We start from the raw sequence: 72089 nt of genomic DNA, 5'->3' as shown, positions 1-72089 counted from the left end.
TCTATTTCCAGCTATGCCACTGGTCTACTAACAGATCTTAGGCAGATCATTTAATTGCCTTGTACCTCGGTTTCCCCATCTGTAAAATGGGGATGATGCTACTGTCCACCTTTGTAAAGTGCTTTGAGATCTATGGATGAAAAACAACATATTAGAGCTAGGTATTATTATTTATTGGCCTATGCACTGGGAGGTTGAGAGGGACTCGTGAAATCCCTTAATTAGCCAGAGCTCCTGGGCAAGTAGCCAGTCTTATGCAGTCATGCAATGGTGAGTGGGGAATCCTGACTCCCTTCTGCTCCCTGCATGGCCCTGAGGGAGCTAGATACAGGTTGGCCCTAGGGAGCAGCATCATAGGGAGGCAGTGTGTCCTAGTGAATAAAGCACAAGACTGGGTGTCTGGAGACTTGGGTTCAATTCTCAGCTCTGCCACTGGCTGACCTTGGGCAAGTCACTTCTCCTCTCCGTTCCTCAATTTCCCCATCTGTAAAATGGGGATAATGATACTGGTCTCTTTTGTAAAGGAGCACTGATAAAGAAAAGTGCTACGTAGGTATTGTTATAGCCTGTGTTCTACAGAAAGTCAGGCTAGATGATCACCAGGGCTTTGGAGTGGAGCCCGGAGATGGAGTGCGGCGCAGCTCCGGAGCAGTGGAGCTGCAGGTTTTTGCCTGGAGCTGGAGTGGAGCCGGAGCACAGCTCCAAATCCCTGATGATCACAGTGGTCCCTTCTGGCCTAGGAATCTATAAAACTCAGCATCCCCAAAACATATTTATTCAAGATGTCGGCAAACAAAGCACTCTGCTGTAAAAATAACTCTTAAATCTTTTGTGTAAAAAACTTAAAATGCAATATTTATATTCCTGGTTATAAGGACTCAGCGCTAATCCCTGTCACTGGAGGCCTTCTGGGTTATATTTACATAAAGGACAGCATATCAGACCCAATAATAATTCTTCCAAACTTATGCTCATGCATTTTCAGGAACTTTCAATGACTGTTTTCTCAATCTTTTTAAAAAAATACCTACTCGAGTGCTGAAAACATTAATCCATGGTTATTGCTCCAGCCTTTAAGAACTTCTGAGTTCTAGGGCTGGTTACATTTAGCTTCATGTGATCTGACATGCTAAATTGGAAAGCAAAATACTGCTTTATAAGATTGGTACTAAAATATCTTCACGATGATTACATCATTATATTTGTAATCAAATTTAGATGTAAAATTATATCTAATCTGAAATCTGCATCTCTGTTTAATTGACCTCATAAAATACATAATAGCCTACCGTCTGTAGTTCACCTTCAGAAACTCATTGATCTCTCTCTATGTCTTCTGTGAGGAGCCTAGCACACCTTTGAGTGCTGGGAGATAATAAATAATCCTGAATATTAAAGGAGCCTTTTGTTAGTGATAAAAGGAAAATACTGAGTCTACCTGTGCGCTGTAACATGTCCAGATGCTGTGTCATGTAATTATCATGAATGTTAAAGGACAGCTAGTAAGTCCCTGTCCTGAAGTCCTTGTTCAGGCTTCGGTGAAGTCAATGGGTGCCAGGCAACGGGAGTTTTCTCTCGGCAGAATGTGGTGCTTCAAAAGGACAAATACATTGTGAAGATAAACTGAAAGATTTGTTCATCTGCAGAGACCTGAGTTCAGGGTTTAGTGTTTTTTTTTCTCAAATAGACGAAAACTTGAATTAAGTGAAAATCAGAATTTCTTTCCCATGGGAAATTCCAATATTTGCGTGTGTGTTTTCATCCTAACTTGGAACAGAGAATTGACTTGTTGGCATTTTTTTCTGTAATGAAAAGTTCTAAAACCTTTTGACTTGGAAACGTCCAAACATCTAATTTAGACTCAGTTTGACATGAAACTGCATCTGACTATGGGCCCACAGTTCCTCATGGGAATTGTAGTCTGAGTGTCTCGTGTTTTCATGGGGTGTTGGTGGAGAGCAGTGCGGTATGGTAGCTGAGTGAAGTCCTGGTGCTTTCAGTAGATGCACCCTTTTGTTTTGCACTAGGTCAGAAACATCCTTTTGTGTCTTGCATCCTGAAAACCCTTGCTCAATCCTTCTGACCTCTCAAATTGCCAGCTAATTCTCCTCCTCCTCTTTGTCTCCCAAACCCATCAGTTAAATTTGATTCCCTGGATTTCCTTTCTTTCAGCTTTTCCCTTCACCTTCTATGGCTTCAGCTTTCTCCAATCTACCAAACACACCCTCACCAAGTTCACTGATTACCTCCTCTTAACTGAGTCAAAGGGGCTTACTCTTCTTTACCTAGCTGGTGACTTTGACACAGCTGATTACTCTGCATTCCTCCACTTCATCTCCAATCTAGGCTTTCATAGCTTTATGATCTCCTGATTCTCCTGCTTTGCTCAACACTCTTTCAGCATCTCAGCCTCCTATCCCCACTATTTGTTAGTACTCTTCAGGAATCTGTTGTGTCCTGTCCTCTTCTTTCTTTGCTTTCTCCTTAGGTGACCTCCTCTGATGCCATTGTTTCAACTGCAGCACCACCTCCTGTAGATCGTTCCCAAATCTTCCTCTTTAGAAGAGCATAAGTATGCAGATCTGCATGTCACCAAACAGATATTCATTCTCATTACTCTGAACCTTGAACAGTAATCCCTCCCTCTTTCTCCTCCTGTTAATATTTCAGTTAGAGGTGGTGAGGAATCCTCTCTTTGAAATTTTTATTTTGGTAATTTTTTTTCAAATTTGCATTGGGAAAATCAAAGCCAAATATCTTATTTCAGATCAGTTTGACACAAATTGAAATATTTTGGATTGTTCAACTGATGAGAAACACTTCATTTTGAGTCTATTCAACATTAAACTGTATTCACCTATTGTGACTCATTGCCTTCTGGGAGCTGTAGTTTGGACTCTTGTTGTCTCCTATAAGCTGATCTGTCTGGCTCCCCTACATCGCTGATGATGCAACACAATCTTCCCTCTGACTGAGTGGCATGGTGCATCACTGGAGTCACTTGGCTGTGGATGCACTATAGGACATATAATCTTGCCCATAAGGTGAGAATGTGGGCATCAGGCCACCTGAATTACAATTGCCATGAGGTTATGCATATGGAAATGTAGTTGAATATTGAACTGACTTGAAACAAAATGTTTCAAGCCAGGTCTACAAATCTAAATGAAACTGAAATGTTGAATTTTGATCAAAGACTCTGAAATGAAATGTTTCATCATTTCCAAATAGAGATTTTTCAGAAATTTTTGTTCCACAAAAAAATTCAATATTTCAACTTGTCATCCTGATGTTGAACTATCGGAATATCCAAATTTCTCTCGGGTCTAATTTCAATATCATTTTAAAATTAATGTCTTGCTTAAGGACACAAAAAGATCTTTGTGCTGAGACAAAATTCAGGATCTATGAAACCTGTGTATAGCCTGCACTGGGATCTGGGTCAGCAACCTGGACCACCTACAGGCAGATTTGGAGCAGCTAGAGGCATTCCATATGTGCTATCAGTGCCAAATCCTGAATATTAAAATGGTTTAACTTTGTGCAAAATGTCATAATCTCACAAAGATCTGGACTCCCTGCAGTTGCTCATCCTATCCAAAAGCAACATTGCATGCTCTTCAGCTTTGCCGCTAAGATGGACAAAACCAACTCTCCATATCATGGCCTCACACTCTCCCTTTGACATGTGAAGGGGTACATTCTCTGATAACACTTAGTGCTGTTTGTCAAAATAACCCTGTATAATCATGCCAGTTTCAATTATCTTGGTAATTTATTTCCAAATATCTGTCCGCCGGTATGTCTGTAAAAATAGATCCACGCAAAATTTCCCCCCCTAGGTAGAGAGTTGAAGAAACCCCTATAACAACCCAGTTCCTGTTTCTGTGCCCCCTCCCTGCAGAGCCCAGCCAGGGGACGAGACACTTATATCCCCCCTAGAGCCCAGCCACAGCTCTCCCCAGCCCAGACACTCGCATCCCCTACCCCACAGAGGCCAGCTGTGGGGCTTCTCCTAGCCCAGACACTCACACTCCCTCCTCCCTCCCCAAGCCCAGGTGTGAACCCCCCCTGGACCAGACACTCACACCCGCTACCCTCCTGGAGCCCAGGGATCTAGAGGAAAAAACCCAGCCTGATGGTGGGTTCCGGGTTTGCACAGAGTTTTCTTCAGGTTGTGCTGGGAACTGCAGCTGCTGGGAACCCTCCAGTTCCCTCCCCCTCCCCCGAGCCTTCTATTTGTGAGCTGGGTTCTGCCAGGTCCAGCAGCCTCTAGCGGTGGCCAACATTTCTGCTGCATTGCTGTGTGGGGGAAAAAAAGGAAATTCTGCGCAAACAACATTAATTTCTGTAAAATTCTGCATTGTGCAGTGGCACAGAATTCCCCCAGAAGTAATAGGATTGAGCCAGATCTGGGAACTTTGCCACATGATATCTGAGGCGATTCTATCACATGTGCTCAGTCTAGCTGGTGCAATGGTCAGTAGTAGATTGTGTGTGTGTGTGTGTGTGTGTGTGTGTGTGTGTGTTTAAAAGTAAGACAGGTTAACATCCTTTTTCTCCACCAGTGTAGGTGCCATCTGCCTCTATGAGGGAAAAGTCACTGAAGGGGCTAGGAAACTCTGAGTTAATTTTAACCCCTCATTTAAATCACCTGGTGGTGTTTGATTCCTTGACTAAGAGACATAACATTTCTAAACAGTAGGAGTACTTTTTTCCTTTACAACTTATCCACAAACATTTGTGGTTGCTCAACTCCTCTATTGTGTGCATAATAAAATGATATATTTTGCAATGTCATGAGAACATGTCTGGTGAGAATGCCTTCATGAATATTTATTTGGGCTAGTATTCACCCGTATACTTTCTGCAAATATTCTTAAGAGCAAAAACATGCTCAACCGAATATTCCTGGGTAAGTGAAAAGAAAAACAAAACTCAAAAGCAAACAACAATAACAAACAAACCAATAAACCCCACCACCAATAAAGTGAATCAGAGAGATTTATTCACAAGATTTTTTTTTTAAATCTTCACTCAGCTTTGAGCAAAGCACAATGTTTCGTTAACCTATTATAGGGTTTTGGAGATTTTTGTTCTTTGTTTTTGCTGTATTTAATTTCTTTTCCTTGTTGATTTAGAATAGGAAATTAAAACATTTAGTTAATCTCCATAATTGACATAATTTTTACTACCCTCAAAATCTTCTTTTACTTTCTTTAATGAATAGTAGAACTTGAGTTCATTTTCCCTTTTCTCTTCCTTTTTTCCTTTCCCCTCATTGCTGTCCCTGTTTTCTCTGTTTTTCTTGTTTCCATTCTGCCACTGAAAAAAGTGGACAGAGGTGGGAGGGAGAGAGAGGAGAACGAATGAACTAACTAAATCTAAACCTGAAAAACTGAAAACTATTCTGGTTTTGGGAGGCTTAAAAAAAAACAATTAGAAAATTTCCAAGTTCATGAAATATCTTTACCATTTTTTTTACCTGGTCCACTTCCCATTGCTGGGGAGGTGAGGAAAATGTTAAAATGCTTTTCAACAAAGTGTTTTGTCCTTAATTCAAGGATCTGCAAAGGACAGGGCAGGATCAATGACTCCATGCTCCTCAAATAAAGAGCAGTGAGATGGGGGAAGTGAAGGATACTCCTGGACTGAGAGCCCTAAAATGCAGTAAAGGCTGGTGCTGTCAGGCAGGCAGTTAAGCCTGGCTCCTTTCCTATTCTTCTACCCCTGTTTGTAGGACTTGGATGGCTTATTTAGCTTTAAAAGAATTTGTCTTAGAAAACCATGTTATCAAGCATCATATTTATTGATGCTCTTGTTCATCTGAGGCTTTACTATTCTCATAGTGACAACTGCCCTGTTCAAATTCCTTTAGCAGTATAAAGTGAACATTCAGAACAGTCAATGGAAAAAAAGTAAAGTCAGGTTCCCATCCCTTTGAGATATGTTCCTTCTGTGCTTAAATATGGAAGAGCACAAATATGCAGAGTAATGCAAATGCAACATTTGAGAAAAGTGTTTTGTAGAATTTATTGTGATTTTTGGTGCCATTTTATGCCATTTAGCTTTCCATATTTCACTTCCTATGAAAATTCCAGGAAATGGTTACTTTTGCTTTGAAAAGTCATTTTTAAAAATTCTGAGCAATCTGTGCTTAAAAACAGGCCATTTTGTGCTCAAAAAAGGGGCAGATTTTAAGAAGAATGTGCATATCTTAGCACTTTTTGTAGCAATTGGCCAATTTTAGCATTTGTACGAAAATGCAACATCCGACAACTTTTAAAGTTTGCACAGTTTTGCATTTGTTATCAATGTTTCATTTACCTCTAAGAAGCACAGATAGAATTGGGGCTTGTTGAATCTCTCGTGTTTCAATTCCACTTTTCCACATAGCAATTTATGTTCTCCCCCCTGCCCCCATAAACATGACACACATTTTATCCTGGATCCAGCACGATTTTAGAGATTGCACAACATCTTCTCATTACCACAGAGGATTAAAAAATATACTATACTCATAACCATTCAAAATGACTATTTGTTGCCACTGTACATACACCTACAACATGTCTCAGCAACATTCATACAGAGCAGTTACAGCATGTACAGTAATAAGACATAAAAATTCAGAGAACCAATTTAGAGGCCAAATTCAGGCTTGTTATATAAATGGCTGTAACTCTTATTGGATCAAATGAGATCAGGTCAGAATTTGACTTGGAGTACAACAATTCTCTTTCTTTTATTTAACTCTTTTAATTATTTTTTTGTTAATGTACAAATATTTTTTCTTTCTGACATATTGTTCAGAGGGGACTTTGGCCTATATCTAGCAAAACACTTTAGCACCTAAAATCACTAGTCACTTTTGAAAATCTTGGCCTTAAAAGGTTTCAGTAGTAATTGATTTTCCTGAATAGAAGAATGAAGTGGGTTGAAAAGAAATATGTAATATAGCACAAAATAACTCAAATTGGTTGATAATTTTATAAAATGTTATATAAGGTTACATCTGTGTAAAATAACTGCAGTATATAGTATATTTTAAATATATGAAAATATTCCATCATATATTTATTTACCTCCATACTGATTTTTTAATAATAGCTTGCTAGTACTGTGTTCTATTTCAGAGAGATAGGAGGCTAACTTCGGATTTCCTTTACACTGGTGTAAATCCACTGACTTCACCTTAGTTACTTTGTGTTTGAAAAGATATGGCCCACTAGCTCCTGTTTCAAAGATTTCCCGCCCTCATACCAGAAGATTGCCACTTCTTAAATAGATCGAAGGGTGAAGAAAGCCAAGTTTATCCTGTTAACTGAGTTGCTTTGTCTTTTTGGACTCAAACAACACTGGGCCAAATTCTGAGGTCCTTACTAATTTTTTCTCAGTCCTCCCACTGTCTTCATGATTGGTTGCCATGACGCCATTAAAAACAATCAGTGCTTGCTTGAGAAAGGGGGACTTGAGTAAAAATGGAGGGTTAAATTGTGCCCTTAGTTGCACCAGTGCAAATCCCAAGTAATTTTGTTGAGTTCAGCTAGTGGATTTACACCAGAGTAACTGAGGTCAGAACTTGGCCTTGACAGAAAAAGGTTGGTCTTGTAGTTAAGGTACTGGATTCTGTTCTCAGCTCTGCTACAGACTTCTTGTGTGTCCTTCGTCAAGTCACTTGGTTTCTCTGTGCCTCAATTCCTCATCTGTGATATGTAGATAATAACATTCCTTTCTCCCAACCTATGCCTGGTTGCAAGCTATTTTGATCAGGGACTGTGTCTTATATATCCAGTGCCTAACACAATGGAGACCTGATTAACCTGGATTCATAAGTGCTGGAACTAGTGGTGTGTGTGTGTGTGTGTGTGTGTGTGTGTGTGTGTAGGTGATGCCATACCCCCTGTCTTGAAGTAGTAATAATTCAAATACATGGTTTCCACCTTCAGCACCCCCACTGGATTTGACCTGTTGATGATATGAAATGGCTTCTTAAAGTATGAAATGTCTGTAAACTCACTGAAAAATGTCTTGCGGTAGCCTCTGGTGTGCTAAAATCTGAGTCAACCCTGACTCACCCACCTACCAAGTTTTCTATGTCTTTCCAAGACGCATTTCATGGACCAGTTTTTGTACCTAAATAACTACAATACTTTAAAATCACCAGAAATACTATTAAGAATATTGCTTGAGAAAAAAAAATACTTTCATTCTCATTTGCTCTGAAAAAATAAAAAAACCAACAACTCTCATTTCTTTTTGTAATAATTGCATTGTCTCACTCATTGGTAGCTTGGGGTTGACTTTTCTAAATATTTTTGATCAATAGAAAGAAATGTAAAAAATCAGTAGATTGCAGCTTGTAGCTGGAATTGATAGATAGTTTAGGTGGCAGGCTTTGAACTCCCTTGGCAATCAGTAGTTGAAAGAAATTACCTTACTTCCATAACTAGGATCTTCTGCCAAATTTACCCTGTTCACTTCTAAATCTCTTACATATTTGAAAGGATTAAAGTTAAAGATGAGATTAAAAACTTTTCTCTTGGCTTCAAAAAGAGAACAAAATTCTCTGTACAAGCATAACTGACAACCTCCTTTAAGACTGGGGTGGGGGAGGAGAGGGGAAGCTTAAAGAAGTTTCCCCTTTTTTTAACCATTTATTGTCCACTTTTTTGTAACTTGGTTTCCTGGTGAGATGGTTCTTTATATTAGTCTTGTTAGACCTTTTGCAAAGGCGATACTTCATGTTTTGACATAAGTATTTTTCTTTCTTTGAATGCTTTCTTGAATCATTAATTCTTAACAGTGCAGTTAATTCTCCATGTTGTGGCAGAATTAATTGTGTTGCCATAACATCACTTTCTCCTAATAAATTTTCCACTGTGGGGATTTCAGCACTTCAAAGACAATACAACGTACCTTTTGCTAACCAGATGATAAGGTTTCATCTAGGCAATGAAGCCAATGATTATTTTTGAACCAACGTATAATTATTAAGACACAGTCAGAGAACTTTCAACATGCTCACAAGTGGCAGAACTAAACAGAAGTAGGAATGTCATGTTGGGGTTGAGGTTCAAAGTTAGCAGCCAGTTTTCGACTCTGCAGCTACTCTAATTACACAACTCTGTAAATTGGAACAATTTATCTTCTGCCAACTGCAGTAATTAATTTTCTCTTCAGTCAGTGGAGGGGGGATTGATCTTTCCTTTATGAAAATCTTTCTCACACAAATACCACTTTGCTCTTCTGTGTTTCCAGTTCTGTAAAGGTGGAACATTGTCCTTCTGTACAACAGATATGTAAGGAAGCTAAGGCTCTAATTTTTCATATGTGATCATATCCATGTGGTGGTTATGAAAATGAGAACCCCAATGTATTGATATGTCTAGTAACCTTAACATATTAAATACTTGAGGGATTAGACGGGCTTGGGTGGTTGCAAATGGCTAAAGGAGTTTTTCACATGTAGACCATTGGTTTAATTGCAGCCTAGGTCACTAGTTACCAAGTCTTTCCATCTCATGGCTTCTCTGTATTCTATGTGAAATGAGTTTGTGATTTCAGTACAGTTCCTAGTGGACAAATGCTTCCATCCCCCAAACCACCAATGCATTGACAAGAACTGGCCCCTTAAAAACACATCATGGAGGTCAGGGATTGTATGGACAGAGTCCAATTTTCCATTGCACTACAGCCCTTTGTGCCCTCTAATGACACATACAGGGCTACCAAGCCAGTGCATGTGGCCACCTGGGTGATGTAAAACCAGTGTAGCATCACTATAGTAAATACCTTTTAGCCAGCACAGATGGTGTGGCTGGGGAAATGGGAGTGTGCTGGAACACCACTGAACTCCAGCTATTCCTGGCAGTGGAAATGGAAACAGGAAAATATGGGCCTTGCACCTTCTGGGGCAGATCTGCCAGTGCAGTAATGTTGTTTCACATCACTTCAGCAGCCTGAAGCTGGTGTAACTGATCACTCTAGGATTCCTGTGTTAGGGAAAGACCAGATGACTGTGAATTGCTAGTATAATGCCTAGCCCACTCCGTCGCCAGAGGCCACCGCAGCCCCTAGCTATACCAGACCCCTGGTTCTGAGCTCAGAGGAGCTACGTCAGTGTGGAAATTCAATCTACTTCAAGTATACAAAAGTCTATTAGATATATGAGCCCTGATTCATTTTTTTCTCTCAGTTCTAATGTACCAGTTAGGCTGAAAAGGAAAGGAGTAATCTCCCCAGCGAACTATCCCCACGACAGGGGATCTCTGTGCTTACAAAGGTAGAGGTGGCTCCACTACCTCTGTGCTGCCTTCACAGCAGTACCTCCCACTCCCTCTCCCACTAGTTCAGGGAGAGTTTTGGGGTGGGGTAAGGATGGGGCAGAGACCAGGGTAAGGAGGAAATTGTGGCCTCACAATTCTGTGTCCCTGGAAAGCCTCATAGGGCTTCTGGAAGCAGGGGTGCAAGTTAGGGCAGCCTTAGCCTGCCCCAGGGAGTCAGAGCGTGAAGTGTACAGCAGCACCTGTAAAGCCCCGAACAGGTGAAATGCAAACTGCCTCCCCTCTGTCCCTTCACCTGTGCCAGGATGAACGTGTCCCATGGTCTTTTTCATGTTATCCAATGCTTCTTGAAGACTGTTTCACAACGGGAAATGGAACCATTAGGAGGCAGTGTACTTATAATGATAGAACACGTAGAAGAAACTAGGAAGAGAGAGAGAGGTATAATGTGTCAGTAGAAGTACTGTACATACAGTTCCAATTGATAATCTAAATAGGACTACAATTTTGTTTGTTTATTTTTTGATCATAAAGGGCGGGTTCTCTCTGAAAAGACATTTGCTGTATTCCAGTTCACTACATTTGATAATCCTCCTTTGCATCACACTTTAACACACTTAAAACACATCAAAATATGATCAAACTACATTTATCAGCAGAAAACAGTGTGAGTAAAATTATTAAAAATCCTTTGAGTTTCAAAGACAAGAATAAAGCATGCTCATTTGGCGTTTAACTTCATATGGTGATTCAGAATTATCTGTTTCCAGTCCTTAATCCTTGCATATTTATATTTGTTTTACTGGTGTTGGCGTTTGTTTAATAATTATGTAGGTTAAATTGGAGGCTGAATTCACTTCAACGCATTCCTGAAATCACAATTAGGTTGGGCTAGAAAAGTCAACATTTTGATTTTGTGGACTAACATTTTGAAATCACGAAATCATTTGCATTCAAAAAGCCTGGGGCCAGATCCTCAGAGGTTGTAAATTGTCATAACTCCTTTGACTTAAATTTAGCAATGCTGATTTACACCATCTGGGGTTTGTTCTTGGTTTCCTGTTTGATTGTTGGGCCAAAAGCAAAGGAAATGTCTTAGTTCTAGTGTTTGTTTTATAGACATACATTGTTCCTGGAAAAGAAATTTTTCAAAATCTAAAGTGAGGATCTGAGTAACTGAGTATCTCTGGGTGGAACAAAGGAATAGAAGAGAGGGGCTAATTGTTTAATTTGTAAATGTCTGCTTGGTTAATGACATATTAATGAGTTTTTAAGACAGTCATAGCATTTACCATAAAAGACCCATGTGCATATCCCTGGATGTACTGTATAATTAAGTAATGCGACCCAGAGGAGTCCATCATTTAAAAACCTGTCAGCTGCCTCAAGTTTGATAGCAGATGAGTAAACTCAGGAGTGTCCTACCAGGTGGAATAAGTTAAGAGTTTTAGTCCCAAAGTATTTCTCTGTGTAAAATCTGTTAATCTCTCAGCAGTACAGTCTCTTTGTATGGAGACTGCCTGGATTAGGATTTGCTTCACATTCCTCTGGGTTCTTTATTACTCAGAAAACATCTGGAGGCCATGCTGGTGCAGCGTTATGAGTACTTTTCCTTCTCCACTCTTCAGCTTCACCTATAATGAAACAAACAAGGTAAGTAGTATTTGAATTGGAAGAGGGGCAAAGGGGCGGGATTTACTTTCCTGTTGTGGTATTCATCTCCCATTCTTTTGATACTTCTAGTCTCTCTCTGCCATTTAAGACATTTATCTCAGGCTTATAGAGATACTAAGGAAGAACAATTTTTCTCTCTTGGGATGTACTAGACTACACAAAATTATGTGTTTCCATTAAAAAGAATTTTCCTGATGAAAGCACTTCTAGCTTTCCACTCACAAATTATACTCCCCACCCTCTTCAAATTATGCGCTTTTAATATTGATTTGCTGAACTTTGTAGCCATTACTTCCTGCTTCAATCCCTAGGTGTTTTAAATGAGCATTTGCACTGGAAATGCGAGCGGATGTTCTGAAATATTTGCCATAATCATTAGAGAGGGGTCCAATCACGAAGTTAAAATTTTAACAAATTTTGTGAGGTTTCATACCCTCTCTGTGTGTGTGTGTGTGTGAAGTGGTGGTGTTCTTTTCTCTCCATTTCCAATCCCCTTCCTGCCCAGCTATATGCACGGTGGGAAGTAGTGGGAATCAGCCCCTGCTTTTCTTCTGACAGCTGCACCCTTGATGAAGGGAACCCTAATGTAGCTATGGGAGTTCAAAGGGCCTAAATCTACTGTGTTGAGGCCAGTCATTGTATAGCCCCAAATAAACATGACTGCATAGGCACACAGTGAGAGAGTCCTTTTGGCACGGTAACAGAAATAATGATTAACAGAACTGAAGTTAGAGCAGCTCAATTTGGGAACATTTTTTTAAAATGTTCACTGTTTTTTCATTGAAATTTCAAATTTTGAAAAACCGTTACCACTGTATCAGCTGGTTTAAGGACAGCAAATCTGTTTTACAGAATATTTGCAAAGCTTTTGCAAAAAATTTTAGTCAGATCTTTTCAAATTTTCTGCCAGCTTTTATTGCGATAAATAAAGGCAATATGGTGGGCAGAAAATAGTAATTCCCAGATTTCATAAAATGAGCTCCAAATGGTGATGCAGTGTCTTACCCCAATAGGTTATGGGAGAAGAGCTGGGTAAAATCTCTCATTTAAAACCCATTTTTTTTCACCAAAAAATGCCAATTTGAGTTGATCAAAACAATTAGAAAATTTAGGTCAATTTGGCAAATTGTTTCAGTCAACAATTTTTTTGGGGGGGAAATGTCAAAATGGTTCATTTTGGAAGGATGTTTTAGTTCCCAATTTCCTTCCACTTTATTTAAAAAAAATGTAAAATCTTTAACTGGGAAGGGAAGAGCCTTCATTGTAACAACCAATTGGATAAATCCCACTAATAGCCAGACTAAAGAAGAAGCCAAAAAGCAATATAAATAGCTATTTTTTCCTAATTACTTTTTACTTTGGTAAATATAAAGTATAAAGTTACATATGTAATGATATTTGGAGTCTGAGTGCTAATATAAGAGACAGACTCAGGGTTTTATTCAGACCTCCCTTATGCAGGTGTGCATCATTAATGATTCATTGCTTATTTTGAATTATAAGCTGTACTGCATGGTGGAGGGCAAAGCATGGTCCTCAGAGTCTACTGCACATGTGATACATTAAGAATTATATTGAAAATGTGTAATTTATTAAAATAGCTATCTTGGGTTAAGGCACAATATATATCTGAAAATTAGGGAAATTAGATGGTGATTTGAGAAAAGGCAAAGAGACTGTGGAAATATAGGCAAAACTATTTTTCAGATGACATGAAGCATGACCTTCATCTCCGAAGTTAATAACATTCTAGCAAACTGGTAAAATGTATTTATTTGTCTGTCCTCTTCTGTTTAGATTCTTTTATCTGTCTTTATCTGTATAAAAATATAATCTTCACCTTGTAAAATTGGAGTGAAAATTGAACAGCCCAGGCAAAAATCTACTTTCCAGCCCTTTACTGCAATGGTGATTATAATGAAAAAATTAATAGTATTTGCCCATAAAAAATTACTTAACCATGATCAAGAAGGTACGTAGAATTTTGCAAGAGTGATATATTTCTGTGGGTATATATATATATATGGATATATAGGGCCAGATCTTGGTGCAAATTATCATAGCTCTATTGAGTTCAATTTACACCAGCTGAAGATCTGCCCCATAATATGTAATATTTAAAATGTAAAAAGAGCACATTAATAGAATGTGATAGTTAGACATTCAATGAGTCGGGATGAAATCCTGACCCCACTGAAGTCAATTCCCCCTCATAAGCAGGAAATAAAAAATTAAGGTTCTCATAGCAGCATTAAGTCACCTCTTTCACATATACTTATAAGTCAAATTGCCCACTTTATTAGAAGGAAAAAAAAGTGACTGCTAAGTAAAGATTCATATTTCAACTGTTCCTGCAAGAAAGCTCTCCTAAAATACTGTAAACACAGGTGATACTGTTCAGTGTTCAGTTTGGAAAATGCAGGTGTTTATGTGATATCCCGGCTTGTACCTACTAATGGTAGACAAAAAGGGAACAAAAGTAGGAAAAGGGGAGAAAGAAAGATGCAAATAAGCTGAAGTACACACAATAATGACTCTTCCTTTGAGCCTCAAATTCATGCAAGATGTGTCCCTTGTAGTCCCCTTTCAAACACTGGCAAGCATCAAATTTAATGGTTTTGATTACTACTTAAGGGTCTGATCCAGCAAACCAATTAAGCACATGCATAATTTTAAGCATCTGAGTAGTCAATAGTACTATTTTAGTTATAATATTAATATAAAATTTTATTAGTTGATTAAGCTACACATGTAATGAAGTGCTTTGCTGGATAAGGGCCATGGAGCCAGACTTTAGTCTTCTTACTGATAATATGAAACCACAAAAGAAGTGACTTGTATATGTTATCAGAATCCAGGGATTAAAATATTTTATTAATGTATATCAGGGGATTCTGTATATTGATCTATTAATATATGCCTCTAGTATCTCAGTTTACATACCAGTGATATTTACACCAAATCAGTATGAGCACTCACAATCCACTAGTGTGTGTTGATGTATTATATTACCTTAAAATTTATGCTGTATCTAATTTTTAGTGTGCATTCGTGTATATACACAATATATATTTTATATGGAAGGGGAAAAGGAGAAATAGAATTGTATATTTTTATATATTATAGTATATACAGTGTAGTGTTGGGGATTTTTTTTATTTGATCTATGTCTTAAAAGAAAGTGATACTGTGAAGTAGTCTAGGTTTGTAAGCTTTCCTTTGAGAGAGATATGGGCCATGTGTGCAATCTGCATGCCTAGCTAGTTCTTTGATGATAAATTTGGACTCAGTGTTAAGTAAACTACAAGAAGGTGCCAAAAGCATTGGCGTCTGATTTAGAAAATTGGCAGTGTTTCCTTGGCTGTTTATTTCTTCATCCCGTCTCCTTACTTTACTCCTATCAGCTTTTACCTGCATGAAGAAAGACCAAAGGAAGAAGGCAAGAAAACCCTTTAAAACTTAAGTAGCTATTACAACAAACAGAGCCTAAACCAATAAGGGTGAAGATTCTGTAATTTTCACTCTTTACACATACTAGGTGCAATCAAACAACTTGAAGCAATAACATAGGGGGAAATATGTTTTACATAACTTGACTTCCAAACAGTGATTATCCCTTCAAGGCTATTTGTTTTTTCAAGTATCCTGCTGATTGTAGGCTCTATGTTAAACCTGTTTTGGATGATAACCTAGCTACACCTTGGCTTTCTGTTACATTAACCCAATTATGACTGCCTTGAGTGGGCATGAATTATGCATGGGGGGTGTTGCCTCTTTAAGTGCTGCAATAATTAAAGCTGTGCCATGTTTCCAAACCGTATTACCTGCAGATGTGGGGAAATACCTCGGGTGCAATCCTGGCTCCACTGAAGTCAAGCACAAAACTCCCATTGATTTAACAGGGTCAGGATTTCACCCCTAGTAGGTGCAGGTTATTCTACTTACTGTCCACATACAATCTGTATCATAAACACTTGATCCATTCTCTGTCTTTATTGGCAACAGGTCCTTGTGTTTTAATCTGTTTTATTCTCTTCAAGATTTCATTGGGCTAATAGACTCGGAGATCTTCTGTTCCCTGTTTGGTGACAAAGTAACTGGCAATATTGTTCCAAAACAATGATGTGTTAGCCAAGGAAATCTAAAGCCACAGAGCTTTAGTATACCATTACTAGGCTGGCCCAGCTGTCTAGTAATAATGGAGATTGTTGCCCAAAGGGAGATCACTGCATGGGTTTCATGCTTAGTGCTACCTTCTCTGGGCTGGCAGAGACTAGAAGCTCCTGGGAGAACAAGTACCTCATTTTATTCTTGATCTGTTAATTTTATGTCTCTGTCTGTTAGTGCAACATGGCTTCTGTTCTCAGTGCTAGCATCACAGTCCCTAATAGGCTGAGCTGACAGTTGCTCCTTGACTGGATCTGCATTTAGTGGGAAGCCCCAAGCCCTGTTTAATCAGCTTTCATCTCTCCCCACAACTAGCATCCACTTAAGGTTATCTTGCACCAAAACAGGGAGAACATCACTTGGAGAGAATCTCCCTCCTCTGGCACTGCACCTTAGGCCTCTGCAAGTAGCAGATCTCTCCCACTTGCCATTTTTCTGAGTCACCCTTCTCCCTCCTTCCATTTCCCTCTGCAACTTGATATTGCTCCTCTTCCCTGGACCTAACAAAAACCAGTTGTTTAAATTAATAAAGATAATTTTACAAGAGGCAGGGATTGAATTCTCCACCTGCTAAATTTCCTGGCTTCCATATGCTGCACAGACCTGCTGTTAAATTGTTTATAATACATAGGTCTTGTGTTGTGCCCTTAAGCTTCCAGAACATCAGGTCTAGTAGAGTGCCAGAGGGAGCCGGTGACTGAGCACACCCTTTTGTTGGTCTTGAAGATTTCTACCACAGAAGATGTCAGCCAGCTCCAGAAGAAAATGACACCTGCCATGAGACATGGGGTGAGAAGAGATGTTTCAGATACATGTTCCCTGGACCATTTAAAAATTTCTAGATTATAAACCTTGTATTGCACCAGGAAGCAACAGATAACCAATGCAAAGCAGTGCTTTTGCTTTTATTTCTTGTTTATTTTTTATTAGTTGAGTTTAGATAATGCTTGGCACTGGAAAGAAAAAAAGAAGAAATGGGATCCTAGCCCCCTGGGAAACTTACTTTGTGATAATAATATGCTTATTGTAGATCGCCTAACTGAAGAGACAAGTTGTGCCAGCTGAAGTTTCTGAGTAGTCTTCGAGTGTATCCCCAGGTAATGCTCATTGCAGCCCTGAAGGTAACCAGAGTTACCTTCTGGTTATAAAGGTGTTACATTTCTGTGGTGAAATCTGCATTAGAGAGGAAGAGCTCATGCTTTTTGGGCAACCATAGATAAAAATAGGCATTGACTTGCAAAGTTGTCCTATGGGAATGTAAGAGCAGCAATGGATCCAAAGTGACCCGCAAATTGCATATTGTATTGGCGAAGGTCAGATGTACACATCCAACAGAAGGTGCAGTTGTGATCCTGGTGCATTTCTCTAGGTATCTGCCCATGCTTATCAGCATAACTTTATATGTTGGCCACACATAGCATAAATTGATTTGCTTCCCTATACCTCCCCACCTTTGTCCTCTGTCAGATAATGGGAGAGCAAAGAGACCTCAATATCTGGATTCAGCAAAAGGTGTTGATTTGTCTATCTGATGTTTATGATGCTGCAGACGCAAACAGTTCACTCTTGATACCAGGAGCTGTATCACATCAAACAGGTGACCAGATGAAACTGTGCTGAATCTTGATTACCAGAGTGCTGAGGAAGAATGAGTAAATACAATGACCACCCTTTTGGATCTCTCAGCAAGCAAAGACTGGAACTATTGTAGATTCCTTCAAAATTATGCAGGGGCCATTAGTACTGAAAGCTGCTGACTTAGCTAATAAAAAGGGGCCAGGGAACCTTACTCTTGTCCATTCTCTGTAGGAGATTATCAGTGATGGATAACACCTCTCTCTCTCTCTCTCTCTCTCTCTCTCTCTCTCCCGGCCCCACTCCCAACCCCCCACACTGAGAATCAGACTAATTGGGATCAAACACCTCTGGAGCCAAGATGCGACTAGAGCTGCTTAACCACTACCTTCTTAACAGCCTTCTTCCGAAAGGGAAGATTAGAGACTGGATATTTGGCAAGGCTGCTAGCGTCAGTAGATGGTTTCTTGGTTACATATCTCAGCACCCCATGTTTACGGATGGTTGGCGTCCTGCCTTTCTGAAAAGAGGTATTAACAATCCTCACTAATAATGGTCCCAAAGCTTCATGTCTGGTGTATGGGGCAAGTTTTGTTGCTCATGATAGGATGCTGTGGCAGCTTCTGTAGGACCGCACTGAGCAAAATTCAGGGATGGTATCTGTGAACCTTCCATCCGACACTGTTATCCAAATCATCTAATATCTGATTTCCCCTCCTGTTCCCCCCCCCCTGAGTAAATTGTGTAAATGGAAAATTCATCCGTGAGAACATAACTTTATTGTAAAGTTAAGACAAGCTTGATTCACCTGTTGTCTCAATCTACTGAACAGCTCTTCTGGGTGAGATGGAGTAGTGTCATTGAAATCTACAACAGAAACTGGTAAAAAGGACAATTCATTCCAAAGTAAAAGCCTGTGGAAGATCTTCAGAGTCCATTGGAAAGAGCTGCAACATCAGAAATTCTAAGGAGGGGAGCAAGCAAACCTAAAGCATCAAATGTGATAAGAACAAGACAATGGGCATATTTTGGACATGCTTTAAGGATGCCACCAACATGGCTTCCATGTCAAGTGATAATATGGACACCACCTATAAAGGAAAAACGAGCATGACCTAGAGAAACCATGATGGGGTTTACTCCCCACATGGGCCCAGCAAGCCCTGAATTAGGCCAAGTGGGCCCAATCAGCCAGTAAACTGCAAACAGGGGAGATTTAAGTTGTGAGGAGGGAGCTAATTAGAAGGAAGCTCACCTGTGAGGGAACAGGTTGGGGCTTCTAGAAAGCCAGGAGGCTGGAAATAGTGTAGGGGGAGCAGCTGGGAGGAACGCTGGAGTCCATCTCCCTGAGGTAAGGGAGAAGAAGCATGGTAGGATGGAGTTTAGGGGTGAGAGCAGTAAGGTGATGTAGATGTATACCTTAACTGTTCACTACAGGACCCTGGACTGGAACCCAGCTTAATTTACAAGAATTATAATGTTACTTATTCATAATTCCAACTACTGTGTATTGCTGTTTTGGTTGAAATTTGTTTGTTTTGATTGTATGCATCAGAGATTATTATAATTATTACTATTATAACTATATTCCTAAAAGGGTATAGGAATTGTGCAGGATATGCCTGGAGTGAATGGATCACCCTGAGTTTATGGGTAGGGGACTTTGGTTTTGAAATGAAAACCAAGATTAACAGAGGGTGTGTGGGGAAATGGGCTCTGTCCTAGAGATCAGAAACTCGAGTCTTCTTTTGCTCTGGGTTCCCCATCTGGAAATTTTGCGTTTTGTGTGAAGGAAATCCGCAGGACTGCGGGACAACCAGATTGTTGGCAGTGGCAGTGTGGAGCTGACTTTGCAGCAAGGCCCAACCCTAGCAGCAGTATAGGACTGAAATAGCAGTACACTGGCCCACCGCGTCCTCAGAAGCAGAACAGGTATCGCAGAACTGAATCAGGTCACTGCACATGGAGCAGGACCTGGCAGGGATTGGGGGTCTCTGGGCAGGAGCAGACCAGTGGAAGACAGCCACTCCTTGACACCCTTTGATTACCATTGAGTCCCAGTGGACTTATGAGTGGGGTTTTTGGTGAGACTAAGGGTATGTCTACACTACACGCGAGACGCAATAAATCCCCACCCACCTAGCTAAATCGACCCCCAAGTGCTCTCCTGTTGACTTGTGTACTCCACCTCTGCGAGAGGCACAGGTGGAGTCAACGGGGGAGTGGCAGCAGTTGACTCACTGTAGTGAAGACACTGCGGTGAGTAGGTCTAAGTACATAGACTTCAGCTACGTTATTCACATAGCTGAAGTTGCGTAACTAAGATCGATCCCCCGCCCAGTATAGACCAGGGCTGAGAGTCTAGCCCTCCACAAGTTTCACAATTATAATTTGGAACTATGGGGTTGACCAAACTCCTGATGCCCTGATTTGGTTAGCTCAGTTTCTTGTATGGGAATATACATCATGTTCATATTTCTTTTAATTGGTTTTTCCTCATCACCAAATAAAAATACTTGTGGTTCCATGTTCCTAAAAGACACCCGAGTGTTTGCGAGTGCAGAAGAACCACCTGTAAAGGTGACCAGACTGTTTTATTTTAATTTCTCAGAGCCAGAAATAGGAGTACAGCTCTGGGTGGAGGCTTCAGCTACTGCAGTGGTGTCCAAACTTTTCCTGTTGCACCCCCTCCCCATTACCAGTAATGGAATCTGTCCAAGCCCCCCCTCCATTACTGCACAGTTGGTTCAGCAGGGGAGTTTGGGTTGAAGGCGGAGCTGGGGACAGAACTGGGGGTGGGAGAGAAGCTGGGGCTAGAGATGGAGCTGGCCTGGGGGCAGAGAGGGAATGAGGGCAGAGCTGGGCTGCGGGCAGAGCAGGGGGAGGAGTAGAGCTGTTTATTTAGGAAATATACAATTTTGTTACTTAATGCATGTTTGGAGGGAACATTCTCGGTTGTTTATACCACTATAACTTCAAAGAAGTCGCTGAATAAATGAGGAGTCAATGGAGTTATAATGGTTTCAGCAAGAGGGAAATTGTAAACTGATCAGATGAAATAAATTAGATAAGTTGAATGATGAAAATCAATGCATCTGTGCCAGCAATTTAAAGAAAGTGATTTTCCAACTTTCAAAATTTTGAATATATCAAAAATTTAAAATATAACATCTTAAAAGTATCCCAATTTGTAACCTGAGTTAGTGTGCGTGTATGTGTGTTTATACACAATGAAATATCAGAAGTGAAATGGTGATTATCTTCTTAACATCTAGTCATTTAAATGAATACAAAAAGCCGTAAATTGAGTGGCATCTTTTATCCGTAAAGTATTATTCTCTCTCTAAGCCTTGATTTGATACATCATATGTCATTAGATTCTTCTACATTACATTTCATTTCCCTTCCACAAAGTAGTAGTGCCATACATTAAAGTTCAACCTCAAAAACATTAAAGAGAAGGCATTTTAACCTGCATTAGCTGTGTAGTTAGCTAGCCATAAAGCTTTCTTCCCTCTTGAGATAAATACTCAAACACTTTAACAGGGTAGGGCACAATAGCTGTTCTAAAACAAATAGATTCTTATAATGAACTATGTTTTCCCTTTTTGATTGAATGCCAGTCTTGATACAATTATACTGTAAAGTGAGTCTCTTGCCACTGGAAAGCAGGGAAACCTTAAGTACATCCCTGTCATCAGACAATCCCCAGGAACCGCTCTGCTCTTTTTTAAGTCTTTTTTTCTTGGCTAGCAGCCAAAATCCACTTTAAAATAGTTTAAAGAATGTAGAGTTTGCTTCAAAGCCCACTGAAGTCAATGAAGACTCTCAAAGACTACAGTGGTCTTTGGATCAGGCCCTGGAGGCTGGTCTCTCACTTACTTCAGGGACACTGTTATATTATTTAAGTATGGTGACAATAGTTATGGATAATACCCGGGACAAACCCTGCAATTCTCAGTCAGTTCACACGTAGGCAGAACTCCCAATGAAATCAGTGGGTAAAGGTGGAAGGGTTTTGACTTCCGCCCATTAATTAACAACAACAAAAAGTGTAGATATGTCATTTCTCACCAATTGTTGATATTTAAATTGATAGCATTGGTAATAGAGAAATGTGATGTGGTCTTAAATTGCTGCCTCAAAGGAGAATTATGGTCTAAGTGGTTATGGCATTAATCTCTCAAAGAAGGTTTTTATAACACACACACATAAACACACAAAAGCCAATGGTCTAATTATCCTTCCTATTTCCCATGAAGCACCTGGAACACTCTGGGTTTTAAAAAATGTGTTTATTTGCCTTCTTCAACTGTTCTTCCCTCTCCCATAGGTTGATCCAAAGCACATCCACCTCTTAAGTGTCTTGCTGTCCTGGAACACTCATAGATGTTAAGTCTGATTCTCTTTTAAAGCATCAATACACTGCAGCTCATTAATTTCACCAGTATTTGACAAACACTTATTTCAGTCACAGAATTTAAGTGGTTTATAGTAAACGTAAAACAAGTTTATTAAACGAAGTCACAGGTTTCAGTCATACTTAGTACAAGGAGTGAGGATAGAAATGGTTACAAACAAACAAAAGTAAAAATAGACATCTAGGACTAAAACTTAACTCCAGCAAGTTACAACCACTCCCAAAACAGGTTTCTCGCCTATATTCAGATTCCAGGGTCTTCAACTCTCTTAGTTGAAGGGCTCAATGTTCTATGATGTCAAGAGCTCTGGCTCCTTGAATCCCCCGAGTGATGGAACACTCTGGGGTTCTCTTTCCTTTCTCTTTATAGTCCAGCAAAACTTTGACATGCATTCTTTGAAAAGTAAGCTTTTCTTTCCTGCCAGGGTGTTGAGTGGTTACCTCCTCCCCTTGTTAGCTTGAGGGCTTTGTTTACCTTTTATGTAAATGCATTATCTCTTGATTTTACCTTGGAGACCCCATTAAAGCAGGTGGAAACACATTCGTTTGTCTGGCTTAGGCACTGCTTGCCAAATACATTTTAAGAACATAATTCTAGCACATATTTCTAACTCTTTGCACACCCCCTGTACATACAAAACATAATGACTTTTGGGACAAGCATGTTACTAGTTTGTGTATGATACCTTACATGACACATTTTAGATACAGATTGTGACAACTGTGTGTTAGGTGCAGTGAGTATGTCCGACCTGACAAGTTGCTGAACCACCAATGTGCCTTTGTGTCACACAAATATTATTTGCCTAGATCTAGTCAGCTGACAAGAACAGGAGGACTTGTGGCACCTTAGCGACTAACAAATTTATTTGAGCATAAGCTTTTGTGGGTACAGCCAACTTCATCGGATGCATTCAGTGGAAAATACAGTAGGAAGATTTTATATACACAGAGAACATGAAACAATGGGTGTTACCATACACACTATAACAAGAGTGATCAGTTAAGGTGAGCTATTAGCAGCAGGAAAGAAAAAAACCTTTTGTAGTGATAATCAAGATGGGCCATTTCCAGCAGTTGACAAGAACGTGTGTGGAACAGTAGGGGGGGAAATAAACTGGGGAAATAGTTTTACTTTGTGTAATGACACATCCACTCCCAGTCTTTATTCAAGCCTAATTTAATGGTGTCCAGTTTTCAAATTAATTCCAATTCAGCAGTCTCTCGTTGGAGTCTGTTTGTTTTTGAAGTTTTTTTTGGTTGTAATATTGCGACTTTTAGGTCTGTAATCGAGTGACCAGAGAGATTGAAGTCATCCGTTCAGCTGACAATGATGACTGTCATTTTCCATTCCTGAGTACAGGGATAAAGAATGTCTTGCATACTACCATTGCATAACTATCAGTAAAGACCATCTTTTTAATAAGGATCATTGTACATGAAAGGCTAGATTTTAAAGAATGGGAGTCTTGTTACTGGAGATGCTTGGTTTGCTACACTTAATTCACAGCAGCAAGTACAATTAGTAACCTCTTTGTAAAACGGCCTCAGTTTGTGGCTGCTAATGCATTTGATATAGATCTTGGTGACAAAAACAGTTATATTAATGCTGTCAAAGTCTGAAGAATCATAAACTAAAAGGTTACATTTTAAATTCAGAAATTGTTTAGAAAAAGATGCATCCATTTTTCTATTGCGCCAAAGTCATACAGTCAGTATCAGATCAAACATCCATTCATGTTACAGATGCATCTATTGAATTTAAGGATGTTTGCATATGTGAGAATAGAATTCAGTCCTGAGCAGATGTATCTCTGAGTGGTTTTGACTGGGTGGGCAAGTGATTGTGGTGGGGTGGTTCTGGACGTACACTGTTTTAATTAAAACAAAATCCCATATCCTTGATTTCACCAGCTGACAAGTCATAGCAGAATGAGGCAAGCTACTGATCCAGTGGTGCCAAGGTGAATCATTGGGAAAGAGCTTATTTAAATGTGCACATAGACATGATTATTTTAGGTCATGAAAGAGTGATGCAAAGGCAACTAGGCTTTTAACTAGAACTGTTTGCGAATTTTCTGACAAACATTTTTTCACCAGAAATGCCAGTTCTTTGAAACTGGAACTACTTGTGGGAGAGGGTCAGTTCTGACCAAATTTCCTTTTTCAAAAATTTGAAAAAGAAGTTTCAAAATTGTCTAAATGGCCACTTTTGACATTTTGAAAATGAAAAATTTCCACTTTTCCAGGTCAAAATGACGTTTTCATTTTAAAATTTAAGGTAATTGTGTGTGTGTAAAGCAAACAAAAAGAAACAAGGGTAGAAATCAAATTGAAATATTTCAGAATTATTAAAACAAAACGTTTAGATTGGACTGTCCTTAATTTTTTTCCCTAGATTTTTCATTTGTAAAAATTTTCAAGATTTTGAATTTTTATCCCAGCTCTTGATGGGAAATATTTCAAAAATCTTGAAAATTCTCATGGGCCAGGAAAAGCATTTCCCGCCCAGCTCTAATTTAACAGCCTCTTCTGCACTTGTATCATGTTAAAGAATCTGAACTGGCATAACATATATGGAGATCACTCTCCAGTGTCAGGAGCTCAGGTTAGAGAAGCACGGCATTATCTCCACTCCTCCAGTAAGCTACGTCTCTAAAAGCAAGACTGAAAAGAGGGTATGGTTAGCAGAAAGAGGAATTCCTGATCACAGCCTTCCTGCCCAAATGCTGCATTCTGCTGTACAATATGGGCAGAGTGTGGCCAGGAAAAAAAAGAACATATGTAACAACAAGCCATCCAGGGAGCAACTGAACAGCAGTTAGGCATATACGTGAATCCAAGCATCTTTCCTGCTTTCTGAAGAGAATATGGGTTACAATCCATGGGAATAACTCATGACCCTGTTGCCACATTGCAGATTGCCTTGGTCCCTGTGACTTACACATCACACATATTTTACAGCCTTTGTTTCTAAGTTGCTTGATATACGCGCATGATGAGAAATGTGCCAAGGTGTCATGCATCAGTGCTGTTAATCATGGCAATCTCAGTGCCTCGAGAATTAAAAAGCTCATCTAATACTATGGGCCAGATCCCCCAGGTGATGCAGATTGGCACTGCTCCATTGATGTCATGCAAGAGCAGCAACTTTGATTTAAATGTAGATGGAGTTATGTCTGGTTTAAGACTTGGCTAGGAGGATCCACACTCATTCCATCAGGTTCTTCATAGGAAGATAAGCACAGAGACAAGAGAGTGCCTGCTAATCTCATCACCTCCAGTTTTGCATGCTTTTCACACCATTGGGATAGTATTTACATAGTTCCACGGTCCAGGAGAGTTCAGCCCTAAAGAGGTGTGGATTGTGGCATTTTCCTCAGATTCTTTCTTTCTTTCTTTCTTTCTTTCTTTCTTTCTTTCTTTCTTTCTTTCTTTCTTTCTTTCTTTCTTTCTTTCTTTCTTTCTTTTTCTTTCATAGTGAGCTCCTTCCTCCCCTCTACTTTCCTAAGGTCACGAGAAGAGGGGTGTGAGACATTCCAGTTTTAGGTTTCAGAGTAGCAGCCGTGTTAGTCTGTATTCACAAAAAGAAAAGGAGTACTTGTGGCACCTTAGAGACTAACCAATTTATTTGAGCATAAGCTTTCATGAGCTACAGCTTACTTCATCAGATGTTGTAGCTCATGAAAGCTTATGCTCAAATAAATTGGTTAGTCTCTAAGGTGCCACAAGTCCTCCTGTTCTTTAAACTACTCTGGATGACAATGACTTTTTTTCCCCTTGGTTAGACCAAGGCACATGGATGAACCTCCACAAACAGTGTTGAACTCAGGATGCTAGAAGTGGATGGACTGAAAATACCACATTTTCTGTGACCAGAAGATCAGTTGCTGCAACATAGATGTGTCATATATCTGATATCTACCTACCAATTCTTACAACTTTATGGATTAGCCAAACCAAACCAATTTGGGTAGCCTTGAGTTCTGTGACCATCTGCTGATTTTAGGCGGTACAGATTCTTAGGTGTTCTTTAAGCAAAAGATGGTAATACTATAGCTGTTAACTTCTGGGTATCTATTTGTAGTCATGTTAGGGGGTGGAAGAAGAATAGAGTTATGGTCAGGTTTTACCATTCACCAGGTTAACTGCAAAGTCATCCATGAAACAGCATCCTCCAAACAGTTCAGGAATAATTTCTATTATAACGTGCTTTCCCAGCAAGTGAAACATTATTACATTCGCTGGTATACTAAAACAGACTCCAACGAGAGACTGCTGAATTGGAATTAATTTGCAAATTGGATACAATTAACTTAGGCTTGAATAGAGACTGGGAGTGGATGGGTCATTACACAAAGTAAAACTATTTCCCCATGTTTATTCCCCACCCCTACTGTTCCTCAGAAGTTCTTGTCAACTGCTGGAAATGGCCCACCTTGATTATCACTACAAAAGGTCCCCCCCGCCCCCGCCCGCTCTCCTGCTGGTAATAGCTCACCTTAAGTGATCACTTTGGTTACAGTGTGTATGGTAACACCCATTGTTTCATGTTCTCTGTGTATATAAATCTCCCCACTGTATTTTCCACTGAATACATCTGATGAAGTGAGGTGTAGCCTAACACGGCTGCTACTCTGAAACCTGTCAGAGTAGTTTAGCCATCCGTTCTCTACCTGATATTAAATGCTGTTTTCACTTTAACATCTGCAAAATGCAAATAATAGCACTTCCATATCTCACAGGAGTGTTTTGAGGAGATGGTCACGGTGGCCACAGAAGTACCTTAGATAGAAGGTTTATACAACATTGTGGCAGTGAAGTCTAGCCATTTGCTCTGAATTGTATTTCTTGTATGAATTACAATGAGTTTAAACTTGCTGTGTAAAAGATTACCCTGATTAACAAAAATTAACCAGGAAACACAAGCCCTCCTGAGATGAAGGAGCTATTACCATGATAACAGTACTTAAAGCCTTTTTTACATTAGGAAAAAATTACTCCTTGGCAAATCCATCCAATCTCTTTAGTGAAACGGTAAGTTTTAACCCTGTTTTATAAAACAGTGAAGGACACAGTTTATTCTGGTCTACATCTGCAGTTAAACTGTGTTAATCACTGGGACTCTGAGACCACCCCAGTGCTGGATGGCAAGGAGCTGTCTAGTATGTAAAAATAAATCTCAGCTGGCCTGACCAGCTCAATACACCTCATATACCATTGTCATTATATTTATTTAGAAGTGTCTTGTAATATATCATTTGAAAGCTAATAACCCACTGGTCATTAATATCACTGTGAAATGTATGCAATGATGCTGTATGTCAAATTATGGATAATCTCTGATATTAGGTTTTGGAGTCTGTAAACGGACCAAAGAGGCAAAATAGTTTTTTCTTTCAGACAAAGGAGAATGGCCAACACCTTTCTAGCTCAATTGCATATCACACCAAGTGTGGCCAAGGACAGTGGTATATTCATTTGCATCAGGGATCCCAGAAAGTTCATTTGCATTGTAAAATCACTGGAGACTGCAAAAATTAACCTGACTTTGACTCCCTGGTAGACACAAAAAGCTGGACTCCCAGGAGAGATCCCTGACTTTGAAAACAAAGATAAACATTGAGGATATAAGGAACTGGAGAAAGACTTTGGGGGTATCTATCACCTAGGGGACAAAGGGGAGCAGCACCCTTTGAATTCATGAAAGTGGAGCCTCTTAGTCCAGGAGGCAAGAGTAGCTGCAAACTGACTATAGGTGAGAAAACTTGTAGTCACATGCTTTTTTTTTTTTTTTTTTAACTTGTGTTCACACCTGTCTCTTCTATCATTTCCATCTCTGTTTTTGTTGTTAACCTCATTCTGGTTTTATTACAACCCCATCTCAGTTCTGTGTGTCACAGTGAAGGGTAAAATCCTCAGCTAGACTAACAGACTGGTGTGTGCTCTGTTTCTTTGGGGTCAGTGACCTTGATAACTTCTGTGAGGGTCCAGTGAGAAGGACTGGGCACTGCAAGGGAGATGGTTTTGGGGAGAGTGGGACTTAGAGGGGCTGTTGGTGTCCTGCAAGGAATAACCAGGGTGGTGAAGCCAGGGTGAAGTCAGTGCACTATAAGCGGGCTGCTGGTATCTGGGCTCTGAGCCAAAGCTGCACAGCACAAAAATCACCTAAGGTTTCAGGGCAGGCAGTGATTCAATACCTTACTGGTCTGGGGGAACCCCCGAAGCATCGCCATCACCACTTCAGAAGCACCTGTGGGTAATGCCTTGTCTAGACAGGAAAGTTATATCAGTATAGTTATACCGGAATAACCCCTTGTGTCAACACTCGTATTCTGATATTAGAAAAGGAGTACTTGTAGCACCTTAGGGACTAATCAATTTATTTGAGCATAAGCTTTCGTGAGCTACAGCTCACAGTATGCATCTGATGAAGTGAGCTGTAGCTCACGAAAGCTTATGCTCAAATAAATTGGTTAGTCTCTAAGGTGCCCCAAGTACTCCTTTTCTTTTTGCTAATACAGACTAACACGGCTGTTACTCTGAATTCTGATATTAGAGTTTTAGGCTCGTTTATTTTTTTTCTGTTTAGCTTGCACATTCCTCCCAAGTGGTATAAGCTAAACTGAAAAAAGGCACTTTTATACTGGAACAAGTGTGGTTACACAAGAGGATATACTGGTATAAATTCACACCTTAGTTTTATACTAGTATAACTTTCCCATATAGACAAGCCCCGAGGCTTGTCTTAGTATCTATAAGGCTTATAAATGGAGTTTACTTAGAGACCGCCTGTGATGCTGGCAGACCAGGCGTCAGCTCATGCCGAGGCCCTGTGCCTTACTGAACACTGACAAATGCATAGCTGGAAACCAGTCTGGCTTAGCTGTATGTTAGTTTTATTAAAGTAGATATTAGAGTTACAAGAAATTGTTTAGTGTTTAGACTTTGTGGAATGCTTGTAGGATGCTGCATGTATTAATATTACTTATAATATCTGTATCCCATGTTATAAGGTAATGTTTAAATGTTTGCTCTGTAACTATAAAAATGTTTGCTAAGACCTTAAATTCTCCACAGTTGTGGGAGAAGCATTACCAAGGGTATGTCTACACTATGAAATTAGGTCGAATTTATAGAAGTCGGTTGTGTAGAAAGCATTTTTATACAGTTGATTGTATGTGTCCCCACACAAATGCTCTAAGTGCATGTAGTCAGTGGAGTGTGTCCACAGTACCGAGGCAACCGTTGACTTCCGGAGTGTTGCACTGTGGGTAGCTATCCCACAGTTCCCTCAGTCTCTGCCGCCCATTTGAATTATGGGTAGAAATCCCAGTGCCTGATGGGGCTAAAACATTGTTGCGGGTGGTTCTGAATACATATTGTCAGGCCCCCTTCCCTCCCTCCTTCCGTGAAAGCAAGGGCAGACAATCATTTTGAACCTTTTTTCTTGAGTTACTTGTGCAGATGCCATACCACGGCAAGCTTAGCTAACCGTCACTGTATGTCTCCTCGGTGCTGGCAGACGTGTTACTGCATTGCTACACAGCAGCAGTTTATTGCCTTTTGGCAGCAGACAGTGCAGTATGACTGGTAGCTGTCGTCAACATAGTCCTGGGTGCTCTTTTAACCGACCTCGATGAGGTCAGGGGCGCCTGGGCAAACATGGCAGTGACTCAGCCAAGTTATTTCCCTTTTAAGTTTCATCTCATGGCGATTGAGTCCTACCGGCAGTGCACTGTCTTTTAATCAGCAACCAGCAGAAGACGATGGCCAGTAGTCATGCTGCACCATCTTCTGCCGAGCACCCAGGAGATGACGATGGCTAGCAGTCGTACTGCACAGTCTGCTGCTAGCAAGATGTATAAAGATAGATGAAGTGGCTCAAAACAAGAAATAGACCAGATTTGTTTTGTATTCATTTTCTTCTCCCTCCCTCCGTGAAATCAACGGCCTGCTAAACCCAGTTTTGAGTTCTATCCTGGAGGGGGCCATTCAGTTTCTTGCAAAGCCACCCCCTTAGTTGATTTTAATTCCCTGTAAGCCATGTCATCAGTCGCCTCTCCCTCCATCAGGGCAATGACAGACAATTGTTCCGCGCCTTTTTTCTGTGCAGACGCCATACCACGGCAAGCATGGAGCCCGCTCAGATCACTTAGGAGCACATTAAACACCATGCGCATTATCCAGCAGTATATGCAGAACCAGAACCTAGCAAAGTGAAACCGGGCGAGTAGGCGACGTCAGCGCGGTGACGAGAGTGATGAGGACATGGACACAGACTTCTCTCAAAGCACGGGGCCTGGCAATGTGGGCATCATGGCGCTAATGGGGCAGATTCATGCTGTGGAACGCCGATTCTGGGCTCGGGAAACATGCACAGACTGGTGGGACCGCATAGTGTTGCAGGGCTGGGACGATTCCCAGTGGCTGCGAAACTTTCGCATGCGTAAGGGTACTTTCATGGAACTTTGTGACTTGCTTTCCCCTGACCTGAAGCGCATGAATACCAAGATGAGAGCAGCCCTCACAGTTGAGAAGCGAGCAGTGATAGCCCTGTGGAAGTTTGCAACGCCAGACAGCTACCGGTCAGTTGGGAATCAATTTGGAGTGGGCAAATCTACTGTTGGGGCTGCTGTGATGCAAGTAGCCAACGCAATGAAAGATCTGCTGATATCAAGGGTAGTGACCCTGGGAAATGTGCAGGTCATAGTGGATGGCTTTGCTGCAATGGGATTCCCTAACTGTGGTGGGGCCATAGACGGAACCCATATCCCTATCTTGGCACCAGAGCACCAAGCCGGCAAGGGGTACTTTTCAATAGTGCTGCAAGCACTGGTGAATCACAAGGGACCTTTCACCAACATCAATGTGGGATAGCCAGGAAAGGTACATGACACTCGCATCTTCAGGAATTCTGGTCTGTTTCAAAAGCTGCAGGAAGGGACTTTATTCCCAGACCAGAAAATAACCGTTGGGGATGTTGAAATGCCTATAGTTATCCTTGGGGACCCAGCCTACCCCTTAATGCCATGGCTCATGAAGCCGTACACAGGCAGCCTGGACAGTGGTCAGGAGCTGTTCAACTACAGGCTGAGCAAGTGCAGAATGGTGGTAGAATGTGCATTTGGACGTTTAAAGGCGCGCTGGCGCAGTTTACTGACTTGCTTAGACCTCAGCGAAACCAATATTCCCACTGTTATTACTGCTTGCTGTGTGCTCCACAATATCTGTGAGAGTAAGGGGGAGACGTTTATGGCGGGGTGGGAGGTTGAGGCAAATTGCCTGGCTGCTGGTTACGCACAGTCAGACACCAGGGCGGTTAGAAGAGCACAGGAGGGCGCGATGTGCATCAGAGAAGCTTTGAAAACCAGTTTCATGACAGGCCAGGCTATGGTGTGAAAGTTCTCTTTGTTTCTCCTTGATGAAACCCCCCACCCCTTGGTTCACTCTACTTCCCTGTAAGCTAACCACCCTCCCATCCTCCCTTCGATCACCGCTTGCAGAGGCAATAAAGTCATTGTTGCTTCACATTCATGCATTCTTTATTAATTTATCACACAAATAGGGGGATAACGACCAAGGTAGCCCAGGAGGGGTGGTGGAGGAGAGAAGCACCAGGAGGGGTGGTGGAGGAGGGAAGGACAAGGCCACACAGCACTTTAAAAGTTTTAAACTTTAAAACTTATGGAATGCCAGCCTTCTGTTGCTTGGGCAATCCCCTGGGGTAGAGTGGCTGGGTGGCTGGAGGCCCCCCCCACCACGTTCTTTGGCGTCTGGGTGAGGAGGCTATGGAACTTGGGGAGGAGGCTGGTTGGTTGCACATGGACTGTAGTGGCGGTCTGTGCTCCTGCTGCCTTTCCTGCAGCTCAACCATACGCTGGAGCATATTAGTTTGATCCTCCAGCAGCCTCAGCATTGCGTCCTGCCTCCTCTCATCATGCTGCCGCCACCTTTCAGCTTCAGCCCTCTCTTCAGCCCACCACTTACTCTCCTCAGACCTCCACCTCTCCTCCCGGTGATTTTGTGCTTTCCTGCACTCTGACATAGTCTGCCTCCATGCATTTGTCTGTGCTCTGTGAGTGTGGGAGGACAGCATGAGCTCAGAGAACATTTCATTGCGAGTGCGTTTTTTTCACCTTCTGATCTTCGCTAGCATCTGGGAAGGAGAAGATCCTGTGATCCTTGAAACACATGCAGCTGGTGGAGAAAAAAAAGGGACAGTGGTATTTAAAAAGACACATTTTATAGAACAATGGGTACACTCTTTCACGGTAAACCTTGCTGTTAACATTACATACATAGCAAATGTGCTTTCGTTCTAAGGTCGCATTTTGCCTCCCCCCAGCGTGTGGCTAGCCCCTCCACCCTCCCCGTGGCTAACAGCGGGGAACATTTCTGTTCAGCCACAGGCAAACAGCCCAGCAGGAATGGGCACCTCTGAATGTCCCCTGAAGAAAAGCACCCTATTTCAACCAGGTGACCATGAATGATATCACTCTCCTGAGGATAACACAGAGAGATAAAGAACAGATGTTGTTTGAACGCCAGCAAACATACACTGCTATGCTTTGTTCTACGATGATTCCCTAGTACGTGCTACTGGCTGGAGTTGTAAAGTGTCCTACCATGGTGGATGGAATAAGGCTGCCCTCCCCAGAAACCTTTTGCAAAGGATTTGGGAATACATCCAGGAGAGCTGTGAATGCCAGGGCAAATTAATCATTAAACATGCTTGCTTTTAAACCATGTATAGTTTTTAAAAGGTACACTCACCGGAGGTCCCTTCTCCACCTGGCGGGTCCGGGAGGCAGCCTTGGGTGGGTTCAGAGGGTACTGGCTCCAGATGCAGGATGAGAAACAGTTCCTGGCTGTTGGGAAAACCGGTTTCTATGCTTGCTTGCTGTGAGCTATCTATAACCTCATCATCATCATCTTCCTCATCCCCAAAACCTGCTTCCGTGTTGCCTCCATCTCTATTGAAGGAGTCAAACAACACGGCTGGGGTGGTGGTGGCTGAACCCCCTAAAATGGCATGCAGCTCATCATAGAAGCGGCATGTTTGGGGCTCTGACCCGGAGCGGCCGTTCGCCTCTCTGGTTTTCTGGTAGACTTGCCTCAGCTCTTTAAGTTTCATGCTGCACTGCTTCGGGTCCCTGTTATGGCCTCTGTCCTTCATGCCCTGGGAGATTTTGACAAAGGTTTTGGCATTTTGAAAACCGGAACGTAGTTCTGATAGCACGGATTCCTCTCCCCATACAGTGATCAGATCCCATACCTCCCGTTTGGTCCATGCTGGAGCTCTTTTGCGATTCTGGGACTCCATCATCGTCACCTCTGCTGATGAGCTCTGCATGGTCACCTCCGCTGATGAGCTCTGCACTCACCTGCAGCTTGCCACGCTGGCCAAACAGGAAATTGAAATTCAAAAGTTTGCAGGCCTTTACCTGGCCAGTGCATCTGAGTTGAGAGTGCTGTCCAGAGAGGTCACAGTGGAGCACTCTGGGATAGCTCATGGAGGCCAATACCGTCTAATTGTGTCCACAGTACCCCAAACTCGACCCAGCAAGGCCGATTTCAGCGCTAATCCCCTTGTCGGGGGTGGAGTAAGGAAATTGATTTTAAGAGCCCTTTAAGTCGAAAAAAAGGGCTTCGTTGTGTGGACGGGTGCAGGGTTCAGTTGATTTAACTCTGCTAAATTCGACTTCAACTCCTAGTGTAGACCAGAGCCAAGTGTGAAATGTTAGTTTAGCATAAGAGGTGTTATCTTCTCATCAACAAAAGAAGGCCTGTAGACACCAGACAAGCCATCGTGAACAAAAGACTTTAATTGTTACCCCACATTTCTGAAGAGGGTAAGTGCACAAGCCTGCATCCCATCACAGCTTGAATGCTGGGGGAAGGGAATAAAAATGCCTGTTGAGGAGAAACTGGTATCTTTATGCTGTCTGGGCTCTGAGGGGCAAAGATTCTTAACCATAAGCAAGAGATCCCCAAGCTGCTTGGGCTGGGTTAGCCCTAAAGGACATAAAAGCTGCTAATTATAGAAGCTTCTATTACCTTTTGAATTTCAGATGGTGTGTCATTTGTGTGCATATGTTTACCTGCTTTAACCTTGTGAATAACTTTTAGTTCTTTTTCCTAGTTAATAAACATTTAACTAGTTTGTTACAGGATTGGCTACAAGCATTATCTTTGGCTTCAGATCAGAGTACAAATGACCTGGGGTAAATGACTGGTCCTTTGGGACTGGGAGTAACCTGAATATGCTTGTGATTTTTGGTGTAAGGGGTCATCTATGACAAAGTCCAGCTTGCCTGGGTGGCAAGATGGACTGAAATGACCAAGGGGACTGTTTGTGACTCCATGGAAAGGCTGTTATAGTGCTTTAGGAGTTCATACTTGTTACTGGGTTTTGCCCTGCTTCTTGACTATGTGCTCTAAGGTTGGCACACTCAGTTGTGAGAAACATGAAACCCTTCAACCCTAAGAGAAGTTAATTAGCATCCTAAAAGATTCCTCCAGCTAGTGATATTTGCTCAGACTATACCACCAAAGAAAGTACATTTGGGGATGTGATCAAGGGGCCTTACTGTGGTTAATGCAACTAAACCAAATGCTAGATATATGATGAATTATTGTTACTAGTTTCTTTCTACAAAGTTGTGTAAAATTACCCGTGCTGCAATTTCTTCTTTTCCTCTTCTAGGCATTTTCTTTCATAGCCTTGTAGTTATACTAGTTGCTTTTGGGAAAGCTCCCGCTGTGCTCTTGTCATGAGCATAATGGTGGGAGTGCTAGTGTAGAAAGGACACTGGCCTTTTTTTTTTTACCACCATGTTTTCTAATCCTATTCAGAATAGGACTGTTTGTTTTTACTTGAGGATAAAACACTGGTATACATCAATGCCATGTCTACCCTAGCACTTCTGCTATCTGGTGAAACTGCACTGGGGGTAGTAAAATCGTGGGAGACTTATCCAAAATAGCCTGGTGTAGAGAAGGCTTTTGCACAGTTGTAAAGCTCAGCCCTGGTGAATAGTAAAGAAAAATAAGCTATTCTAATGTCATAGCTTTCACTTATATAATATCTTTTCATCTTGCAGGATGCTAGAGAGATTTGAAAACTTAACTAGATGCTACACACAATGGTTACTTCATATATTAACTGAAGTGCATCCTGTCTCTGGGACATAACTCAGCAGGTGTTCAACAGCACACAGCAATGCTGCACAACAGCCCTGGGTAGAAAGCCAACACTTGAAACTGCAGAGGGAATTTTAGGTGCATGCAATATAATTGCCAAGTCTGGAATTTGGCAAGGGTGCTGAAATGAATACAACTACTTGTATTTCAAAAACTACCCTGGAATCGTTGATGATCCTAAATAGTCAGTATTTTGATTTAATCCAGAAGTCACTGGGGCATATTCCCGAATAACACTGAAGTCCTTAGATGCTCTTGAAGTCAATGGAGCTATGTTGATTTACACCAGCTGAGGATCTGGCCCACCACATCCAGCAGAACTGTCTGCCTGCCTAACACCATGAAGGAGAATAGCTTCTGTAATAATGCAAGGGGATGATGAGTGCTGCTTACTGAATTACCTGCACTTTCTGCAGCAGGTGGGTGTTCTTTAGATGGCTCCTGTTGAAGTACTGATTTACACAAGTACTGAGATCTGATGGAATCACAGCACAAGGTGGGTGTAGTTGCAGTTTTGTTGGGCTATATAGGTTTTTGTACTGTAGAAATAGATGCTTCTTTTAGGATTATGGATTAGAGGAAAGGGTCATGATTGCCCCCACCTGTTGCTGCATTGTTACATGATCTTGATGGTAACAAAGAGTAGAGATATAAGAAAGAAAAATATAAAACCTGTTGTGATTTGTTGTACAAAAAACAATCCTAAAAGTATTTTGGAATATTTATTTAATAAATTCCATATGCTGTAACTGTGACAAAACGGTATCCATTTGTTATGTGAGCCAGGAGTTAGCTCGCAATTTGGGGGAATTCTGTAATTCCCTCAAATTGGATTAATTTGCAAGGATAATATTTTTAGCATCAACAGAAATGTACTTCTACAATTTGGCAAGCTAACTGTAATTTACTGCAGACTTTTGTATTTGGTTTCTTATAGTATGCTTCACCAGTTCATCCAATAGCTTTGTTGTGCAAGACTATACAAATCTAATTTACATACTGGAGGCTACATGGTCAAGTGGAATTATGTCCTTGTCTTTTACCTCTGTGAACCTGGATTCACATGTGGCTGAAGTTCACTACAATAATGTATTTGGTGGTCTCAGTTACCAGCATGTCACCAGTAGAAATTTATTCACATTACAAAAACTACTTAATTTTGACAAAGTCCAGGCCAATTTGCAACTTCAGATGAGAAGAGATCAAGTACTGGAAGAAAATATTCTGAAAGGTCATATGTGCAAACTAGACTAGACCAGCCCAGCCCACAGGCATCTAATGTTCACAACTGATACTTATATGACAAACAACATAAGCTCTTATTGACCTTGGCAGCACTGCAAGGCTAATATTTTCATAAGAGTGAACACTTGTTGAAGTGCTTTTCTTGACTATAAATGACATATGGGTTCTTTTTTCATTTTTTAGATGGGCAATCCATCTCTGCGGCTGATGCTGCTGCTTTTATATGGGTTTTTAAGGCATTTATGCTGCAGTCTCCAGTTCCAGGCCAGTGTCGGTTTTTCTAGCTTCCTCTTCAAGACATCAGTGCCATACACCAGGGGTTTTCAACCTTTTTTCATTTGCGGATCCCTAAAAAGTTTCAGATGTATCCCTTGCTAAATCTTACACATAGTCTGCGGGCCCCAGGTTGAAAACCACTGTTCTATGGTAATGACAACCTTTTGCAGACCCCCTGAGACATAGTCTGCAGACTCACAGTGGTCCGTGGACTACAGGTTGAAAACCACTGCTGTACACCAATTAGTAGATGTAAACATGAGCATTCATGCCAGAAACTTGATTCTAAATGTTAAGTTTATGTTGTTAATTCATACATATCTATTCAAGGCAGCTTGAATAGCTGCCAGGAGCTGCTCACAGACAACCTACAAGCCATACATATTGGCAGAAATATTAGGTGAATAATTTTAAATAAATGAATACATGAACAGTTTACAGTCAGAGGGAAAAGGCAAAATTAATAAATTATTCATTATGAATTCTTTGCCTAGCTCCAATATCGACATAATTCCCTTGGGATCCAATCCTGCAAAGTGCTTAGCAACTCTGAGTACCGTTATTCCTCTTTTTGCCTTGAGACTTATCTACTCCCAAATTTTCTTGCCTCAGAATATGCCTGAAAGAGAGGGAGCAGATTGTGAGTGCAGTAAAATTGGCAGTTTCTCCAGCCTCACTAAATGGATGTCTTTAAATAAATGACCCAGTGAATGACTACCTTGTACCGCCCACTCACCAGAAATTCTCTCAAAGAGGGGACAGAACTGGTCAGCTGCTCTCAGAAGATGTTGGGAGAAGATAAGGTTGCATGTAATACCACAACTGCACGACAGCTCAAGGTAAAGGTGAAAGCTTCCAGGTGTTGGAGGGGAAAGAGGGAATCTGGGGCTGGAGTCCTCTTAGCCCTGGTCTACACTAGGACTTTAGGACGAATTTAGCAGCGTTAAATCGATGTAAACCTGCACCCGTCCACATGATGAAGCCCTTTATGTCGACTTAAAGGGCTCTTAAAATCGATTTCTGTACTCCACCCCTGACAAGTGGATTAGCGCTTAAATCGGCCTTGCCGGGTCGAATTTGGGGTACTGTGGACAGAATTCGACGGTATTGGCCTCCGGGAGATATCCCAGAGTGCTCCATTGTGACCGCTCTGGACAGCACTCTCAACTCAGATGCACTGGCCAGGTAGACAGGAAAAGAACTGCGAACTTTTGAATCTAATTTCCTGTTTGGCCAGCGTGGCAAGCTGCAGGTGACCATGCAGAGTTCATCAGCAGAGGTGACCATGATGGAGTCCCAGAATCGCAAAAGAGCTCCAGCATGGACTGAACGTGAGGTACGGGATCTGATCGCTGTATGGGGAGAGGAAACCGTGCTATCAGAACTACGTTCCAGTTTTCGAAATGCCAAAACCTTTGTCAAAATCTCCCAGGGCATGAAGGACAGAGGCCATAACAGGGATCTGAAGCAGTGCTGCATGAAACTTAAGGAGCTGAGGCAAGCCTATCAGAAAACCAGAGAGGCGAACGGCCGCTCCGGGTCAGAGCCCCAAACATGCCGCTTCTATGATGAGCTGCATGCCATTTTAGGGGGTTCAGCCACCACTACCCCAGCCATGTTGTTTGACTCCTTCAATGGAGATGGAGGCAATACGGAAGCAGGTTTTGGGGATGAAGAAGATGATGATGATGATGAGGTTGTAGATAGCTCACAGCAAGCAAGCGGAGAAACTGGTTTTCCCGGCAGCCAGGAACTGTTTCTCACCCTGGACCTGGATCCAGTACCCCCCGAACCCACCCAAGGCTGCCTCCTGGACCCGGCAGGCGGAGAAGGGACCTCCGGTGAGTGTACCTTTTAAAAATACTATACATGGTTTAAAAGCAAGCATGTTTAATGATTAATTTGCCCTGGCATTCTTGGCTCTCCTGGATATACTCCCAAAGCCTTTGCAAAAGGTTTCTGGGGAGGGCAGCGTTATTGCGTCCTTCATGGTAGGACACTTTACGACTCCAGGCCAGTAACACGTAGTAACACGGGAATCATTGTAGAACAAAGCATTGCAGTGTATGTTTGCTGGCATTCAAACAACATCCGTTCTTTATCTCTCTGTGTTATCCTCAGGAGAGTGAGATATCATTCATGGTCTCCTGGTTAAAATAGGATGCTTTTCTTCAGGGGACATTCAGAGGAGCCCGTTCCTGCTGAGCTGTTTGCCTGAGGCTGAACAGAAATGTTCCCCATTGTTAGCCACGGGGAGAGGGGAGGGTTGAGGGGGTAGCCACACGGTGGGGGGAGGCAAAATGTGACCTTGTAACGAAAGCACATGTGCTATGTATGTAATGTTAACAGCAAGGTTTACCCTGAAAGACTGTAGCCACTGTTTTATAAAATGTGTCTTTTTAAATACCGCTGTCCCTTTTTTTTTCTCCACCAGCTGCATGTGTTTCAATGATCACAGGATCTTCTCCTTCCCAGAGGCTAGTGAAGATTAGAAAGAAAAAAAATGCACTCGTGATGAAATGTTCTCTGAGCTCATGCTGTCCTCCCACACTGACAGAGCACAGACGAATGCGTGGAGGCAGACTATGTCAGAGTGCAGGAAAGCACAAAATGACTGGGAGGAGAGGTGGCGGGCTGAAGAGAGTAAGTGGCGGGCTGAAGAGAGGCTGAAGCTCAAATGTGGCGGCAGCGTGATGAGAGGAGGCAGAATTCAATGCTGAGGCTGCTGGAGGACCAAACCAGTATGCTCCAGTGTATGGTTGAGCTGCAGCAAAGGTAGCTGGAGCACAGACTGCCACTACAGCCCCTGTGTAACCAACCGCCCTCTTCCCCAAGTTCCATAGCCTCCACACCCAGATGCCCAAGAACGCGATGGGGGGGCCACCAGCCAACCAGCCACTCTGCCACAGAGGATTGCCCCCCAAAAAAGAAGGCTGGCATTCAATAAATTTTAAAGTTGTAAACTTTTAAAGTGCTGTGTGGCATTTTTCTTCCCTCCTCCACCACCTCTCCTGGGCTACCTTGGTAGTCATCCCCCTATTTGTGTGATGAATGAATACAGAATGCATGAATGTGAAGCAACAATGACTTTATTGCCTCTGCAAGCAGTGATCAAAGGGAGGAGAGGAGGGTGGTTAGCTTGCAGGGAAGTAGAGTGAACCAAGGGGCGGGGGGGTTTCATCAAGGAGAAACAAAGAGAACTTTCACACCATAGCCTGGCCTGTCATGAGACTGGTTTTCAAAGCTTCTCTGATGCACATCGCGCCCTCCTGTGCTCTTCTAACCGCCCTGGTGTCTGACTGTGCGTAACCAGCAGCCAGGCAATTTGCCTCAACCTCCCACCCCACCATAAACGTCTCCCCCTTACTCTCACAGATATTGTGGAGCACACAGCAAGCAGTAATAACAGTGGGAATATTGGTTTCGCTGAGGTCTAAGCAAGTCAGTAAACTGCGCCAGCGCGTCTTTAAACGTCCAAATGCACATTCTACCACCATTCTGCACTTGCTCAGCCTGTAGTTGAACAGCTCCTGACTACTGTACAGGCTGCCTGTGTACGGCTTCATGAGCCATGGCATTAAGGGGTAGGCTGGGTCCCCAAGGATAACTATAGGCATTTCAACATCCCCAACGGTTATTTTCTGGTCTGGGAATAAAGTCCCTTCCTGCAGCTTTTGAAACAGACCAGAATTCCTGAAGATGCGAGCGTCATGTACCTTTCCTGGCTATCCCACATTGATGTTGGTGAAAGGTCCCTTGTGATTCACCAGTGCTTGCAGCACTATTGAAAAGTACCCCTTGCCGGCTTGGTGCTCTGGTGCCAAGATAGGGATATGGGTTCCGTCTATGGCCCCACCACAGTTAGGGAATCCCATTGCAGCAAAGCCATCCACTATGACCTGCACATTTCCCAGGGTCACTACCCTTGATATCAGCAGATCTTTCATTGCGTTGGCTACTTGCATCACAGCAGCCCCAACAGTAGATTTGCCCACTCCAAATTGATTCCCAACTGACCGGTAGCTGTCTGGCGTTGCAAACTTCCACAGGGCTATCACTGCTCGCTTCTCAACTGTGAGGGCTGCTCTCATCTTGGTATTCATGCGCTTCAGGTCAGGGGAAAGCAAGTCACAAAGTTCCATGAAAGTACCCTTACGCATGCGAAAGTTTCGCAGCCACGGGGAATAGTCCCAGACCTGCCACACTATGCGGTCCCACCAGTCTGTGCTTGTTTCCCGAGCCCAGAATCGGCATTCCATAGCATGAACCTGCCCCATTAGCACCATGATGCATGCATTGGCAGGGCCCATGCTTTCAGAGAAATCTGTGTCCATGTCCTGATCACACATGCGACCGCGCTGATGTCGCCTCCTTGCCCGGTATCGCTCTGCCAGGTTCTGGTGCTGCATATACTGCTGGATAATGCGTGTGGTGTTTAATGTGCTCCTAATTGCCAAAGTGAGCTGAGCGGCCTCCATGCTTGCCGTGGTATGGCGTCCACACAGGAAAAAGGCACAGAACGATTGTCTGCCGTTGCTCTGACAGAGGGAGGGGCGACTGACGACATGGCTTACAGGGTTGGCTTCAGGGAGCTAAAATCTACAAAGGGGATGGCTTTACATCAAGGAGTATTTCAGGCAGGATTTCACAGAGGGTTCCAATAAGAAATGGTGCACCTAAGTTATTGTTCTTATTGGAACAAGGAGGTTAGTCTGGCCTCTGATTGATACATGGCTAGATTTACCTCGCTGCACCTTCTCTGTGAGTGACTGCAGTGTGACCTAGAGGAATGAGTCCCCTAGACGGGGGGAGGGGGTGGGAAGCAAATGAGTACAAAACAAATCTGGTCTATTTCTTGTTTTGATCCACTCCATCTATCTTTTACATCTTTGGCTGGCAGCAGACGGTGCAAAAGGACTGCATGCCATCCACATCTCATGGCTGCCTGGCAGAAGATGATGCAATAGAACTGCTAGCAATCCGTATCGCCTGCCTGCTCACCATAAGACAGTTCAATAGGACTGACTGCAGGACTAATGAGAATGACCTGGTCAGGTCACTCCAAATTTAGTCCCTGCGCCCATGTCTGCCCAGGCGCTCCTGGCCGATGTGGCCAGAAGCACCTCGGACATGACGATGATGGCTACCAGTCGTACTGTCCCATCTGCTGCCACAAGGCAAGGGGTTGATGCTGCTGTGTAGCAATGCAGTACCATGTCTGCCAGCACCCAGGAGACATAGGGTGACGGTTACCTGAGCGGGCTCCATGCTTGCCGTGGTATGGAATCTGCACAGGTAACTCAGGAAAAAAGGTGCAAAACGATTGTCTGCCCTTGCTTTCATGGAGGGAGGGAGGGAAGGGGGGCCTGACGATATGTACCCAGAACCACCCGACAATGTTTTAGCCCCATCAGGCATTGGGATCTCAACCCAGAATTCCAATGGGCAGCGGAGACTGCGGGAACTGTGGGATAGCTACCCACAGTGCAACACTCCGAAAGTCGACGCTTGCCTCGTTACTGTGGAAGCACTCCGCCGAGTTAAAGCACTTAATGCACTTAGAGCATTTTCTGTGGGGACACACACACTCGAATATATAAAACCGATTTCTAAAAAACCGACTTCTATAAATTCGACCTAATTCCGTAGTGTAGACATACCCTTAGAGGCCCAAATCTCCTGCCAAAGTTCGTGAAAGTCATTAAGAGGACTTTGATTTTTGAAAAGAGGTAAACTCAGGTGAATATTGCCTGAATTGGGGTTCCATTATGAAAGTTTCGCACAGCTCTTTTTTGTCACCTTTCAAAGCATGTTGCAAGGTATAGCTTTTCTCCTGGGTCTGCAGGGAGATGGGAGAGGGGTCATAGTGCGGTATTACATTGTGATTCTTTTGATGGGACTGATTATTAAATTCCAGATGTATTCATGTTGATGCTGGGGTACTATGCTCAGTGGGTCGATTGTTGGAGCATGTTGTGTATGAATTCTATTTTTAAGAGTCTGTGGTGATCACTCATAGCTTGGGCTGGATGCTCTTTTATGTAGCTAGTGTAAGTCTCAATTTAAAAAAATGTTAAAAATAGCTCTGTTTTTTAAACCTGATCATGATAAAATTGCAAATAGCATACCTGTTATGAGAAAGGCTCAAAGAGAGACTATTTTGTCTAAATTGCTGAATGCATGGCCGAGTGCAGAACCCTGTGATGATATTGGCAGTAGATTATCACATGATAAAGTCCCAGGAAACACCACAGAGGAACTGCTCTGTTCCACCAAAGCCATTGCGTTCCGTGGGTGAACTGAGACTGTGTGAATTTACCTGCCTGGTACCTGACTGATATATATATATATTTATAGAAAGTGACTCTAATGGTGAAGCTGGTCATATTAATATTTTGTTAAGCTGACTTTAGCCATATAATGTGATATGTAAATGTTTCCTATTTATGAGGGTGTCAGCAAAAGGACCCACCTGCACTCTGTGTTGTTGTTGATGCCAGTGAAATCACTACACAGCAGCCATTCACAAATACAGTGCATTTAGGGTGACCAGATGTCCAGATTTTATAGGGACAGTCCCGATATTCGGATCTTTGCCTTATATAGGTGCCTATTGCCCCTCAGCCCCTGCATCAATTTTTCACACAGCCTAAGTCACCCTAAGTACATTCTGTCTTTCTGCATCTCTGCCCCAGCTCTGGTCTCAAAGCTATCTAAAAATAATAAATAATTCAAACAACGCTCAAATCAAATGAAAGCTCATTTAGCAAAAGCAAGCAACAACAAACAAACTCCACTCCCCTGCTCCAAACTCCCAAATGTTAAAAATGACAGAAGAATCCCCAAGCAGAGATGATAGCCCTGCAGTAGCGGTGTCACCATGGTAAACTAAATCATATATACAAGCTGCTTCCAATAAACCATTCAACATGATAAAGGGGTGCTATTATATTACAAAACCCAGAAGGCTCGGGTACTTCCACTGTCATGAACTGAACAGGTTAAAAGTATTTTAATGAGACTGACATACTTTTTGCCTTTAGCTCTGTTTTCACTGTAGAAAGCTATCCCTTTACTTATGTACATGGTAGGTCAACAGCACAAATTAGGAGGATATAATCTAGTTTGTTCCAATCATTCAATACGGTGAAACAGTTTAGGATTCTATGTAAAAGCAGCCAGGAACCAATGAAATTTTATGAGATATCTTGTAATCAAAAGTTTCCCTTTTGGAAAATGAATTGTATTTTATTGTTGAGTAGAGGCCTCTGAAGAGCCTGCCAGGACTTCCAACTAGGATCAGCCTCAGAAAGGAGGATCCCCTGCCACCTGTCACACTGGCTTTCTGTGACTGAGGTAAGAGTGGAATGGCAGACGAGTGCTGCAGTTTCCTTTAAACAGCAAATCCCTTTTTTAAGCCTCCCCTGTCCTTTGAGTTTTTCTCACCTGTGGTCATTTGAGGTACAGTAAAAAGGACAAAAACAGTCCATGAACCAAATTCCAGAGACGTTACAAAGGCTCAGGCCTTCCCCTTGCGATGAGAAACCGGGAGAAGGCACGAAGGGAGAGGAGGTCACTGTGAGTTTCCCCTCACAGTTTCCTCTGATTCTTCAGCCGGGCAGTTTTTCCAGCTCCATGGGGTACAGTCCTCAAAATGTACAATGCATATCTTAGGGGCTCTGCAGTAGTTACAGGGCCACGCAGGCAGGATCCCACTCCTTGGTGGTTCTCTGGCAGCTTGGGTCCATTGAACCTACCTGCCAGTGGCTGCCTGAAGGACTCTCCTTAAGGGGGATTGGTGAGCAAGGTGGACTCCTCAGGAATGTTAATACAGCTGTACTCTATGGAACTATATGCACATGCAGCACAAAGATCAACAGGACATGACCTGGCCCTCAGTTTTTATTTAGTCAAAACTCCCAATGGGCCCAATCCTGACACTTACTTAGTTCTTCCTTGCATAAAAGTCTCTTTTTGAGAAATTGGGATTTTTTGTCTGAGCTAAGAACTGTAGGGAGAAAGAGCTTCACAATGCAACCCTGTATATGGAAACAAGAGCTTCTATTTTATGCATCTCTGATGTCAGCAGCACATTCCTCATGTGTAGGACCAGGTCCACAGCTCATGTAAATCAGCATGGCTCTCCTAAAGTTAATGTATCTTCTTTAAACCAGCTGAGGATCTTGCCTGTAGGCATCACAGGGTATGTAGAGTACAGACTGTACTCCCTGGCCCAGATCCTTAGCTGATGTAAATCCACATAGCTCCATTGACAGATTTCAACCAGCTTAGAGTAAAAGGAGGCAAGGTCCCATGGAAAGACCAATTAGGAACAAAAGGAGTCAAAGCGGGCTGGCAGTTCATAAAAATTTATGCTAGAAGCTCAACATCAAGCTATTCTAATGGAGATGAAAGATAAGAAGAGCCACAGGAGACCAATGTGGCTGCACAAGGAGCTTTTTAGTTATCTAAAAACCAAAAGGGATACATACAGGAAATAGAAGGGCGGGCATGTCACCAAGGAAATATACATGGGAATACCGTGAGCTTGTAGGGACAAAATCAGGAAAGCCAAGGCAAAGAATGAGTTACAGGTGACAAGAAATGTTAGAGACAACAAGAAGGGGTTATACAAATATGTGAGACAAAAAAGAAAGTTCAGGGATAGTATGCGTCTGCTGCTCAATATAGAAAATGAGCTAGTAATGGAAGATGGTAAGAAGGCAGAGCTGTTTAATGCTTATTTTGCTTCAGTCTTCACACAAAAAAATAATATAGACAATAGAGGGGAAGGGATGCAGAACAGGATAAGTAAAGAACACATCAGAGGTCTTCTGGCTAAGTTGAATGAATTCTAGTCAGCTGGTCCTGATCCTGTGCATCCCAAGGTGCTGAAGGAATTAGCTAAAGAACTCTCAGAATCACTGGCAATAATATTTGCAAACTCATGGATGACAGGAGAGGACATGGAAGACTAGAGAAGGGCTAATGTAGTGCCCATCTTTTAGAAGAGGAAAAAGGAAGAACTGGGGAACTATAGACCAGTCAGCCTGTTCTTGCTACCTGGGAAGCTACTAGAGCAATGTATAAAACATTCAATTTGTGAATACCTAGAGGATGAAGGCGTGATCACTAGCAGCCATCATGGATTTGCCAAGAACAAATATCAAAGCTGCTTGATTTCCTTCTTTGATAAAGTAACCAGTTCAGTGGATATAACATACCTGGACTTCAGCAAGGCTTTTGACACAGTCCATGGGTGGCAGGTGAAGCTTCACCTGTGGGAGGCTAGCTCCCTGTCCTGCCTCTTCCACCCATGGCCCTGCCCCCGCTCTGTGCCAGGCCCTGCCCCCACTCCCGGTAGGCCCACTCCCCGCTCATCCCCCCGCTGCTGCTTGCTGCATTCCTCCTCTCCTCTCCCTTTCCTGTGAGGCCCCCAGCGCCCGCCACTTGCCGTGTCCCTCCTCTCTTCCACCCTCCTCCCCCACAAGGCCCCCACTGCTTGTACTCTGAGTCCCTCCTCTCCTCTCCTCCATCCTCCTCCCCTGCAAGGCCCCTACTGCCAGCAGGGACATGATGTGCAGCGGGTGGGGGGCTTCACGAGGGAGAGGGTGGAGGAGAGGAGGAATGCAGTGAGCAGCGGGGACCTCCAGAGATGGGAGGTGAAGTGGAGGAGAGGAGGGACTCACCAGGCAGCGGTGGGTTGGAGGGGCCTTGGGGAAGGGGTGGAGCAGGGACAGGAAGAGGCACAGCGCAGGCAGGGTCACCATGGCCCAGGCGTCCTGTGGCGGGTTGGCGGTGGCTGCACCAAGGGAGGCTTAGCCTCTCTATGCCTATTATACCCACTGCCTATGACACAGTCCCACATGACATTCTCATAAGTAAGCTGGAGAATTGCGGGCTCAGCAGAACTACCATTAAGTGGATACATAATTGATTAAACAACCGCAAACAAAGAGTAACTATTAATGAAATGATGTCAGATTGGAAGGAGATCTCAAGTGGGGTTCCACAGGGATCTGTTCTGGGTCCGGTGTTGTTTAATATCTTTATTAATGACCTGGGTGTAGGAATAGAGTGCATACTAATCAAATTTGTAGATGACACAAGGCTGGGGTTGGGGGTGGGGATGTTGCAATCAGTTTGAAGGACAGAGCTAAAATTCAAAGGGATCTTGATAATGGGAGAACTTGGCTATTGACAACAAAATGAAATTCAACAAAGACAAATGTAAGATGCTACACTTAGGGAAGAAAAACCAAATACACAAATACAGAATGGGGGATAACTGGCTTGGCAGTAGCACTGCTGAGAAGGATCTGGGAGTTGTGGTGGATCACAACCTTAACATGAGTCAACAATTTGATGCTGTTGTAAAAAAAAAAAAAAGCAAATGCAATTTTGGGTTGCATTAACAGAGTCATAGCATGCAAATCACAGGAAGTGAAAGTACCGCTCTACTCGGCGTTGGTTAGGCTTCAGCTGGAGTACTGTGTCCAATTTTGGTCACTGCTGTATAGAAAGGATGTAGAGAAACTGGAAAGGATCTAGAGGTCTAGAGGTGAGTGACAAAGATGATCAAATAGATGGAATGCAAGCCATACGAGCAAAGGCTGAAGGAACTGGGTATGTTTAGTTTGGAAAAGAGGGGATTAAGGGGAACATGATAGCCATCTTCAAATACTTTAAAGGCTACCATAAAAAATATGGAGAAAAATTGTTCTCTCTAGCCACAGAAGGCAGGAGAAGAAGCAATGGGTTCAAACAACAGCATAGCATATTTAGATTAAATCTCAGGAAAAACTTCTTAACTGTAAGAACAGTAGGAAAATGTAACAACCTGCCTAGGGAAGGCATGGAAGTTCCTTCACTGGAGGTTTTCAAAAAGAGGCTGGATAGCCATCTGTCTTGAGTGCCTTAGACACAACAAATTCTGCATCTTGGCAGGGAGTTAGACTAGATGACGGTTGTGGTCCCTTCTAACCCTATGATTCTATGACTCATAGGAGTCCCTCCAATTTACACCAGCTGAGGATCTAGCACTGTTTTGAATCCAGTTCATTTCAATCTTTACCCACTGCTATAAATTGGCTCTGAATGCACCTTATTGTCAATTCCATCTACCCACATTCAGATGTCACCAGCCTCCACTGCCTTCCTCATATGAGAATCGTCGTGATAAGTTGTTTGTTTTATGATTGTCACCAGAAAATCTGATATTGAGAATTTCCCCACAGTTATACAGTATTCAAAAATGAAAACATAATGCAAATATTAAATAAAACTTCTTGTAACAACAAATACGGAATTAAAAAAATATGATTTGAAATACTCTGTATCATTCATGATGTAATCTCCTGGCAATAGAAAACTGGCAGTGTGCTCCAGTCATGCTTTCAATTATGTTACTAAGTAATCACACATTAAAATCTAATGGCAAATGATTCTTTATTCCCAGGGTGACCTGTCCAATTGTTTTCTAAATTGGTTTCAGGAATAAGGATGCAAGCATGACTGCAAAAATATTATTTATGGTTTGGAAGTCCTCTTTTTATTTTTTTATTTTTTGTACTTTCTGGCAGAAGTGTTCAGAGCAGAGTACAATTTATTATTTGTAAGTCCATGTTTTAGTTTGACAGTTAAGAAATGCTTAGCCCTAACGATAGACTTGCTTGGGTTGATAGACAGAGTTGTCAAATTTCCTCTGCCACCAAATATGGCCTCTCAAAGTCCTTCTCAGACCAAATTTCTATGATTCTATGTTGCTTGTCCCATGAGAAATGAGTATTCTCAGAGGAAACACCTCTCCAGAAGCTTAACATTTTGCAGTCACTTCTTACTTGCATCAGATAGAATAAAGTGAGAAGAATATCCCGGTTTTGTTTGTGTATTGATTGTAGTGGATTCCCAAGATATAATTAATTACAGTAGTTATATCCCTCCTCCCCTAAAAACAACAAGGAAAAATAAATTCACTCCCTGAAGAGTGGAGAATCCAGATAGTTTTCAAAGCTTTAGGAAATTTAGAATTCATATTGTGGAAGAAATGGACTTCAGACATTTGAAATGTATCTCTAAATTGTATATTGTGTTTCAATAAGACATATTAATATGGATGTATGCAGTGTTGTCGTAACCAGGATATTAGAGAGACAGGGTAGGTGAGGTAATATATTTTATTGAACCAACTTCTATGGGTCAGAGATACATGCTTTCAAGCTTACACAGAGCTCAGGTCTGTTTAAGCTCGAAAGCTTGTCTCTCTCACCAAGAGAAATTGGTCTCATAAAAAATATTACCTCACCCACCTTGTGTCTCTAATGTTTATATGGATGACATTTTCCTTTTCCCAACTTGGCTATTTTTGCACATCTTAAATGTCTTTGTTCTCATGTTATTGCTCAGTGAAGAGAGTTTATTCATTCATTTCACACATTCATATGATTCTGAGAAGTAAAGCATTACAGGTAATATACTCTAATTACCGAAACCCCCAAATTCCAGGTTAACGAAAGGTCTAGTATGCCTCCTGGGGTTACTTGAAACTCTTCAGGAACTATTTAGGAGCAGAGAAGGAACCGTGAAATATAGGATAATAAGAATGTAGGGTGCAATGCAGGGAGGGAGGTGGAATCCACGAGAGCTGTGCAGATCTGCTCTCAGAGCCAACTGAAATAGCCATCTCCATAAACTGCAGCCCTCCTTCTGACCACCTTGTGTCCTGAGCATAGAGCTCAACTACCGCAAAGTTTAGAAAATCTTCAGGGCATGAAGCTAAGCTCCTATGGAGCTTTTCAGCGTCACAGTTGCAGAGCTCCCAGTTACTACAACCCCTGATTGTCTGAAGACTTCCCATGCTCCCCAAGACCTTCATATAATTGGGGCTTATCAATTCTCTATATTAAATATATATACTTTTCATACAGACACAACTGCAATGGGTTTGGAATTCATGGGCTAAACTCACCCACTAGCATAGACAGGTATTAACTGTCCCCACTGGCACCTTCATTCCCTGTCCCCTTCTTCTCTCCCCAAGTTTCACATATCTATATGTGCAGACAGCATAGCAGTACAGGTGTAACTGATGGGGAGAGACTTTGAAACTGATCTTGTCAGTTTTACTCTCCCCTCCCTTGCATACCAAGTGTAGAATCTGGTGGAACAGCACTGCTGGTAAACTACAGTGTACAATGACTAGCTGAAGTTCCAGCAAGCTGCACTGAAGTCCAATTTGCACACTGCAAAGCTGGATGAATTATAAACATTAATTAAATAAAATGGCTATTTTTAGTTAAGACCGTAACTGGGTCTGATCCCTATGAGATATCAATATACTGAACATGCAAATACTAAAGATTACATTACTGTAACGAGCTTAGCATGCAGCTACATACTGAGCCCATTTGTTTTTGAAGTTAGTGCAAAAGGTGGTGGCTTGTTTTTTAAGCAGTGCATCCTACTGACAGCATATGACATGTACCTTTCTTGGAGTGATGCCAACACTAAAAGCCATTCAGAGTTTCCTATTATTTCACTACTGTCCATAATCTGGGTACCATTTCAGATCTGTGGAGCCCTAGAAGGCTCAAGACCTGATTACCTGAGACACTGCCCCTACCTCTGCCTTTGTGGAACTACTGCACTTGGAGATGTCAGAGCAGGAACTCCTTTCATTTAAATGATAAGAAGTGGCTATTAAGGTGGGAGTTCTCCTTGGGAGAGTGGGGAGGTGGACTGCAACATTGTCACTTTGGAGTTCTCTTCCATGGCCTGCCACAGCCTGGATTTGTGAACTTTTGGGGCATACAGTAAAGCCCATGAATTTTTTTTTTTTTAGGCATTTGGGGAGAACAGGGGTTGATTGGGTAGAAAGTTAGTGGGTTTGGCTTAAGTGTGTTCTCATTATTGTTGTTAGTGTATGATTTGTTGAGGATAGTTTCAGGAAGAGTGCCATCCTGCCACCTATACATTCCCATTCATTTCAAAAGGACTCGTTTTACAGTAAGGGATTATTCAGTGTGAGTTAGGGTTGAGAAATGGGCCCATAATGACATGAAGTTCTTTTAATCTAAAACGTACAGGTACTGCTGGTTTTACATGTTGTAAAGCAGTGTTTCCCAAACTTGGGACACTGCTTGTTTAGGGAAAGCCCCTGGTGCGCCGGGCCGGTTTGTTTACCTGCCACATCCGCAGGTTCGGCCGATCGCTGCTCCCACTGGCCGTGGTTTGCCGCTGTAGGCCAATGGGGGCTGTGGGAAGCAGCGTGGGCCGAGGGACGTACCAGCCGCCACCTCCCGCAGCCCCCATTGGCCTCATTACTACTAAATTTGAAATACTCACACGCTTAAAGTTAGGCTTATGCTTAAGTACATTGCTCTATCTGGACCTCAATGGCTTGCTCACAGTTATGTATCTCATGAGTCCCAGTCCACTGTTTAAAACCCAAGACCTTAATAAACATTGATCCACTACTGTCTGCTAAATGGTATGATAAGGTGGCTGAGGTAATATCTTTTATTGGACCAACTTCTGCTGCGGACAGAGACAAGCTTTCAAGCTCCATAGAACTCTTCTTCAGGTCACTCTAGAGCTCAAAATCTTGTCTCTTTCATCAACAGAAATTGGTCTGATAAAAGATGTTGCCTCACCCACCTTGTCTTGCTTATATTCTGGGATCAACACGGCTATGACAACTCAGCTAAATAGCACGGCACTCTGTATCTTCATATGATTTTTTAAAAAGACAGAAAAATTCAAGTTCTGTAAAGTTCAACAGGTCTTATGGCCCTATGGTTATCAATGAGCAGCTCACAGGTTATTAAACTTTATTGTCTACATTAGGTTCTGAATGGTGTTTAAATACCTATAAGCTCACTTATGTTGCTTTTAGTAAGGCTTTTGACACAGTCCCATATGACACTTTCATAAGCAAACTAGGGAAATGTGGTCAAGATAAAATTAATCTTGGGTGGGTGCATAACTGCCTGAAAGACTGTCCTCAAAGAGTAGTTATCAATGGTTCTCTGTCAAAGTGGGAGGGCATGTCTAGTGGGATCCTGGAGGGCTCTATTCTGGGCCTGGCACGATTGAATATTGTCAGACTTGAATAATGCAATGGATAGCATACTGCTAAAATTTGTGATAATGCCAAGCTTGGAGAGGTTGCAAGCATTGTGGAGGACGGGATTAGAATTCAAAACAACCTTGACAAAGTGGAGAATTGGTCTGAAATTAGCAAGATGAAATTCAGTAAAGACAAGTGCAAAGCGCTACACTTAGGAAGAAAAAATCAAATGCACAAATACAAAATGGGGAATAACTGGCCAGGTAGTACTGCTGAAAAGTACCTGGGGGTTATAATTAAGGCTATGTTTTAGTCATGGTAGGTATCTTTAGTAAAAGTCATGGACGTCACGGCCGAAAACAAAAATTCACGGGCCCATGACCTGTCCAAGACTTTTACTAAAAATACCTACTGTGACTAAAACTTGGGTGAGGGTGTGCTGGGGGTGCCTCAGGTGCTTGGGGAGGGGGTCAAAGTGACCTGGGACCCCCTCTGGTGCTGGGGGAGAAAGGGGCCAGGCCACAGCACGTGGCTGGACCCCCCCAGTAATGGGGGGGGGCGGGGGCAGGCTGTACGTCGCGGTGGGGACCCTGGACCCTCACTGGTGCTGGGGAAGGGAGGGTTGGTGGAGCTCCCTACCCAGCTCCGCATCCCTGCAGCTCCTAGGCGGCGGAGATAGGGGTCAGGGCAGGGGCTCCTCTGCTGCTTCCGCCACAAGTGCCGGCTGCCGCAGCTCCCATTGGCTGTGATTCCCAGCCAATGGGAGCTATGAGGGTGAGGCCTGTGGGTGCCGGCAGTGTGCGGCGCAGAGGCACCCCCCCAGCCCTCCGCCACCTGGGAGCTGCAGGAGGCCCCCCACTCCAGGTAAGCGCCCCTCCCCACCTCCACTCAACCCTAGTCCTGAGCCCCCTCTTACACACCCAAACTGCTGGGCCAGCACCAGCTGCTGCAGAAGTCATGGAGGTCATGGAAAGTCACAGAATCCATGACTTCTGTGACCTTTGTGACTGACTCACAACCTTAGTTATAATCTATCACAAATTGAATGAGTCAACAATGCGATTCAGTTGCAGAAAAGGATAATGTAATTCTGGCGTGTATTCAGATACATGATGTAATTGTACCATTCTACTAGGTACTGGAGTACTGTGTCCAATTCTGGATGCCATACTTTAAGAAAGATGCGGTAAAAATTGGAGAGATTCCAGAGGAGAGCTACAAAAATGATGAAAGGTTTGGAAAACATGATCTACCATGAGGAAAAAACTGGACATGTTTTGTCTTTGGCAAAGAAGACTGAGGGGGACCTCATAATCTTCAAATACATTAAGGGCTGTTAAAAAGAGGGCAGCGATCAATTTTTCTTTGTCCGCAGGAGATGCTACAAGAAGTAATTGACTTAATCTGGCAGCAAGGAAGTTTTAGGTTAGATATTAGGAAAAAAGCTTTCTAACTACAAGCATAGTTAAGATCTGGAGTAAGTTCCAAGGGATGCTGTGGAGTCTCTACCCTTTGAGTTTTTTAAGAAGAGATAAAACAAACACCTGTTAGGACCAAGCATACTTAGACTATCCTTATCTCAGCATGTGGGTTGGACTTGATGAGTTCTTGAGGTCCTTTGAGCCCTACATTTCTAGGACTCCATGTTAGCAAACAGACATTTTCCCAGTCTCAGCAAGTCCTAATTCCTTCTGAAATATAAATTATTGCATAGTATCAAGATTTTATTGTTTGTACTGCAATCAGATAAATTAGCACTTTCATTCCGTTTCACTATATAGTTTCACTATATCATAATTTACTATAAGTGGGTTCTACTCTATTATGGCTTCTATTGTTGTTTCAAGAAATAACAACATAACATATAAAGAGGTGAATATATTACAGATTTAGAAAAATGCTTTACATTATTTTGTTGCTATGCGGTATAGAGGGTAACCTTTTCAGTAAGGAATTTTATGAAGAAAGACACAGAAAGCTTTAAATTTGTGATTTCACTGCAACTCACCTTCTGTGGACTTTGACTTCAGTGGACTTTGGATCTGGCCTTAGATGCATATGGTAGTTTGGATTATGTGATACTTCTTGCAAACACTGTATACTACATTTGAGGTAAGTGAGATAGTGTATGTGCAGTAATGTTAGGCTTCAGATCCATAAAGATTAACATCTATGATGTTGAGGAATGTTAAGAGCCTCCAGGGATATTTCAGATATAAGAGAGTGCAGTGAGCCTGTCTGTATAACTGATCATACCTCAATTTAGCAGCTTATTCAGAAATCAATGCCACAGAAAGATACACAATATCAGGGAAGTTTTCAGATGAGAGTATGAAAGTCTAAACAAACATTCAAAATTATAAATGCATTATCATTTCTTCATCTGAAACCTCGTTGCGGAATAAAAGGAAAAGATTTGCAGTTAATTCTCAGAACATGACCCAAGATAACTAGAAATTGATTCAATTTAATTATTTCCAAAGAATCAAATAACTTATTTCCATGGAACTTCAGCTATAATCTAGAGATGAGTGAGCCACTGATATAAAAGCAGCTGACCCACACTTTCACACAAAACATGAACTACTGTCAGGCACCAGAGTTTTGCACGTTCAAAACTGTTTGGATAACTTCTGCTCCTTCTATTTTAATTCCTTGTACATAGAAACTTTCTGTTTCAATCACAACTGTAAGCTGAAGCATCAAATATTGCAAAAAAGGCTTTTAATTTTATTTCCAGTCTCATTAGAACAGGAAGTTTACCCATTACTATTACAGACACCATTATATGGATGGATGGATGTAGGCACACATTTGGATTGGAAAATAACTGAGAGCAGCTCAGTTCCGTTTAGGGGGGTATAAACAATAATAATGAACACGTAATAGCTATATTATCTGACAACTTCCATCCAAGGAGCTGAAAGTGCTTCCTCAACATTAATTAATTCAATCTTTTAATTCACAAACGTAAAGTGAATGGCAAGATAACATCCATGACAGTATTGACTGACTACTAAGTTCAGGATAATTCAGTTCTGATTCAGGAAAGTGTGTAAGCACATGTTTAGCTTACTGAATCAGGGCCGAATTGTGGAAGCCTATTTGGCATTAGTACTCCAGAATGAGTATCAGAAAGACAGAACAGATTGTGCTGATGGGGGAGTGGCACTATATGTGAAAGAAAGCGTAGAATCAAATGAAATAGAAATGTTAAATGAACCAAACTCTACCTTAGAATCTCTATGGATAGTAATTCCATGCTCAAATAATAAGAATATAGCGGTAGAGATATACTACCGACCACCTTACCAGGATATTGATAGTGACTGCAAAAGGCTCAGGGAGATTAGAGAGGCTATAAAAATAAAAAAACTCAGTAATAATGGGGGATTTCAACTATCCCCATATTGACTGGATACCCATCACCTCAGGACGGGATGCAGGGATAAAATTTGTCGACACCTTGAATGACTCCTTCTTGGAGCAGCTAGGCCTGGAACCCACAAGAGGAGAGGCTATTCTTGATTTAGTCTTAAGTGGATCACAGGATCTGGTCCAAGAGGGGAATAGAGCTGGACCACTTGGAAATAGTGACCATAATATAATTAAATTTAACATCCCTGTGGTGGGGAAAACACCAAAGCATCTCAACACGATAACATTTAATTTCAGAAAAACGAGGAAGTTAGTTAAACAGAAATTAAGATACAGTGAGAAAAGTGAAATCCCTGCAAGCTGCATGGAAATTTTTTTAAGACACCATAATAGAGGTTCAAGTTAAATGTATACCCCAAAGTAGAGAAACATAGTAAGAGAACCAAAAAAAGTGCCACCATGGCTAAACAACAAAGTAAAACAAGCAGTGAGACACAAAAAGGCATCCTTTAAAAAGTGGAAGTTAAATCCTAGTGAGGAAAATAGAAAGGAGCATAAACTCTGACAAGTGAAGTATAAAAATATAATTAGGAAGGCCAAAAAAGGATTTGAAGAACAGCTAGCCAACGACTCAAGAAGTAATGGCAAAAAAAAAAAAAAGTAAATACATCAGAAGCAAGAAGCCTGCGAAACAACCAGTGGGGCCACTGGACAACCAAGATGCTTAAGGAGCACTCAAGGATGATAAGGCCATTGTTGAGAAACTAAATTAATTCTTTGCATCGGTCCTCACAGCTGAAGATATGAGGGAGATTCCCAAACCTGAGCCATTCCTTTTAGGTGACAAAAAATTGATAAATTAAACAGTAATAAATCATTAGGACCAGATGGTATTCACCCTAGAGTTCCGAAGGAACTCAAATGTGAAATCACAGAACTACTAACTGGGCTTTGTAACCTATCATTTAAATCAGTTTCTATACCAAATGATTGGAGGATAGCTAACATAATGCTATTATGTAATGTAATAGTAATAATGTAATTCTATGTAATGTAATTTTTAAAAAGGGCTCCAGAGGTGATCCTGGCAATTACAGTCCAATAAGCCTGATTTCAGTATCAGGCAAACTAGTTGAAACTATAGTAAAGAACAGAATTATAAGACATATAGATGAACATAACTCGTTGGGGAAGAGTCAGCTTGGTTTTGTAAAGGGAAATCAGGCCTCCCCAATCTACTAGAATTCTTTGGGGGCGGGGGTCAACAAGCATGTGGACAAAGGGGATCCAGGGGATATAGTGTACTTAGATTTTCAGAAAGTCTTTGACAAGGTGCCTCCCAAAGGCTCTTAAGCAAAGAAAGCTTTACTTTGTCATGGCATAAGAGGGAAGGTCCTCTCATGGTTTGGTAACTAGTTAAAAGATAGGAAACAAAGGGTAAGAATAGATGGTCAGTTTTGAGACTGGAGAGAGGGAAATAGTGGTGTTCCCCTGGGGTCCGTACTGGGACTGGTCCTATTCAACATATTCATAAATGATCTGGAAAAAGGGGTAAAGAGTGAAGTGGCAAAATTTGCAGATGATGCAAAACTACTCAACATAGTTAAATCCAAAGTGGACTGTGAAGAGCTACAAAGGGATTTCACAAAACTGGGTGACGGCAACAAAATGGCACATGAAATTCAATGTTGATAAATGCAAAGTAAGGCACATTGGAAAACATAATCCAACTGTACATATAAAATGATGGGGTCTAAATTAGCTGTTACCAATCAAGAGAGAGATCTTGGAGTCATTGTGGATAGTTCTCTGAAAACATCCACTCAGCATGCAGAGGCAGTCAAAAAAGCTAACAGAATGTTGTGAATCATTAAGAAAGGGATAGATAATAAGACAGAAAATTATCATATTGCCTCTATATAAATCCATGGTACCCCCACATTTTGAATACTGCATGCAGCTGTTGTTGTCCCATCTCAAAAAACATATATTGGAATTGGAAAAGGTTCAGAAAAGGGCAACAAAAATGATTAGGGGTATGGAATAGCGTCCATATAAGGAGAGATTAATAAGATTGGGACTTTTCAGCTTGGAAAAAGAGGACTAAGGGGGGATATGATAGAGGTCTATAAAATCATGACTGGTGTGGAGAAAGTAAATAAAGAAGTGTTATTTACTCCTCATGACACAAGAATGAGGGTCACCCAATGAAATTAGTAGGCAGTAGGTTTAAAACAAACTAAAATAAGTACTACTCGCACAATGCACAGTCAACCTCTGGAACTCATTGCCAGAAGATGTTGTGAAGGTCAAGACTATAACAGGGTTCAAAAAAGAACTAGATAAATTAATGGAGGATAGGTCCATCAATGGTTGTTAGCCAGAATGGGCAGGGATGGTGTCCCTATGCTCTGTTTGCCAGAAGCTGGGAATGGGTGACAGGAGATGGATCACTTGATGATTACCTTTTTCGTTCATTCCCTCTGGGGCACCTGGCACTGGCCACTGTCTGAAGACAGGATACTGGGCTAGATGAACCTTTGCTCTGACCCAGTATGGCCATTCTTATGACTATTAACCATCTCTGGGTTCACCAGAAACATCATTTTTGCTCTAACAGGGACCAACTCTATAATTTGGGGGTCAAATTCTACTCTCCAGTTAAACACTGGTACAAATCTGGAGTAACTCCAATCAAGTAAATCATTAGATTGTTCATAAAAATATAAAAGGGGATTATACTGACCTCATCATGTATTCTGTATCTTTTCCTTGATGTATGCAGTCCACATTAATTGATTCATTAATTTATCTTTATACCTAGGGATTGAAATGGTTAGCATGCTTTTGTAGTAATCAGTTCCTCTTCTTGCTCATTTTTTTTACACTCTTCAATAGAACTAATTCAAAGTAAAAGACAATGACTGTATATCCTGTGCATTAAAGTGGCCATTGGGTACTCTAATTAAAAAATTCTGCCAATTAGGAACATAATTTCAACCAAAATTTGCATGGAGACCACTAAAAAGATATTGTCTTAAAGCCTGAAGGCAGAGTTCATGTTCAGAAACAATCCCCTTTGTCTGTGAATAAATATATTGTTCATGCTTTGGAAAGCTGACAAAAATACTTGTTGCTGAACTGCATGATATTAGCGAGCATAACTGTAACCTATACAAGTTATTTAAAACAATATTTGAAATCTGAAAGAAACAAACTTACCTAAATGTTCTTTCAGAATAATCACATTCCATCCCTCAGCCAAAATAGCTTGAACCCCGTGTTATTAAGGCTTAGATTTGATTACTTCTACTACTTCAGTTTTTCAGGGACATTTTAATTTGGAAGATGAGATTCTGGAAAACTAGACTTGGATGCTATATGGCCCTCAGGTGGATTTGATTTCCTTCTTGGCAGATTTGGTGCCAGTTTGTAGGTTTTATGCCCTGGACTGTGCCAAGTGAAGTAAAAGGGGCAATACCGCAGAAAAAAACCCAGGCACAATCCCTGACTGGGGGACTCAGGCCTCTTCTAGCAATGCTGTTGCCTCTGTACTTGGCTGCAGTGTTTGTAGCTTTTATTCATCCTTGCTGCGCCCAAAGCAGCTGCCATTTTGGTTGCATGGCAGCCTACTACAGAGGAGAGACACACACATTTTACCATGGAAACCTTACTTTTATGCTTTCTTGCAATATTGTTTTGAAATAATAAAATAAAGGGAATTCTTACTGAAAGTACAAAGATCATTGCATATGGAATATGTAGGAGGCGACATTACTATGATAAATTGCACACAGGGATAGGATGAATGTACTTATCATTCACTTTTGACTGCATCACTTGCTCTCTGCACACTATTGTTCATTCAATCTGTCTCTTTTACATCCATAGCTATAAAGAAAGACGGTATGACTTTCATTCTGGTTTTAATTCGGCTGTCCTTTTTGCACCCACAGTTTTGTGTGTGGAAATAATTATGGGTGGAATTTTGTGCCCTCAGTGATTTGTGGGCAAAGCCTAGGACATTTGGATGTCCCAGGGCCTGATCCAGCACAATTTAAAATCTATAGAAAGACTCTCATTGACGTCAGTGAGCATTGGATCAGATCCGAAGTACCTAGTTTCATCATCAATTACTTGTATTAAAAATTGCAGGTACTAAAAATGTAGCCAGATTTTGAAAATCTATCCTTAAATGGCTTAACTTGTGCCCATAATTTTGTGGCCACAAAAAAAAAAACAGTCCTGGTTGAAAATCAGGCATAAATGACCTGATTTTCAGAGATGCTGAACACCTTTTTGATTTCAGTGGAGGTTGGTATACATGAAAATCAGGCTGCAGATACGGTCCAGATATTACCCACAAAAAAGGAAACTAGAGGTCTAAAGCACTCTGTGATGGGATGTGCATACCCCCACACTGGGCAGGAGAGGGTTAACCCCACACTATGGGTGGCAAAAGTCCTGCCCCTCAGACCATGCTGGGCATGCTCCAACTGCTGCCTCAGTATAAAAGGGAGCAGCCCAGTTCATTCTAGGCTGACCACTGGAGGAGGCTGCAGCTGAAGAGCTGCCATAGCCCTTGCCTACAGGAGCTGGAGATCCTGAGAATCGGACTGGAGTTCTGTGGCCAACGGAGCCCCAGGGAATTACCCATGCTGAGGAGCCTGGAGATCCTGATGCCCCATGGAGTAGAGCTTCAGGAAGAGTGGTAGGAAGTGACCCAGGGAGGGTGAGTGAGTGGTATCTCCCATCTGTGGGAGGTCAGCGGGATTTTGGTGGGATTCCCCGCTGATCCAGCGGCAGACTCCCCGCCACTGTTAGGGCCCTGGTCATGGCCCGGTGGCATTGGGTACTGGCCACTAGCACTACCCTATGTTGGAGGGCTGTTATATTGACTCTGGTCGCTAGGCCGCACTGCCCTGAACACAAGGGCCTCTGTAATTGATTCCAAACGCTAGGCAATGCCGCTCTGAATGCAAGGGCCATGGTATTGACGCTGGCCATTAGGCGGCATTGCCCTGACTCCAAGAGCTGCCATATTGGCTCTGGCCTCTGGGCGGTGCTGCTTTCAGCCTGAGGACAGTACCATAGACTGTAACCACAGTGGTACTTCATCCCCACCCTGCCCCAAAGGAGTGCATACCACATGACACACCCACACTTCAAGATGTGGGCACAAACAGAAAGCTGCTGCTTACAGATCTGTTCCATAATTATCTACATTAGTTGAAGAGTATCAGACCTATTTCTTCCTCCCATGAATTTTCACTTGTGCATTTTTGTCAAATTTTTGTAACCCACTTTTCAAGAGAAGGAGGAAGTGGAAAGACATTTCAAGTCCAGCTTTGCAATATTGCCATAGATTATAAAAAGTAGTTGCTAGACCAATATATAAATGATACCACCTAGTTTTAAATCTTTGCTTCCAGATTGCAGTGCATAAATTTGGAATTATTCTCATAAAACTTCCTATTATTTTTATTTTCTTATTTTCTAACATGGCTGCATGTCCTTAAATAAAAAGCAGACAAAACAGATAAAAATCACGTTTATTATTCAGTCCACAATATAGGCGTGTATTTGAAACAAAAAATAACCATATTGATGTTATCTGTTGTTTTATTACAAGTTTGAAAAAAAGAAATAGAGCAAAGTATTGGACAAATGCTTTTAGCAACTTTAATTAGGGTATGATGGTTATTTAATATGTTAATTGAGTTTTAATCATGACAAAATGGACTAATCTTACCATTATTCTGCCATTATAAAAGTGTAATTGAAACAGACTAAAACTACAGTACATTATTTTCAGTGTCTTGAATTCTTAGATCTCAGACACAACACTACAATGGCTAAACGTATGTTTTGTGTTGAACAAGTTGTGTTTTGTTGAGTAGTATGATTTCATTTTGTCGGTATTATACATTTAATTTTAGATTATGCCAGTTAGTTTATAGTAGCAATCTCAAGACAAAGCTTTCCATGCCTTTATCGTCTCCCTTTTTTTTTCATATTGGATATCACATTAAAAAAAAAAAAAGAAAGACTCTGCCTTTCCAGGTATGCACACTGTGGGCCAGATGATGTTCTCAGTTAGATCAGCAGTGTTGCTAACCTTTGCATTCAAAAATCATGAGACTGGATTAAAAGCATGAGATTCAAAATAACAATACATTGTGTGGCAAGTGGGAGTGGGCAGGAGTGGGGTTTCCTTTGCCTTCTGGTTTTTGAGTTTTTATGGTTCATTTGGTTCAGGCTTGTCTCCACAACCATGAAGTCTAGAATCTTACTTTTTGAAAATGAAAGCTGAGTTTCTTATGACTCCAGGAGCTGGGGCTTTAGGAAAAACATCCAGCATTGTGAGACTCCTGATAAAGTCTCAAGAGTTGGCAACACTGTAAACCAGAAGTAACTCCACAGATTTTTTTTTTTTTTTTAGCATTATCAGTGTTCTTCATTTGTGTAAGTGAGAGCAAAATGAGATCCACAGTGTATGGTATGTATACAACAATCTACTATATAATTCCGACTGCATACTTCATACAGTAGAAAGCCTCCCATTGACTTCAGAACTGGGCCACTCACCTATGTATTGTATCGATGAACTAAGTGTCTGATTATGTCTGGAGAAACATTATTCTGCCAAGATCATCAAACTCTACTTCTTTTCTATGAACAATATTTCCACAAGGTTATGGTTTGATTTTATGATCTACTGCTAAGAGCAGCAGCACAGATAAAGTTATACCCCTGAAAATCTTAGCACTGGATAATAATTTCACTAAGAGAGATGTGGTACTGAGTTCTCAAGTACCATGTATAGAATTTACAGTGCCATATCTCTTGGGTAGAGAAATGTCGGGTTTAGTGAAGCAATTTACACTACATGTCCTTGTTTCTTGAAATGATATACAATCTGGGTTTTTAAAATATTTTTCTTAAAATCAATAAAGCAAATAGAATACTCTTGCTTTCACAATAAGAAGGTCAAACGTAATCACTTCTTCTAATGTTCACAAAAGACCCTTAGCTTCATTAGAGAGACAAGGTGGGTCAGGTAATATCTCTTATTGGACAGACTTCTGTTGGTGAGAGAGACAAGCTTTCAAGTGACACAGAGCTCTTCTTAGCTTCATGTTCATTTTAAAGGGTGACTGAAAGACTAACCTGCCGTTCACAAACACAGGGCCAAATTCTATCTAATGCAGGTAAAATCAACTTCCATGGAAATCTTTGAGCCAAATTGAGTGCTGACATAAGTGGTGATGTTATTTAGGTGAACAGGTTTTCAAAATCAATAGTCAGGACACTTTTGTGGCAACATTTTTAGGGTTGAAAAATCTCCCCTTTTTTATTAAAAAAGCTCCACCTGAAGCGGTGTTAGAAATCAAAGAAAGGCTGAGCTATGCCTCTTCTACCTGAGACTGTCTGTCCCTTGCTTCCCTCCTCTCTATTGTTCTGGCAACCACAAGAGAGAAGAGAGGAACAAAGGGACCTCCAGATTTTCACTGCTCCTTCCACAGCCTGCTAAGGGGCCAGAGTAGGGGTTTTGCTCTTACTGGATTGGATCATCCACTTTGTCAAATCATTTTTTCAACAAGGTTGCCTGGATAAAGCCTGGTCTACACTAGGAAATTAGGTTGGCATAACTACATTGTTCTGAAAAATCCACACCCTTGAGCTATGCAGTTATGCTGACCTAACCCTCAGTGTAGACAGTGTTTACACGACAATTCTCCGATTGCCCTAACTACTACCTCTGAAAGAGGTGGATTACCTACCTTGATGGGGGAACGCCTGTTGTCGGCATAGGTAGTGTCTTCACTGAATATAAACATTGCAATGGTGCAGCTGTGCCGCTGCAGTGTTTTAAGCCTTAAGTAATGACAAGCTATGGCCTTAGATAATACCTAGCGTGAAATAAGTGCTTACTGTGCAATGAAAGTGAAACAAAGGTGTACAAAACATTTTCTATCAAGGTATCAATATATCCTGAACAAACATTTTGTTTGAAAAAAATTCAAATGTTTTGTCTGATTAAATGAAAAACTGAGATGTTTCAGATGTCCAGATAGACGTTTTCACGGCACTGTGACATCACATGAAAATACTAGGAAAATAGGGGCCATATATAAAGGGCTGCTCAACAGAGCAGAGGGCAATTTCTCCCCAGTTTGCTAGGGAGGAGGTCTGGGTGACTAGGAGCACCAGGGCTAGAGCAGTGCTAGGCAGGAGACCACTAAGGCAAATGGCTGGACTATAAACTGCCGGTTTCCCCCAAAATGGGGGGAGACAGTGGAGCGGGGCACAGCCGGAGGGCAGTGTCCAGAAGAAGATGCCGCGGTTCTGGAAGCGACGCGGGTCCCAGAGTGGTGGAGACAGCAATGCGGGAGTAACGCCGAGTGAGACACCACTGGAGGAGGGTGCCCTGCGGAAGGACTTGAGCTAATTCCAGACCAACCAGCAGGAGGTGCCACGGTGGCGAGTTCTGCACCGTCACAGGGCCACTATAATACCATGTTGAATGGGCTGAAGAAGATAAATTGGGTGTTTCTACTTACCCTTTCTTTTACTGGTAATACAAAAACAAGAGGATATTCACTGACACTTTAAAAACAACAATTTAAAAACCACTAAAAAGGAAATGCTGTGTACAGTACATGCTTTTAACTTGTGGAACTTATTGCAACAAGATGATTTTGAAGTGAAGTACTTAATAAGATTCAAGGAAGGATTAGACATTTATGTGGCTATTAATAATATTCACAGTTACATAAGATAGTTTAATTTTTTCTGAAGGGATATAAACTCATGATTCAGGCATAAGTGAACAACTAATTAGCAGGGGTTAAGAACAAATATTCCATAATGATCTTTTACAGGCTTTTTCACACCTCCCTCTGGGATACTGGCACTGGACAGTGACAGAGACAGGATAATAGCAGACAGAACACTGGTTAGAACTGGTATAGCAACACAGAAATTGCCCATATAGGATCAGACCCAATGTCCATCTAGTCCAGTATTCTGTCTCTGACAGTGGCCAGCACCGGATACTTCAGAGGAAGGTGTAAGAACCCTGCAGCATGGGGATGTGGGACAATCTGCCATCTCATCCTGAATTCTAATAGTAATATTTTCTATGTTCCTGTGGCTAAGAAAATGAATTGATAATAGTGAGACATTTACATTTTTGAGATTTTTTTTTCAACTGCTCCCTAAAAAACCATTCAAATAACTGCTGGCATTATTATCTACAATGGGAACAACTACAAGGATTAAAACTAGTACTGGCTGAACATTTCATTCAGTGAAATTTGCCCTTTTCCTTCTTTGAAAATTAGCCATGTCATTTTTCACCAGTTTTTGTGTTATTTGAAATTAGATGAATGTTTAGATGGACAAATTTCAGCTTGTGAATCACTCTCAAATTGTTCCCTGTGACTGTTCCATCAAGTATTCATTATTCAAGCTGTGAGACTGGTCATGCAGATTACTTGGTATTGTTTCTGTTCCCTGATTGGATGGCTGATCCTTTATAAACTATAGTCTTGGAGCCTTAAAACTTCCTTTTGTCCTGTTGGGAAAAAAATCTCTCTCTCTCTCTCTTTTTTTTTTTTTTAACAGGAACTCAGGATTATTCAATAGAATTCACCCTGAAGGGCAGTGGGATTTTAAACTTCTTCTCCTTCCATCCAAAATGAATTTTGCTTCATTGTGAAACACATTTTTGTTTTGTGATTAACTAAATTTGGGCAATGGGCCCAACATTTGTTTCCTGTGAATGTTCATCTGAACAAAACTTTCCTCATACAAATGTTTATGAAAAGCAAATAGAAGGGGCTGTGCACACATGCCAAGCCAAATTCTATTTAGAAGTCATGGAAATTCCCCCAACTCTAATTCATACACTCTGTGTAAGCCACAGCCCTTAGAAGTGGTGCAAAAGTCTAAAGCAGAGTATGACAGTGGATTATTGTACTGGCTTCATTACACCTGCATGGCCTTCTTCCATGTTGTTATTTTAAGACCCAGGGCTAAAGTGAAAGAGCTTCTCCACATTTCTGTTGATATTCCATCGGTTTCAGTGGAACATCACTAATCAAACTGATATTACAGTACATTTTGGGGGCTCCAGCAGCAGGAGAGTTAAGGCAGATCTTGTGGGACTGGCAGTGGTCCAAATGATCTAACTGCACAGGAATATGGTCTTGTGAAAATGATCTAAGACACATGAGAAAGCACAAGGAATAAATGAAACGGATGACCATTCTACTATAACAGATCAATAGGTGTCTTTAAAAATAAATGCTGGCTTAGACCCTATTTGACATTAACTGAAAACAATCCTTTCTCAGCCATTTATTTACTCAAGCCAATGTGAGCTGCCAGGGTTTATTAGGGTTAGACATAAGTGCCAGTGCTACACTATTGCAATCAGGTGCCCTCAGCAAAGTCTTGTTCTGGTTTTCATGATTAACACAATGCAGCAGTAACCATAGGCCAGCTGTAGCAGAAATCATTTTCTTTCTTCTGGATACTATTATGAGACTTTACTCATTTCAAAGCAATGACAGTAACTTTGTTTTCCTTTTTTTACATGAGGTCAAACAATATGGTTTAGTCCTTTATGCATTTCATATGACATTACAGGAAACATATTGAAATTGGCTTCGGCCAACCTTAGAACTATCAGTGCTTATTAATATGAAAGTCAGGATTCTAGAAGGAGAGAATGAATTATTTGAACAATGTGTGACAGCATAAGCACCCTGTCTGTAAAACCAGGCTGTTCTTTTCTCTGTCAAGCAAGGGTAGGCTCAAGATGCCTGACTAGCCAGTAGATGGCAGTGTTAGAGTGTAGATTAAAACCTTGGACCCACTTTGCATGAAACAAGCCAAATAAAAATGGCTTTTTGACTTGGAAGCATTTATTAAGTGAGCCCTTAGCCAAAGAATTGTCATGCAGCCAGGTTCCTGCTCTTGAAAGATCTGGGAAATCACAGGTGCTGCTCTGCAAGTGCTTTTCCTGAAATGAGACCGAAGCCCTTCTCAGAGCAAAGGAGTAGTACATATGTCTGCTATTCATTTATTCAGAGCCACGCAATCTGCCAATCAGCCTTTACATCACTCGGTGCCTCGGGAAAAGCTGCTCAGCACCAATCTTTGTTACTCAGAAGAACCGGGCTTATGCTTTTGTGGCACTTTGAGACAGCATGAAACATTCTTTTTCTGTGAAACTCAGCATGCGTAAATCAATTTGGAGAAGACCTGAAACCTCTGACCCTCCCTGCTTCAGACCAATCCCAGCTTAACCCCTCCTCTTGCCTTCCCAGAAAAGAGGGGAAGGGAAACAAGAAGACTGAAATGACAAGCCCAGCTGCTGGAAGATGGTTGTTTGTTTCAGCTGAATGGATGTGCAGTTGTGTTGGAGAAACTCTTTTGAATAGATTCAGAATAGGAAAAACAAATATCCAAGTTTTGCTTGTTCTTGAAACTGACAGCTGAACGCAACAGAGGCTTAGCTTTGGCAGAAGTTTATAGTATGAATATGGACAGTAGACAGTATTACCCACTCGTTCCTCCTCCCCCTGCAGAACAGATTTAGGGCTCTATCCTATAGCTTTGCTATTGTCTTCAGTGGGAACAGGACCTAGTTCTAAATGGTCACTTCTATGCACTGAATTATGGCACATATTACTTAAGATTTCTTTGGTGGTGGGGGCTAAGAGATGATGTAAAGATCTACAGAGAGGAAGCCATTTGCAGTTCACAAAAACAAGAAATTGTATTGATCCTACAAAACTTAGAAACTCTGCTACATATTTTTGAGTGCCATCTACTGGCATTTTATCTATTTACTGGTTTCAGAGTAGAAGCCGTGTTAGTCTGTAGCTGCAAAAAGAACAGGAATACTTGTGGCACCTTAGAGACTAACCAATTTATTAGAGCATAAGCTTTTGTGGGCTACAGCATAGAATGGAACATATAGTAAGATATATAGATATATATATATATACAGATAAGTTGGAATTTACAATACTAACTGTGAGAGGCTAATTAGTTAAGATAAGCTATTATCAGCAGGAGAAAAAAAATTGTAGTGATAATCAAGACAGCCCATTTAGACAGTTGATAAGAAGGTGTGAGGATACTTAACATGGGGATCTGATGAATGCATCTGATGAAGTGAGCTGTAGCTCACGAAAGCTTATGCTCAAATAAATTGGTTAGTCTCTAAGTTGCCGCTAGTACTCCTTTTCTTTTGGGGAATACAGACTAACACGGCTGCTACTCTGAAACCTGACATGGGGATATAGATTCAATATGTGTAATGACCCAGCCACTCCCACTCTTTATTCAAACCCAAGTTAATGGTATCTAGTTTGCATATTAATTCAAGCTCAGCAGTTTTTCGTTGGAGTCTACAGAAACTGCTGAGCTTGAATTAATATGCAGACTAGATACCATTAAGTTGGGTTTGAATAGAGACTGGGAGTGGCTGGGTCATTACACATATTGAATCTATATCCCCATGTTAAGTATCCTCACACCCTCTTGTCAACTGTCTAAATGGACCATCTCGATTATCACTACAAAAGTTTTTTTCTCCTGCTGATAATAGCTCATCTTAACTAATTAGCTGCTCACAATTTGTATGGGAACTTCCAAATTATCTGTGTGTGTATGTATATAATGGATTCATAGAATGGAACATATCGTAAGATATATATAAATATATATAAGTATATAAATAAATATAAGTGGGCTGTAGCTCACGAAAGCTTATGCTCTAATAAATTTGTTAGTCTCTAAAGTGTCACAAGTACTCCTGTTCTTTTTATCTATTTACTATTTACAGATATATATAGACATCTCTAGTAGCAGAGTTGAAGGTATATTTTCAGGTAATTGCTCATCTAGGTCCACATTTACTCTTATTATGTGCCTTTAGTGCTATAATGATATTTATTCTTCAATACATATTCAGCTAGGACAATTGCTATTCAGCTCCCCTTGCCAGCTTGAAAGCCACCCTAGCCTATTTTGTTTTATCTAGGAGCAAACTATGGATCTGATTAGATCCAAATCTTCATTCAGATAGACCTGGTCCAGGGCACTGGTGAAATCCACCATATTTGGTACTGCTGGGTATTTTTCTTATGGGCCAAATCTTACAGTCAGTCCACAGCAGTGGTTTTCCTACCAGGGCATGTGACTTGCAGGCTGCAGTATGCTGCTATACTATTTTTCCATGGGGAAATGGTTGGTGGATGTATGGATCCATGGGTGCCTCCCTGCTTCTTCCCCACCCTATTGCCAACTTCTTCCCGCATTGCTTGGGGGGCAAGGACCCCCAGCTAGGCTGTCCCCTGTGTAGACTCTTCAAATCCTGCCCCATAGCCTATGTAATGAAACATTAGTTTTGTTATGTCTAAGACCCACTGCACCTGTCTGTGTGTGTGGTTGCACAAGGCCAGGACTTGCCCCTCTGATGTTTTGCAGCTACCTCTATAATCAACATTTGTTTTATCAAACCTTTTAAAAGTGTTTCCTGCACATCATTTTTCAAATTTCCAGTTTTCTTAGAGCAGCTAATTCAGGAATGAGGGGCATTTTAAAAAGCTATGACCAAATTGCTAGACATGAGTAGGTCTTGGGAAAGAAAGGTTTGGACCCTTTGAAAGTAAGCAGAGTATAAAGGAATATCAATACTTTGGGCAAAAATTTCTGTGGCTAAATTTAGGCAGCATCTTCCAAGTAAAATGAAAAAAAAGTGGCCGGGGGAGACCCCTGGGGCACAACAATGAATCCTCAGTGCTGGACTTCCATAAAATTGATGCAGTTTACACTCCACAGATACTCCAGGCCTGTAAGAGAGATTCTGGAGTGAGTCCTGGTATCGTGGTCATGGTAATTTTGCATTTATACTTCTGTTTTGTTTGGTGCAGCTTACATCTGCCCCTGGAAGGAATAATCCACACAGAAGGCTGTTTATGAATCCACCAACAGCCAGGATATGGGCTCACAATCATGCTGTTTTTGTAAGGTTAGTGGCACATCTGTTTTGGGTAAAGTTGTCACAGGGCTGGAATTTGGCCTATAGTGTAAGACCTTGCATGTAATTTGTTTGGGTTGTGCTTATAATTCCCCCTCACCCCATTTGTGTAAATTTTAAAAAGAAAAGTCATCTGAATCGAACAATTAACTGGTCTGGTTTACTCTATGTTGGATGGAACCTGAAAATAAAATAAACAAACATTAGCTATTGGATTGTGGAGGCATAATCTCTTTGATTCAGGGTATGGAAAGTTTTTCTTCTTATTCCTTCTAGAGATGGGCTGGCCTCCATAAACTGTGGAGTGTTCAGTTTGGATTAATATTCAAAAGTTGGGATGCTTATCTGAAGCTTTTCCATACCCTTTTGGGTTGGAAATGGGTTTGGAAATCGTGAAGGAACAGGTTCTCTTATCAGACTGATAGTACTTCCCATATTTGGTTTGGTCAGAAATACCTCAAGCACAGCCTTTCATGCAGTGGTTTGTTATTTTTGCTTCATGTCTTGGCCCTCACATCAGGATAGAGACAAAAGAAAATGTATTAAAGGAACACTGTCGAGAGAGAATCTTCTAGCAAAAATATTCCATACTTGGGTTCCTTAAACCTCAGGGCCCAGATCCTATCATCAGACCTGGGAAAATGTATACCTTGGCAAAACTCACTGAAATCAGTGCGATTCCAACCTGGCACAGGGCTGCCTGCATGGATCTGCTCGTAGGATTGGGGCCTTAATTATTAAATCTTAATCTCATTTATTTTTCAGCTTTTGATCAACATGTTCACATGTCAAATCTCTCTCGGCCTAACTTAGGCTGACAACATCTCTTTTTAAAAAGAAAAGTCAATCAAAAGGTTTTGAGCTTTACAAACTAGATTTGGGTTTCATTTCCAGTTTGGCAGAACTTTGGGCTGGTTCTCATTTTATCCTCACTGCTTTGTCCATTCCTAATCTGGACATAATACACATTGTATACAAAACCACAAGCTCTTACTTAGGGTCAGATCCTGCAAGCAGCCAATCCCCTCCTGAGAGCTGCTGAGTCCCTGTGGAGCTCAATGGTTCTCGAGCACACTCAGGAAGTGCACAGCACCTTGCAGGTTCAGTCTTTGGAGTCCCCAGTCGCTAGTGTAAGCTTTTGTGGTAGCACAAAGTAGGGCCCCAATTCTGTAAACTGCCCACCACAGGCAGACCACTGCATCTGTGTGGATCCCCATTGAAGACAACGAGGTTCCATATAGGTGCAGAGAATTTCCCATGTAGAGCAGCTTGTGGGATTGGGGCCCAGGTATATAATTTTAATTCACAGTACTGGATACCAGTCCACCAACTCCAGTCCTGAATACAGCAAGCCTGTTTCAAATCAGTTTGAAACATCAGTGAAAATCTGTTTGGCACTTGCTCCACGCCCTTTTCCAAGTCAAAGCAGAGTATTCATAATTTCCTTTAATGTCTGCTGTTTTGTTTATGAGGATCGGTTCAAGGAAGTTTTTCTTTAATTCAAAACAAACACTTCGCTTGCACACAGATTGTCTGAGCTTTAGTGTTCTGCTGGAGCCTGAATGCACGATAGGTGTTGCTATAGCAAGAACATTTTGTGGATCAAGAAAAAAAAAAGGAAAGAGAAAAATGTCTCATGGTGAACCACGGTTGCTGATTGTTTCCCACTTGTCACTCTTTACAATAAAACTCTGATTAGCAGTTAGAACTGTGAGACATGTTGTGTACATATGACTGTTGGCTTGGCCATTCTTGATCCCACTGAAGTCAATGGGATCTTCCCTGTAAATTTTAATGGGAGCAAGATCAGGCCCATAAAATATAATTGGTGATTTTTCACATTTTATAGTTACTCAAAAGTGCAAATACATACAAAATAAATAGAAAACAAATTAAAAATATATGTTGGAGGTAACAGTGAAAAAGATGGGCCAAGTATTAGTAATTTTGACCAGTTCAAACCCATTCCAGCTAAGAACTGGCTATAAGCCACATCATCTGCTGTATGACAGTGGCCTACATGAAATCAGTCAATTATTTTTAAAAGGATTGTTGGTTAAGCACTGACATTGTAACTGATGTTGTACAAGACACAAAATACAGACAATCCTTCCAGAGTTCACAATGCAAACAAAATAGATACAGTGTTGACAGGATGCACTGGAGATCCCCGAAAAGAGAATAAATACATTTACAAAATATTTTTCTAGTTATCGACAAACCTATGTGCGGTGATTCAGGAATTTTCAGAAGCACACGTTAACATCTCAAATATTGTATTAGTGACAACAGGTTGAGCTCCTCAGTTGTAATGCAGGTACTATTTAATACTTTGCTGAGGAAGGTGCTTTTTAGACTGAACATCTCAGGGCAAGGGACTGTCTCTGTCTTGAATATCTGGAAAGCACCTAGCTTTAATTGATCTTCAGGTTAGTATAGCTGTGTGAATCAACTTCATGAAATCTGACACCAGGAACTAAGTGACAAAATATATGATTGCAGCATGTGTGGCAATGAAAACTAACGGTAAAATACAGAGAAAGCGGTCTTCAAAAATTTAACAGCAGACTTCCCTCTGGTGGCTGGACAGTTGCTTCTTCACCTCTGGCATGCCACATGTGGATGAGTACTTCTTTTGCTGTTCCTTGGTGTGCACACAGTGCAAACAGAGTTTAACATCACTGCAGTTAGGGTGAGGAGAACTTGGAGAGGAAGGAAGCATCCATAACCACA

This window comes from Lepidochelys olivacea (assembly GCF_965140295.1).
Source record: "Lepidochelys olivacea isolate rLepOli2 genome assembly, chromosome: 2".
NCBI classification, from domain to species: Eukaryota; Metazoa; Chordata; order Testudines; family Cheloniidae; genus Lepidochelys; species Lepidochelys olivacea.
This window is presented reverse-complemented; position numbering follows the sequence as displayed.